The sequence below is a fragment of the Vulpes vulpes genome, unplaced genomic scaffold (genome assembly GCF_048418805.1).
Source record: "Vulpes vulpes isolate BD-2025 unplaced genomic scaffold, VulVul3 u000000751, whole genome shotgun sequence".
In the NCBI taxonomy this organism is placed as follows: Eukaryota; Metazoa; Chordata; class Mammalia; order Carnivora; family Canidae; genus Vulpes; species Vulpes vulpes.
The window spans coordinates 43632-96565 of NW_027325824.1; the positions used below are offsets into that span (position 1 = coordinate 43632).

The 52934-nt window shown below is 39.8% G+C and overlaps 1 protein-coding gene and 2 pseudogenes across 4 annotated transcripts; all 3 read left to right on the forward strand.

Moving 5' to 3' along the window:
* The first annotated feature begins 1029 nt into the window (after positions 1-1029).
* LOC112912315 (dynactin subunit 6 pseudogene) lies at positions 1030-26175 on the forward strand (annotated as a pseudogene).
* Positions 15548-33366, forward strand: NUDT11 (nudix hydrolase 11). Of its 4 annotated transcripts, XM_072746408.1 has the most exons (4): positions 15548-15755; positions 18984-19106; positions 26137-26248; positions 26950-29807. In XM_072746408.1, the coding sequence occupies exon 4, from the start codon at positions 26991-26993 to the stop codon at positions 27483-27485; it is 495 nt and encodes a 164-aa protein (XP_072602509.1). In that variant the 5' UTR covers positions 15548-15755; positions 18984-19106; positions 26137-26248; positions 26950-26990; the 3' UTR covers positions 27486-29807. The 4 variants fall into 4 exon arrangements, with proteins under 4 accessions (XP_072602509.1, XP_072602510.1, XP_025844824.1 ...); XM_072746409.1 differs by lacking the exons at positions 15548-15755; positions 18984-19106; positions 26137-26248 and adding an exon at positions 26501-26670; XM_025989040.2 differs by lacking the exons at positions 15548-15755; positions 18984-19106; positions 26137-26248 and adding an exon at positions 31535-33366 and having other exon boundaries at positions 26745-27484.
* LOC112912320 (glucose-6-phosphate isomerase pseudogene) lies at positions 32651-33366 on the forward strand (annotated as a pseudogene).
* Positions 33367-52934: the final 19568 nt, after the last annotated feature.

The following is a 52934-nucleotide window of genomic DNA, read 5'->3' on the forward strand; positions in this document are numbered from 1 at the left end:
GGAAAGGAGAAAAATGAGTGGGAAATATCAGGGAGGGAGACAGACCATGAGAGACTCCTAACTCTGGGAAACGAACTAGGGGTGGTGGAAGGGGAGGTGGGCGGGGGGGTGGGGGTGACTGGGTGATGGGCACTGAGGGGGGCACCTGATGGGATGAGCACTAGGTGTTATTCTATATGTTGGCAAGTTGAACACCAATAGAAAATAAATTTATAAAAAATATAGAGATATATTTTATTTAGGTTTACACTGACAAAACCAAGAATGTGAATTCAAAGATGAAAGTAATGGTTATGTACAAATGAATACCTCAACCTTAGCAAGGAATGGACAACTCTCCTCCATTTTGGAATTTTGGGATACTCCTTCTCTGTCAATTTCTCTCACTCACTTCCCCTGTGCCCCTCCTTAGTATTCCCACTACAGTGTGTACCCATTTATATCTCAGCGTCTATGTGTGTTTTTAGTTGTCTGCTTCCAACATACGGTTGTGAAATATATGACTATGACAAACAATGTTTCATTGATCTTTGAATATCCAGGGTAAAGAACACTTGTGTAAATACCGTGGGCAGAACTATTTGCTGTCATAATAAATATTTTATAGGCAACACAGATAGGATAAATGCACACTTGTAATAAGGACTTGATATAGTGGATACTATTTTTGAGGTATAATTTCTATAACTTTTGAGATCAGCTTTCAAGCAAACTTTTTGTGTACTGTGAGGCTTTCTAGGATAATTTCATTAACAAAAATATTTTTAGCAGCCCACCTGCTATCTAGCAAAGTACCCATAAAGCCTGACTTTAGCATAGTGTTTTTAATAGCACCTCAGTTATGCATGTCTTATAACTTTAAGCTTTACAAGATATACTCAAAACCCACATATTTCTTAATATTTCCTATATATTGTATCATCTTTTACTCAACTCCATTTAAAGGAAATTTTATATCAGTAATGAAAATACAAAACATGCATTATATGCTATGGTAAACATTAAAAAAAATAATTCCATGAGAGACAGGGGCCAAACCATGGCAGAGAAGGCTCAAAAGAGTAAAGATTCCTCCTGGAGCAGTTGTGTATGTAGAAAGTGAAACCTGGGGTGATATAACTACAGGACCTAGGACAGTGATTCACTCTAAAGCACAAATTATTGCAGAAGTCAGGCTAATAGTGGGTGAAGTAACCTATTCGAAGAACAGGTGCTTATCATAAATGCTTACCTTGATAATATCACCCCTAATGCTGATGATCCAGACCTGAAACCTATGATCATTGGCACCAATAATGATTTTGAAGTTGGCTGTTATTCCCAAGCCATGAAAAATGGGAAATCATAATGTTATTGTATCAAAAGCATATGTGGAATGAAATGTAATACTGACAAGTGGTTGCATCACTGTGGCTTGTTGCAATCTGAATACATTTGAGGTCATCCCTGAGAATACAGTGATTGATGGTGCAGACTGAGCAACCACAGCCTGAGATAATACAGCTGGATTTCATGATGAAAATCTTGCCAAACTAAGACCACCTAAAGAAGACTATGAAAGGGAGCTCAACTCAAGTAACATGGAAGACAACAGTGAGATACCACCTATGGACTTGGTAATAAAATAACCCTAGAAAGTTAAACCAGTTAAATAAACACGTGGTGAGATAGTATCAGTTTATCAAGACTTCCAGTGGCTTTGGAAGAACATACTTGGGACTCACCACCTGGGCTCTAATTGCAAGCTTTTTTTTTTTTTTTTTTTCTAATTGCAAGCTTAACCGAAGTACCTTTTGATTTTCTAATATAGCCTCTACACTATAATTCAGGGAAAGGAGGAATACTAAATGAGAGCACTAGAATTCCATTCTGCACATAGTAAATTTAGAGACATTTCTTATTTATACATTACTCTTGTATGAATTTACTTTGTATAGCTCAGCCCCCAAGTCAGTCAATTTAGTCTATGAGTCCTTAATATTCTGATAAAATAGTTTCTGACCCTTTAGAACAAAGAACAAATCAAAGCCCAGATGATGTATTGTGCAATCTTCACTCTGTGGGACTTCTCCATAGCAAGGCTATCAGCCTTCTCTTACTAACAATTTCTATCATACTGAAACTGAACCTAAACTTCATAACAGACATTCTAGGCAGTTAAGCTAAGTAGTAGGACAAACCCTGACATGCTGGTGACATAAAAAGTAGCAACTGGAAGGAAGAAGAAAGAAACCATTTTATCATAGCATCTTACTGCAATGTGGTGATAGCTCTTGGGGCAAGATGATAGATTTTCATTGGTTGAATAGTATCAAGTTTAGAAAGGGTACTTTACACTACTCTCTTATTAATCAATGAACACACACTATAGTAATTATGCTGTGTAGAAATTCCCCAAAATGTGGCAGCTTAATACTGTAAACATTTATTATATTACACAGTTTCTGAAGCTCAAATCTGGGAAAGGCTTAGCTGGTAGTCCTGGCTCAGTGTATCTCATGAGGGTTTTTTTATTTTATTTTTTTGGTATTTTTTTATTGGAGTTCGATTTGCCAACATAGTGTAACAACCAGTGCTCATACCGTCAACTGACGCCCTCAGTGCCTGTCACCCAGTCACTCCATCCCTTCACCCACCTCCATTTCCACCACCCCTTGTTCGTTTCTCAGAGTTAGGAGTCTCTCATGTTCTGTCACCCTCTCTGATATTTCACACTCATTTTCTCTCCTTTCTCCTTTAATCCCCTTCACTATTTTTTTATGTTCCCCAAATGAATGAGACCATATAATGTTTGTCCATCTCTGACTGACTTACTTCACTCAGCATAATACCCTCCAGTTCTATCCACATTGAAACAAATGGTGGGTATTCGTCGTTTCTAATGGCTGAGTAATATTCCATTGTATACATAGACCACATCTTCTTTATCCATTCATCTGTGATGGACACCGAGGCTACTTCCACAGCTTGGTTATTGTGGACATTGCTGCTATAAACAGTGGGGTGCAGGTGTCTCGGTCATTCACTGCATCAGTATCTTTGGGGTAAATCCCCAGCAGTGCAATGCTGGGTTGTAAGGTAACTCTATTTGTAAATCTTTGAGGAACCTCCACACAGTTTACCAGAATGGCTGTATCAGTTCACTTTCCCACCACCAGTGCAAGAGGGTTCCCCTTTCTCCACATACTCTCCAACATTTGTGGTTTCCTGCCTTGTTAATTTTCCCTATTCTCACTGGTGTGAGGTGGTATCTCATTGTGGTTTTGATTTGTATTTCCCTGATGGCAAGGGATGCGGAGCATTTTCTCATGTGCTTCTTGGCTATGCCTAAGTCTTCCTCTGTGAAATTTCTGTTCCTGTCTTTTGCCCATTTCATGATTGGATTGTTTGTTTCTTTGCTGTTGAATTTAATAAGTTCTTTATAGATCTTATGTAGTTCTATACTAGCCCTTTATCTGATACGTCATTTGTAAATATCTTCTCCATTGTGTAGGGATGTCTTTTAGTTTTTTTTTTGAATGTTTCTTTTGCTGTGCAGAAGCTTTTATCTTGATGAAATCCCAAATAATTCATTTTTGCTTTTTTTCTCTTGCCTTCATGGATGTATCTTGCAAGAAGTTGCTGTGGCCAAGTTCAAAAAGGGTGTTACCTCTGTTCTCCTCTAGGATTTTGATGGAATCTTGTCTCACATGTAGATCTTTCATCTATTTTGAGTTTATCTTTGTGTATGGTGAAGGAGAGTGGTCTAGTTTCATTCTTCTGCGTGTGGCTGTCCAATTTTCTCAGCACCATGTATTGAAGAGACTGTCCTTTTGCCAGTGGATAGTCTTTCCTGCTTTGTCAAATATTAGTTGACCAGGGAGCTGAGGGTCCACTTCTGGATTCTCTATCCTGTTCCATTGATCTGTGTGTCTATTTCTGTGCCAGTACCACACTGTCTTGATGATCACAGCTTTGTAGTACAACCTGAAATCCGGCATTGTGATGCCCCCAACTCTGGTTTCCTTTTGCAATATTCCCCTGGGTATTCGGGGTCTTTTTTTTTTCAGGGTCTTTTCTGATTCCATATAAATCTTAAGATGATTTGTTCCAACTCTCTGAAGAAAGTCTGTGGTATTTTGGTAGGGATTGCACTGAATGTGTAAATTGCCCTGGGTAGCATTGTCATTTTCACAGTATTAATTCTTCCCATCCACGAGCATGGAATATTTTTCCATCTCTTTGTGTCTTCCTCAATTTCTTTCAGAAGTGGTCTGTAGTTTTTAGGGTATAGATCCTTTACCTCTTTGGTTAGGTTTATTCCTAGGTATCTTATGCTTTTGGGTGCAATTGTCAATGGGATTGACTCCTGAATTTCTCTTTCTTCCATCTCATTGTTAGTGTATAGAAATGCCTCTGATTTCTGGGCATTGATTTCGTATCCTGCCACCCTGCCGAATTGCTGTATGAGTTCTAGCAATCTTAGGGTGGAGTTTTGGGCTTTCTATGTACAGTATCATGTCATCTGTGAAGACAGAGAGTTTGACTTCTTCTTTGCCCATTTGAACACTTTTTATTTCTTTTTGTTTTCTGATTGCTGAGGCTAGGACTTCTAGTCCTATGTTGAATAGCAGTGGTGAGAGGGGACATCCCTGACTTGTTCCTGATCTTAGGGGAAAGGCTCCCAGTGTTTCCCCATTGAGAATGGTATTTGCTGTGGTATTTTCCTAGATGGCTTTTAAGATGCTGAGGAATATTCCCCCTATCCCTACACTCAGAACAGTTTTGATCAGGAGTGGATGCTGTATTTTGTCAAATGCTTTCTCTGCATCTATTGAGAGGATCATATGGTTCTTGTTTTTTCTTGCTGATATGATGAATCACATGATTGTTTTATGAGTGTTTAACCAGCCTTGCATCCAGGGGATAGATCCCACTAGGCCATGGTGAATAATCTTCTTAATGTACTGTTGGATCCTATTGGCTAATATCTTGTTGAGAATTTTTGCATCCATGTTCATCAGATATTGGTGTATAATTCTCCTTTTTGGTGGGGTCTTTGTCTGGTTTTGGAATTAAGGTGATGCTGGCCTCATAGAACGAGTTTGGAAGTACTCCATCTCTTTCTGTCTTTCTGAACAGCTTTAGTAGAATAGGTATTGTTTCTTCTTTAAACATTTGATAGATTCCCCTGGGAAGCCATCTGGCCCTGGACTTTTTTCTTGGGAGGTTTTTGATGACTGCTTCAATTTCCTCCCTGGTTATTGGCCTGTTCAGGTTTTCTATTTCTTCCTGTTCCAGTTTTGTTAATTTGTGATTTTCCAGAAATGTGTCCATCTCTTCTAGATTGCCTAATGTACTAGCATACACCTGCTCATAATACGTTTTTAAAATCGCTTGCATTTCCTTAGTATTGGTTGTGATGTCTGCTTTTTCATTCGTGATTTTATTAATTAGAGTCTTTTCTCTTTTGTTTTTAATAAGGGTGGCTAGGGATTTATCTATCTTATTAATTCTTTCAAAGAACCAACTCCTGGTTTTGTTGATCTTTTCCACAGTTCTTCTGGTCTCTATTTCATTGACTTCCACTTGAATCTTTATTAACGCTCTTCTTCTGCTTTGTGTAGGTTTTATTTGCTCTTCTTTCTCCAGTTCCTTCAGGTGTAAGGTTAGCTTGTGTATTTGAGGTTTTTCCAATTTTTTGAAGGATGCTTGTATTGCGATGTATTTCCCTCTTAGGACTGCTTTTGCTGTATCCCAAAGATTTTGAACAGTTGTATCTTCATTTTCATTAGTTTTCATGAATCTTTTTAATTTTTCTCTAGATCCTGGTTGACCCATTCAACTTTGAATAGGATGCTCTTTAACCTCCACGTGTTTGAGTTTCTTCCAGAATTCTTCTTGTGATCGAGTTCTAGTTTCAAAGCATTGTGGTCTGAAAATATGCAGGGGACAATTCCATTCTTTTGGTATTGGTTGAGACCTGATTTGTGACCCAGCATGTGGTCTATTCTGGAGAAAGTTGCATGTGCACTTGAGAAGAATGTATTCAATTGCGTTTGGATGTAAGGTTCTGTAAATATCTGTGAAATCCATCTGGTCCTAGTTATCATTTAAAGTTCTTGTTTCCTTGGAGATTTTGTGCTTAGAAGATCTATCAAATGCTGAAAGCACCATGTTCAAGTCTCCCAGTATAAGTGTATTATTATCTGAGTATCTCTTTACTTTGGTTATTAATTGATATACTTGGCAGCTCCCATACTAGAGGCATACATATTCATGATTGTTAGGTCCTCTTGTTGAATAGACTCTTTAAGTATGATATAGTTTCTCAACTTATTTACCTGATATGAGGATGGTTACCCCAGCTTTCTCTTGAGAACATTTGAATGGTAAATGGTTCTCCAACCTTTCACTTCCAGGCTGGAGGTATCCTTAGTCCCAATGAGTCTCCTATAGACAGCAAATAAATAGGTCTTGCTTTTTTATCCAGTCTGAAAACCTGCGTCTTTTGATGAGATCATTTAGCCCATTCACATTCAGAGTTACTATTGAAAGATATGAATTTAGTGATGATGAAGTTGTAGTGGAGGGAGAATGTAGTCTACCTGAGGGGTTCTAGAGGGTGATCCTCTTGGCTCTGAGTATATTAAGTTCTGTATGTTAGAAGAAACTCAGTTCCAAATTTATATAAACCAGAAATACTTGTAGAAAGCCCCAACATTGATCACCAAAACATAAATGAGATATAAGGGGGGGGGGCAGAATGGGAATAAGGAATCTCACAGAATGAACCAGCACGGTATACCACTTGGTTCTGAGTGCATACCTGTCGTGTTTTAGAATGTATTAACTTCCACCATTGTAGAACAAAATGAGGCAGAGAAAACAAAACAAAACAACACAAAACAAACAAACAAAAATATCTTGTATATCTCCCAAAACTAAGTTGAGTATGTTGAAGGGAATCTAGAAGTGGAAAATATATCTAGGACTTGTAATTGTAGAAGTATATAAGTCAAAAAGGAAGAATCTTAAAAGTGAAGAGGTGGTAAAATATTGTAGTTAAGGTTGGAAAAGAGAAAAAAGGAAATTTATAGTCTTATATAAAAATGAGTTGTACTGGAAAAAGAAAAAAGTAGGAGGGGTACCCTCTGGTTTTATATACTGTAAATTCCTGTACTTCCCCTGGAACTTTCCAGTGCTGCTTGGTCAATAACTTGCTTTTCCCCTGTCCTTCCAGCTGGTCTTCTGGGGGAGGGGCCTGCTGTGCTGATTCTCAGGTGTGTGCACCTGAGGGAGCTGCCATGCCTCTTGCCAGGCTCAGTGGTAGCAGTTTACCCCGTGAGGCCTCTGTTCCCTGGTGGCTCCGCCCCTCCCAGGCATAGGGGGATACAAGGAGGAATGACAACACTGGCATCAGCCAGCTCTCCAGCTCTGGAGTCAGCTCCAGCAGTAACTACCACAGTCCCAGTCAACCCTGGCCTTGATGCTCCCCGACGGCGTGGGGGCGCTGATGTGATCAGCTTGGGGGCACCTGGCAGCAAGGGAGCCCTCGCTGTCCTGTGCCCTCCCTACCTCCGCCTGTCTCTAGAGGAGCGCAGGATCCTGGGCTGTGTCTGCTTGGCGCCCTGGGATCTGCGGCCTGTGCTGCTGGAATCATGTTCCCGGGCATGTCTCCCGAAGGCAGCAGGGCACAGACCCCTCCCTCCATCTGGAGCCGCCCGCCTAACCCACAGGCTTCTCACAGATGCCCCGCCGGGTGTGCACTCCAGCCCTTTACGGATATCCGCCCAGTTTGTGGCACTCTTTCCCGGGGTGCACTGCCCCTATTAGTGACTCCGGAAAACTGGAGGCTCCACTGTCCCTTCTGCGATTCTGCTCGATTTCCCTGCTAAGCGCCTTTCTGACTGGAAAGAATCTGGTGCAAAGTTTTTAAAGTTCCTGCTTCTCCGAGGCTGGGCTTTCCTGTCTGGGGGGCTTTCGCCCTCAGGCTTTAGCCTGGCTCCTTGTGGTGCACCTCCCCCACTTGATTCTTTTTTATTTTTTTTCTGCCTTCCTACCTTGTTAGAAGCAAAACCCCTTCTCTCTTTGGCGTTCCAGCTGTTCTCTCTTTAAATCTCAGGTCAAATTCGTAGTTTCTCAGGATGGTTTGAAAGTTATCTGGGTAAGTTGGTGGGCAGATGAGTTGAGGACCCCTACTCCTCCGCCATCTTGCCCCGCCCCTCATGAGGTTTTTCTCAAGAAGTCAGTCAGACCTACATCCATCTGAAGACTTGACTGGGACTCAATGGGCCACATACAAGATGACCGTCTCACAGGGCTGTTGGCAGGAGGCCTTGGTTCCATGTCTCCACTGGGCTATTGGGTATGACATGGCAGCTAGCTTCCCTCAGCTTCCTTCAGGACCAAGAGAGGAAAGACCTGCTCTCTAAAGTTGTACACCATCACTCCTACTTCATTTTATTTCTTAGAAGCAAGTCACTAAGTCCATCTCATACTTAAAGTGGAGGGGTTTAAGGCCCACCTTTTAAAGGGAGGAGCATCCAAGAATTCATGTTCATATTCTAAAACCACCAGCACATACACACATACCCATTTATACCTTGGTTTCTCACAGGTACCCTGTCAACATCTCCCCAGGGTCTCCATATTGGGGAAGATGGGTTCAGGAAGGACTTTTCTTTATTAATGGGAATGGCACATGATATCATCAGAGGTCTTACAACCTATAAACACTATCTTTTTAGAAATTTAGATTACATGTCCCTAAATATATATTTCATTAAGCACAGGTTTCATTTCTCTAGGATGAGTAACAATTATTGTTTTAAAGATTTATTTATCTAAAAAAAAGATTTATTTATCTATTCATGAGAGACACAGAGACAGGCAGAGACATAGGCAGAGGGAGAAGCAGGCTCCCTGTGGGGAGCCTGATGTGGGACTCAATCCCAGAACTCTGGGATCACGTCCTGAGCCAAAGGCAAATGCTCAACCACTGAGCCACCAAGGTGCCCTGCCTGAGTAAAAGTCATTATAAAAAAATTCTGAAGGATAAAAAATTTAATTCAAAAACTACAAAGGTTTAAATATTAAGAATGAAATATAAATAATAAACTTAATTGATTTCCCTTTTACTAAACACTGTGGAAATGCTTTGTTATTTAATTTCATAACTGTCATTTAGTTTTATTTTTTCAAAGATTATTTAATTTAGAAAGAGAGAGCGGGGAGAAGGGGTTGTTCAGAGGGCGAGGGAGAAAGAATCTTAAGCAGACTCTGTGCTAAGCAGGAAGCCAGGGTGGGGCTTGATCTAACCACCCTGAGATCACTGCCTAAGCCAAAATCAAGAGTCAGACACTTAACTGTGCCACCTAGGAGCTCCCATAACTCTCATTTTAAACTTTATGTACCACTCAATTCACCTCGGTTGCCACCTCTTGCCTAAGTGCAACTTTTAGAAAAAAGAAAAGAGAATATTTAGACAAGACAATAAGCTCTTTGGAATTAGACAGATTTGGGATTTAATTTTAATACCTGCCATCTACTGCTACCCAACATTGTAAACTATAAAAATCCCCACTACTCTTCATTATAGAGGAATAAATAAACACATAAAGCAACTAGGGCAGTGCCTAATAAAGAGCAAACTCAAAAACACCAGCTATAATTAATGCCATTGTTGTTCAATAAAAGAAAAGAGCATTGTTTTTAGATTTGAGCTTTAGACATTTGCCACACATTTTCTCAGAGGTCTACATTCCTCTTTTCTTGTCAAAAACATTTAGTCCAAGAGAAATTAAGTGACTCATTTTCTTGTGGATACTACTTTCTAATTTCCCACTTGAACCCCCAGCCTATATTTCCACTCTACCTCCAGTTATTACAAACTATTCCAAGTTCCCTGAACCCAGCAAGCTCTCTCTCACCTCCACATTCACTCTTCCTTCTCTACACACACATGTTGGATGATTCTCTATTTGTAATCAAGGTTTAATTTCTCCATCATTCCTAATATTATGAGTCCCCTTGTTCATTATCTATCTCTCCACACTAGAATGAAATATTGACAGGAGCAGGGAATCTGTTGTGTTCTCAGCTATATCTCCAAAATCTGAAAGACCTATAGTAAGTGATCCATAAATATTTGTTGAATTAATTACCTGACCCTTGAACCAGTCTAGGATACACAGTCTGGTACATACAGGGCTTCCACCTGAATTCTGGAAACATGGAAACTGGGCAGACTTTTCTTTATGAGAAGGCCCATCATCCAAGGAGGCAATACAACTAAGGCTTCAGGCTTCTAGAGTCAGACCAGGATGGAACTCTACCTCTATCGCTTATAAGTGTATGACTTTGGGGATGCTTCTCTATTTTTGTCAGCCTTAATTTCCTCCTCTTGTTATGCTAATGAGATATTTGAAACTGCTCAACATTTTCATTCATTCATTCATTCAGTCAGTCAGTCAGTCAGTCACTCACTGAGAACATACTTATTGGATGTCTCCTATACTGAAAGGCACTGTTTTGGGTATCAAGGGTAAGTCATAAACAAGTTACATCTATCAGTTCACGGTCTAATGAATGAGCAGAAAAATAATTGTCTGTTTATAGCACAGTGGTATTAGGGCCACAAAAAGGAAAGTTTTAGTAGTAGGGTTTGTTAGGAGAGGTTGATGTTCTTCATTTCATGTTGTTTGTCCCTAATATTGAAGTCCGTCAGTTAACAAGTCTTGAAGTCCGCTTCTGGAATCATTCTTCATGTTTGTATTCTTACAGGCTCTGCAATGCTTGAACTGGCCTTGACTTGACAAGACAAATATTGTAATCCTGAGGTTTTTCCCAGAGGTGGTAGATCTTACCTATAACCAGTGGTATTTAATAGTAAAAAAATAAAAAGATAAAAATAGTATACTTGTTTTCAAGTATACTTATAGATTCTTATTTTATTCACTGGGTCATAATCTATTATTATTATTACATACTGTGATGCTCAAATTGTCTCATTTTAAAACATCACCTGTGTGCCAAGCACTATACTAAATGCTTTCTTTACTATGTTTAAACTTTGCCACATACCTATGACAAAATATCCTATTTTTATGCCAATTCCACATATTGGGTAATGAGTTAAAGAAAATCTAGGAGATTGTCAAGTCATAGTGCCAATAGAAAATGATGCTTAAAAGCAAGATTCCATTCCAAACACCATTCTACACATTAAGAAACCAGGGCTTGGGAAAATGGCTGAGTCCAGGGCTGGAACAGCCAAGTACAAAAAGAGCCTGGAACATCTTGTTGCACCAAAAAAGGTTTCAAAGAAAAATGGGCACATATCAAAGGACATGGGAACAGAAATCAAGGGGCTTCCAGTGACCAAATCTGGGCAAATTCAAGCATCAAAATCAATCATGATGGTAGTGGCTTATTACACAGTGAATAAAATATACATTCATGAACCCATACTGAAACAAATTAAGACATGAATAGTTAATAAATGTGGGTGAGAGGAAAGCTCTTCATTGCAGAAGAATCCTTAGTAGTGAATGGGGAAAAATGATAAAGTTGGAAACATATAATTTTTCAAACATCATATGTTAATGGATTCAGTAGAGAATCATTAATGGATGATAGAAGAGGATATTTCCATAGTCTCCAAGTATCTCCACACAAAATATTTAAGTGCACAAAAGGAAAACATTAATTTTACTTTGGAATAATCTGATGAATACAACCTTAACCAAGAGAACAAATATAGTATCACCAATGATGAAATAAATGGATATCATGTGCTAACTGATATAATGCAATGAGAAGGATATAGTATCACCTTCTGGTCTTCCTTGCAGAAATGCATAAGCTGAATCTAATGATGAAAACGGAAAATCAGGTAAACCCCAAATGAGGGACACTCTAGTAAATGGTTCATACTTCTCAAAACTGTAATGGTTATGCAAGACAGTAAGTTTGAGAACTTGTTCCGGATTGAAGAAAAAAAGTGAAATAATAACTAGATACATTACATTACATTACATTACATTACATTACATTACATTACACTGGAGAGAAGAATGGACAAACTATAAAATTTATAAAATTTTCTATAATGACATTTTTTCAAAATTTTATTTATATTCTAGTTAACATATAGTGTAGTATTAGTTTCAGGAGTAGAATTTAATGATTCATCACTTACATATGACACCATGTGCTTATCATAACAAGTGCCCTCCTTAATATTCATCACTCATTTAGCACATCCCACACTAACGTCTCTCCATCAACCCTCAAGTTGTTCTCTATCACTAAGAGTCTCATGGTTTGCTTCCTTCTATCTTTTTTTTCCTTCTCATATGTTCATCTGTATTGTTTCTTAAATTCCCTGATGTTTATAGCAGTATTATCAACAACAGTCAGACTATGGAAGGAGCCCAAAATGTCCACCGACTGATGAACCTATCTATCTATCTATCTATCTATCTATCTATCTATCTATCTATCTATCAAAAAGAATGAAATCTTGCCATTTGTAATGACATGGATGGAGCTACAGTGTATTGTGGTAAGAGAAATAGATCAGTCAGACAAAGACAAAGACCATACAATTTCACTCATATAAATCACTTTGTTAAGATAATTGGCCACATTTGAATAAGGTCTGTAAATGAGATATATAATAATATGGTATCAATGTTAATTTATTGATTTTGATGATTGCAGTGTGCTTACACAAAAGAATACCCTTGTTCTCATGAAGGTCCTCTAAGGTATTTAGGGGGTAGAAGGACATATTTACAGCTTAATTTCAAATAGTTTGGAAACAATTTGTATGTATATGTATCGGTATACAGTGTGTTTAAGGAGAAGAAAAGGTAAGAGAGAAGACAGAGAGAGTCAGAGAGAGGGAAGGAGAGAGAATAAGAGAGCCAAAAATACACAAAATATTAACAACTGAAGTATTGGGGTCAAGTAAAACAGGAATTTTCTGTCCCTGGGTATACCCTTGATGGTGTAGACGGCATATAAAGACACAATATTAGACACCATAACCAAAGGAATGAGTATAGGCAGAGAAGATAAAGGGACTAAGGGATTGAGTTCCAAGGCAGGTCAATGTCAAGAGGTCACAAGGAGAGGAAGAGAGCCAGCTAAAGGAGATTGAGGAGGTCAGAGAACAACCAGAAAAGTATTGTCCTGGAACCCAGGTGTATATATGTCAACTTGGCTTTGTTTCCCTAGCAAACCCTGAATAATATACCAGGAAAGAAAGTACTTCCAGAAGGAGTGAGTGGTCAACTCTGTCCAAAATCACTGATAAGTCAACTGAGGAGAGGACTGTGAGACAACCACTTGATTTAGAAATACTGATGAAAACGTTACCTTGACCAGAACAGTTTCACTTTAGTAGAAGGCGTGTAAGCTTGATTGGTATATGATTAAGACAGAAAAGGAGAGGAATTGGAGACAGCCAGTGTAGAAAACTCTCTCCCTGTGAGGTTTGATATCAGGGGAGGATACATGGTCTCACAGGTGGTAGAAGCAGTGAGGTTAAAAAAGGCTTTTTGCTTGTTTTGTTTTGGATTTTGTTTTGTTGTGTTTCAAATACGAAAACAACACCAGTTTGTATGCTGACAGGAATAATCTAACAGAGGGAGGGAAAGTGATGATGATCTTACAAATGCCCTGAGATCATGGATTTCTTTTTTGGTTTAGCCAGTCTAGGTGAGAATTCTCTGATAGTTGTGACAAAAAGAATTTTCACTAACCAAGTAAGCAATGTCTTGACATATCTACAACTTTGCTCTTTTATGCCTATTGAGCAGGTATGATTTTATTTATTTATTTTTAAAGATTTTATTTATTTGAGAGACAGAGAGAGAGAGAGAGAGGCAGAGGGAGAATCAGGCTTCCCCAGGGAGTTCGATCTGGGACTCAATCCCTGAACTCCAGGATCACACCCTGAGTAGAAAGCAGAGCTCAACCGCTGAGCCATCCAGGCATTGCTGAGCAGATATAATTTTAAAAAGTGCTCTCATTCTGGCTCGGATAATAAATTTTATGTAGTTTGGATGATAAATTATATAGGCACATGAATTAGTTAGGAACATCAGTTCTGAAGCCATAGATTCCAAACCTGGGCCGGTCACTTACAAGCTGTCATAGTGGAAAGATTACCTAATTTCTGTATTCAAGTTCTTCATATAAAAATGGGGCTGTTAATGACACATATGTCATGGTATTGTGCTGACCAAATGAGGTAAAGCACCTACAGAGCTTACAAAAGAGCTTGCCAAATATGGTAAATATTTCATAAATATTAGTTATTGTTAAATTTGCATGCAGCGTAATGCAAATTTCCCCTTTACAGTAAAGAATGTCAACTGCTTGCAGATCTGTTTTCCCTATCAACATATAAACTAAAACGTAATTAGTTAACATGTGACTAAAAGTGAGATCATTCACAGATGCATTTTATCATTGGGAAACATGGAAATAGAGTATTTAAGATACAAAGGAAATTTAAAAATAAATGTTAATCAATGGACTGTCAAGATGCTTGGTGTTATGTATAAATTTATGTGTCAACTTGACTGGGCCAAAGGGTGGCCAGATATTAGGTCAAACATTATTCTGAGTGTGTGTGTCTGTGAATGTGTTTACCGGCAAGGCTAATATTTGCATAGGTAGACTGAGGAAAACAGACTGCCCTCTCCAGTGTAGATGTCCTGTATCCAATCAGTTGAAGGCTACATGGAACAAAAAGGCTGACTTTCCCTCAAGCAGGAGGGAATCTATCCTGCCTGGCTGCTTGAGGTAGAACATTGTCTTTTCCTGCCTTTAGACGTGGAGTGAAAGATCAAAACTTCTTGAGAACTGACCCCAGCAGCTGGTGGATTGCAACTTAAAGCATTGCCTCTCCTGGTTCTCAGGCCTTTTGACTTGCGCTGGAACTACACTAGAGTTCTCCTGCCCCTTACCTTGCTGGCATAGATGTTGGTCTTCCTAGCTCCCATACTCATGTGAGCCAGTTCATCACAATAACACACACACACACACACTCTCTCTCTGTTTCTCTCTCTCTCTCTCTCTCTACACACACACACACACACACACACACACACACACAAACAAGCACACACGATGCTACTGATTCTGTTCATCTGGAAAACTCTGACTAATACACTTGGGAAGGCACAAGCCACTTGTTAAAAGTACAACTGCATGACAACATGATCTAAGTCCGTAAAGAGTGGGCATTGTGTTCATAGGACTCAGACAACCAGGGTCATAAAAAAAGGTTTACATAAATAATCAAATGATGGTTATTCGAGTTTGTGGTAGGTAGATTTCTAAAACTGGTCTCCTAACATTTCCCACCACAATCTCAGATACCATGAATAAGATGAATTATCTTGTGCATATTTGTGTTGTTACATGGCTAAAAGGATTTTACAGGTGTACTGAAAGTTACTAAACAATGACCTTAAATAGAGAGATTATACAAAAAAGCCTAATCTAATCACAGGAGCTCTTTAAAAGAAGACACCTTTCTCTGGCTAGCAGCAGAAGGGGAAACAAGAGAGATTTGAAGCAGAAGAAGAACTTGACACACCATTGCTTGTTTGAAGATGGAGAGAACCACAGGACGAGAACTACAGCCAGCCCCTCTAGAATCTGAGAGCAGCCCCAACAACATCCTGCTCCACAGGAGCTGAATTCCTCTAACCACCTGAAGAGCTTGGAAATAGCTTCCTTTCCAGAGCCTCCAGGTAAGATCCCAGCCCAGTAGACACCTTGATTTCAGCCCTGTGAGACCCCAAGCAGAGAACTCACTAGATCCATGCCACACAACTGACCCATAGAAAATGTGAAATAATAAATTAGTGGTTAAGATGCTAAATTTGTCACAATTTGTTGTGCAGCCACAGAAAAACTGGTATCAGGTATTTAAGTTATTGCTGCATTGAACCTGTTGTGGTTAAGGTAATTCTCTGTATTATTCAACTTAATGGAGAGAATGGGACATAATTTCTGTCCCAGCCATAACCACATGTAGCTCTAAGGTGCAAATTAAAATAAGCACAGCCAAAGTCACAGTGCAGAGAATTCTAACTCTTGTGTAGTGAAGATTAGTTGTAATATAGAGGCAAGAATGGATAGCTTGAAGTATGACAGTAACAATAAGGATATGTCCCAGTAAGATGCGTGCCATACTTAGTGTGAAGGAGTTCCATGCTGGAGCTGCCCACTCAGTCTCTGCCCTTTAGATAAGGCAGAACGTTCAGTTCCAAGGATATCTTATGGGGCAACAACAGACATGCACAGCCAGTGGAATTGTAGATAAGGGCTCTGAATTAAACTTAAATAAATTATTATGAAAAAGGGTCCTGGGGGCACTTGGGGGGCACAGTTGTTAAGCAGCTGACTCTTGGTTTCAGCTCAGGTCATGAACTCAGGGTCCAGGGATTGAGCCCTGTGATGAGCACCATGATCAATGAGGAGTCTGCTTTAGAACTCTCTCTCTCTCCCTCTGCTCCTCCCCCATCCTCCTCCTCCTCCTCCTCCTCTTCCTCCTCTTCCTCCTCTTCCTCCTCCTCCTCCTCCTCCTTCTTCTTCTTCTTCTTCTTCTTCTTCTTCTTCTTCTTCTTCTTCTTCTTCTTCTCTCTCTCTCTCTCTCTCCCTAATTGATCAGTCTTTAAGAAGTAAAAGGGTCTGATGTCATAGACATTCTTTGAGGCTTGAGAGTCAGACAGACTGGCTCCAATACTCTGTGAGCCTAGTTGAGTTCCAGAATTCTAATTTAATGTGTGTGTGTGTGTGTGTGTGTGAGAGAGAGAGAGTGTAAAACACTTCCCTGATAAAGAATTTTGACAAATATTTACGGACCACTGGGGTTAAGATCCGCCTGTATGATTTTCTGTACTAAGATAGCTGGATCAGCTTGAATGATCCCTCTAATCCCAGAGCCTACCAAAGTGTGTGGTACATATGGATTATCTGACTTTCATCCCATTCCCTACATTCAATAGCTTCCAGTACCAGTGTATTGCTGACCTCCTGACTTCATAATCAGTGCTGGCCTTCCTAATAATTTTTCAGTTTCTGAAATGTCCTCACAGTGGGAGAAGTTTTGAAATTCTCCTAGGCTTTTCAAATGCAAAGTGATCGATACACAGTATTCACACCTGTAAAGAAGTTTAACTGGAGAAATAAATTAATAAATATAAGGTTGGTAATGTGATTATTATTTGGTGAAAATTACAAACTTTCAAGAACATGGGATCACGTTGGTGAGTCCCTAAAGAGTGGAATTTTGAGGTACAGACATACGTGTTCATAGTCACGAGGACTCAGTTCTCCTGATCTGACTCCTGCTCCTATTGCGCTATTCTTTCTCAGTCCAATTCTTTGTCTTTTCTTCCTCTTTTCCTCTCCTGCACTGCAAGTGTACCCTATGGAGTCCTCTAATTCACAAATTACATTCCGTTTTTTTGTTTGAAAAACAAAAGTACAGGGAAACCTGTGAGGTACTTAAGTGCTGGGACCATGTTTTGTTTGTTTTTTGCATATCCTGTATGAAGCAGACTACGTGAAACGTGGTTTGTTGTTGAATTCATCTATTTCATACAGAAACACTGACAACAAAAATGCCCACTTCCAATCTGCAGGTAGTACGGCCGATATTTTTCATAGCAGTGTTGTATGTGTGGCTTTTCAGTCTCAGGTGCCATGCAAGCCCTTCTAGAAGATAGAAGCCCCTCTAGAAGAGGTGTTGGAGGAATGGAAATCTGGTCTGTCTGTCCATGCGCCTCTATATAGCACATAGCATGCTTTTCAGCAGCACACAATATGCCTTACAGTAACAACGCCAGGGGCCTTAGTCATGTATATGCCTTTTCATATCTGCCATTCCTGACTATAACGTCATAAACTCAGTATCTCATGTAAAGGAAAAGTATTATTTGCAAGAGCAAGACTCAAAGTAAATAGACTGATAACATAGCAATGGTAGAGAATATTTTAACTGACGTTGGTGACTTTCAAAAACACAGGGATTTATTTGCATTTTGTTTAAACGTCAGAATATGCTGACCAATGCAGGCAATGGTTGTGAGAGGAGTCCTAAATCTCAGGTCTGCCACTTTCTAGCCATGCATCAGGGCCAATATATTTATCCTTCTGGGCCTTAATGTCCTCATTTGTGAACTTGGAATAATGGTACTTATGTTATAGGAATATTATGAAGGTGACCAGCAAGATATGCAAAACACCTGAAACACCGTAGGCCCTCAAAGAGCTTTTATTATCTCTTCTGATAGAGCAGTTAAAAAACAAACAAAAAAAACAAGAAGGATTCCTTTATGAGGATTTTGGGAATGACATACACCAGGAAGTTCATCCAGAGCAACAAATCTAGGATACTTCCTTTGACATGTAGGCTGGTAGAAAAAGCTATTTGACCAAAGTTAAAGTGAAGTTTAGAAACTAAGAGTCTAACTGGTGTCCTCTACTAGGAGATACAATATTGTATTTTGGGAATACTTCTAACAAAACCGCTAATTTTCAAACTTGCCTTGAAATAGGTAACCCAAAAGAAGACGGAAAACAAGAGAAGGAAAAGCTGTTTTCCTACCAATCTCAAATTCCAGGGAATGATGGATGCCTGGCTCAGAACCTTTGGTCATAGCTACTGCTTTGGTCATAGCTACATACATACATGGTGCTCACTAATGGTGCATCTTTCCAGAACAGGCTAATTTTGATCAAGGGTACTTGAAGCTTTTACTGTGAAAGAAGGATTGCAGTTATTTTCCTTTTCCCAAATTGATACCAAACATCAGCTGTATGTGTCTTTATCTAAGGAGCCCATGAAATTTGTGGAACAGCTTGGTGACCCTGAGAAACCTGTTTCGCCTCTGAAGGAACTGGTCTCATGGTGCCTGGGCCTGTGGGTGCGCAGCGTCATTGACAAGTAAACTATCTTCCTTTCTGGGCAGGTTGGATGCCTTTGTGGAAGGGAAGGGCATCCTGCCAAACACAGGATTCTCACACAAGGAAACCAGCTCTGCAACAAAGGGCCTTCCTTAGGATCCACAATCATCAAAAGTCACGAAGGAGTGGTAAGTAACAATTATTCTAGTCTTCTACAAGGGCTCAAAACCATCATCTTTCTTCTGTCACAGCCAGAATTAGTGTTGAATATATCAACATTTGGGCCCAAGGAACAGGGAAAAGATCTCTGGGATGAAGGGCTTCTGAAATTTTGGGAGATAGTATGAGACGGTGCAGAGCTGCACCAGCAAATAATGGAAGGGGAACCAGACAGGACTGCTGGGGGCAGGCCTATACTGCAGACTTTCTGGGGTGTTATCATCAATGAGCCCTGAGTTTCCACCTCGTGTACCTACCTACAAGCTTTCAGGTCCTGGGAAATTTCCACTAGGTCCTTGATCTCAATATCCTCCCTTGTGAAGTGAGAATGACAGTATACCCCTGAAGTACTTTTATTAGGACTAAATGAAAGATTGATGAAGAGCCTAGTGTAGCGCCCATCATTATGTGCACTATTACTTCACATTAGCCTCAACATTTATTTCAACTATGTCAGCATATTGCTTTCATTTTGTCTGCTTAATTATATGTTTTATTCTCAAGGATACAGTTTTATTTTAAAAGAAATTAGGTAAATTATAGTATACGTCCTGCACAGATAAAATCATCAGGTGATGAATGGCTATCTGAAACACCCCCTCTAAATCCTGCTGTGCAGAAAGAATGGTACCAGCCCTTTGAGGGATCCACAAAAAAATGGGTCAGACTTCTAGCCCTCAAATATCTCCCAGCTGCCTAACATAGTTTGCACGGCAGCTGATACATACATGGTGCTGACACCAATGGCACCTACTAGAATAACTGCGGTTTGGAAACAGAATGTTTTCCCTATTAGTGTCACTTTCAAAAGATTAATTAACGGATTGATTCCACAGATATTCAGCGATGCCTTTCCACTTGAATGAAAAACTGTCCTGGATGGTGGATTGACAAAGACCAATAAAATGTGGCCCTTGCCTCTCAAGGGTGTCACAATGTAGCAAGAGAGACAGATATGCCCATTATATCAATAGATATGATGCAGATGACTAGAGTGTGTGCTCAGCAATGTTCTGGGCTGCTTGAGATATACCAGTGGGCAAGAGACAAGGATCCCTAAGATCAAGGAGCTTCTATTCAAGCAGGAGCTACAGTGGGGGTAGGGAGAGAAATAAGCAATAAGCATAAGAAAGAAGTAAATAACATAGTCTGTTAGGTGATAACTCAGGCCAAGGAAAAGGGGATCAGGAATATGGGGTGGGGTGGAAAAGGTGAGTGCACTTAAGCAATATAAAATAGGGGTTGGGGGGTGCTTGTAGATTTTCATTAGCATTTAGCATTTGACTCTGACACATGAACAGAGGAGCACTAGAAAGGCTTAGGTGCTGAATGAGAAGTATGTACAGGGACAATGTCGGTGCAAAGGAGAAACATAGCAGTCAGGGAACTAGAGGGAGTGACCAAAGAAGCAGAAGAAATCAAGAAGTGCTGCCTCTCGGAGAGAATGGAAGCACTCACCTGGACTTGATATCCATTGATCTTTGTGTTCACACCCTTGGTTGCACACTGAGCCATTACTCACAAAACCACAAAAGTAAAAGGCCTGTATTCACCCTGTGATTCACTCATTAATCAAAGGGAAAACTTGGAGAGGTATTTCTTGCTCCAATCACTTTGTATTGGGGAAGATTTTACTGAATTATCTACCATAGACGCACTATGAAGCCAATTCTGTGATCCAGGGAAAAACAGAGTATCCAAGATAGACAAAGAAGCAACAAATTGGGGAGCATATGGAGAGTGATCTGAAGAACACAACCCACCCAACCTCCCCACGTGAAAAGATATATATATTGGAGATGCCTATGTTCACTCATCTTTCATTTTATATCGCTAATAATCAATTAACAGGCACACTAATCACTGGCCTTTGATCCATGTAGCTTCCGTCAACTTTTACACTCAAACAATATATTTTTAATTCTTCCTGGACACCAAAGTCAGGCACTGGCCTGATTCAGAGAGTATAGATATGTGTCAGGTTGGCCCCCAGCCTTTAATTTCTTACAAACATGCAGGCCAATTACAGAGCTCCTTGGGTAGAGCAGTGACAGAATTAAAGTCAAGGAAGCCTCAGAAATTAAAAAAAGGGGGGGGGGAGGTAATTTAATCTTAGTGTAAGTGGAGGGTGGGTACGCATGGTCAGGAAAGCCCTTTCAGGCAAGGTGAGGTTAATGAGGTAGGTACTTTTATAATCCCAGTTTACAGATGAGAAATAATACAGTCAGAGATATTCCCTTGCTTCAGGCTGCAAAACTAATTGAGAGAGCCAGATTTAAATTCTAGGTCATTTGTTTGTAAAACATCATGTTGTCTCTCATTGACTATTGTTTGTAAAACATGTTTTCTCTCATTGACTACTACTAAAATCACTTCACCTGACTGTTCGCCTTTACTATCTCCTGAAATCCTCTCAGATATGTTGTGGTCACTCTCCTGAAAGTTGGTTCTGGCTGTGAATGCTAAAAGGCTCTGGGAAGGTCTCTAACATTCTCCCAGGGGAAGACATCTGTATCACAGGAATGGCATGGGCTGTGCATGTCAGCAACTCTCAACATCCATGACATGTGTCATAGAGAAGGGAAGAGGATTGCCTTTGGAGTCACACAGACCAAGGTGTGAATCTCAGCTCCCTCACTTACTGTCTTACTTAAGCGCATGTCAGCCGGTTTCTTAATCGGTTGAAGGGAGATTCAGATACTCATTGTTCAGGTTTGTTGGTTGATACATATTAAGTATGTAAAACCAATCAGACCACCAATAGATCAAAATCAATGCCTAGAGTGATGATGAAACAATATCTTCTCTTCTGCATCACTTAATTCCATTTTCTGTGTGCAGAAGTTATTGAACTTCAAGCGGTCAAGTAACATGTCGAGGTGACACACTTGATTGGTGGGAGTGAGGTAGGCACTTAGGTGTTCTTTTCACTAGATTGTGCAGGAGAAGAACATCCAGATGAAAATACCTTTCTTTGAACCCAGTGACTCTTAGCAAAAGAACACCTCATGTAAGAAGTCAATTCTCCACATCATCCAAAAAATGACACAACAAACCATAGCTCCTGATAAAAATAATCTGGCTGTAGAGACACGAAGACTTGAATTCAAATACAAACTCCACTCTAAGTCTTCTCTTCTATGAATTGCAAATAGTAATCTCCTCTCTAAGATTTAATGGGCTGTTAAACAGGATACAGGGGTCAACCCAGGGCTTGGCAAACAGATCGTATCCAACAAATGTCACACATCTTAACCTCATCCCTTTCCTTAAGACTCCAGGGAAAGTTCACTGTCAACTTTTGCAAGCAGAGGCTATATTTCTACTATGAAAAGTATTTTATCTATATCTATCTCCTATTTTTGGTTGGATTTTGATGGGTGGCAGTTACCAATTGTGCCAGCCAGATTTTGATGCACCACAAACCATCCAAAATTTAGTGACTTTAAACAACCAAATTCTGTTTGTAATTCTGCAGGTCAACAATTTCAGCTGAGCAAAGCTGAGTGGTCCTTTTGCTGTTCTCAGAACGCCTGCTTATGCATCTGTGGCGAGAGCCCCTGGCTCTGCTGGGGGCTAGATGGTCTATCATGGTCTCACCCACATCTGGCAATTGGTTCACCATCAGCTGTGGTGGAGAGAATACATGGGTCCTGGGCCTCTCATCATCCACCTCACCCACACTTCTTCACATTGTTGTTCTCTGTGCCAAGAGCAGCAAGAGGGGGCAAACCCTGGTGTGCAAGTGCTTTTCAATTCTCTGCTGGCTTCACACTTGCTATGGTTCCATTGGACAAAGCAAATTCCATCGCCAAGGCCAAGGGCAATGTGGGAAGAGATACAGGCCTGCATGCACAAATTACAGTCGTTACTGTAACAGTCTACTGTTACCATACTTTGTGAAACAACCACGTTCATCATTAGAGAAATCGTTAACTATGGGTGACCCAGACAGTGGAATGCTAGTCTCCCAAAAATGATTTTTAATCTTCTGCAGAAAAATTAATAGCTATCTTGCCCTATTATTGATCTAATACATGAATAATATATTCATTGTATGAAATTTTGCCAAAAAAACAGTTTGAAATTTTCCTGGCAGTGTACCAAACCGTCAATTGGGGATCCCCTTATCCAGAAGTGTGCTGTGACTTTGCCAGTAATAATTCTTCCTGAACCTCTTTCCATATTCTAATTTGCTATTCCTCTCCCTTCCAAAAAATATGGCCCCAGCAGAGACCTACTACATAGGCATCCTCTGATGTGGAAGTGATAGACTAAAAAGCGGCCCCTCTGGTACAATGAGGAGATAGGATGTGGTAACTATAAAGTAGACTAGTGATGTGGCTAGGGCCTGGTTGGGCCACCCCTCCCCACAGACATCAATCCCACCTCCGGGCTTTGCTGGAATTCCTCTGGATTCATTCATACTATCTTTCAAAGCTGAGTCTAAGCTCTATCATTTTCTACTACAATATCCTAACTATATTGTTCACGATTCCTTGGTATTTTATTTATTGTGTGATGGTTGATACTGCTACTCTGAATACTATCACTTCCCTATTATATTTTCTATATGATTACTACTGGAACACATGAAAGCATCCGTACTTTAAATATTAATATTTCATTCTGCCATTGGAAAGAATTCATTTTTACATCATTTCTTAGGCTTTTTCCAAGAAGATATTCATATCATTTGGAAATAATGAAAATTTTGTCTTCTTTACTGTAACAATGCTTTTTTCTCTTTACATTCTCCTTACACTGGAAAGACCATATAAAGCAAAATTTAATCATACTGGTGATAATTTGCCCAGATCCTGATTGTAGTGGAATTACTTCTAGTTGTTTAACATCGTTTGTGTATTTGTCTATTACACACACTGAAGAATACAGCCTGCTAATATCTATGTTCCTACTTTGTTTTTAATTACAGGATGTCACATTCCTTCAACTGTTCTTTGACCATCCATATAACATTAAAATATGGTCAATAGTAGTAGTATCTCTACTGGTTGAAGTCATTCTCTTTATGTCTCCATTTTTATCATTTTCTTCATATGCAACCCACACGTTTAGTCATATTATGCTCTAGATATTGCAGGTGTCTGTTGCCACTGGGAACAGGATCGTTTTTATGAGCTATTCTGGGCATAAATGGAGTAGAACAGAACCTGAGAAGCTGATCTAACTTGTTATTTAAAAATTGAGCTGTTGGAACTAGAGAGTATAATGGTAAGTGAAATAAGTCACTCGGGAAAGACAATTTTCATATGATCTCACTCATATGTAGAATTTGAGAAACAAAACAGGATCATAGGGGAAGGGAGGGAAAATTAAACAAGATGAAATCAGAGAGGGAGACAAATCATAATAGACTCTTAATTATACGAAACAAACAGGGTTGCTGGAGGGGAGGAGGTGGAGGAATGGGGTAACTGGGTGATGGACATTAAGGAGGGCATGTGATATATTGAGCACTAGGTATTATATAAGACTGATGAATCACTGACCTCTACCTCTGATACTAATAATACACTATATGTTAATTAATTTAATTTAAATTTAAAAAGGGAAAATCTTTAAAACAAAAATTGGGCTGTTGGGGAACAGAAGTGCCTCAGTCAGTTAAGCGTCCAACTCTTGATTCAGCTCAGGTCATGATCTCAGGGTCGTATCAGGCTCCACACTGGGTGTGTAACCTGCTTAAGATTCTCTCTCTCTCTCTCTCTCTCTCTCTCCCCGTCCCTCTGCCCTTCCCCTCCCCATTCACGCACTCCCCTTCTCTCCCTCTCTCCCTCCCTCCCTCTCTCTCTCTTTCTCTAAACAAACAAACAAACAAACAAACAAAAATTCCTTTGCACTTACATTTCAGATTCAATTTCCCTTTGATGAGGGATTATTTCCCTGGAAAAGTGAGTTTCCATGATCCTGGTTGCTTGATGCCAGCAGAGGGATTGTGGGTAAGAGAGAGACAAAGATGCCTAAGCGGCAGTATGGCAAAAGTTGGGGGGACATCAGAGGTCTTCTCCATAAGGCTACTGTTAGAGCAGGGAAACAATAAGAAAAAAAATGAAAAGGTGAGGGAAGGCTTTTGGTTGTTAAAGTTTTCCTGGGATGGACCACTTCTTGGCCAAGAGGACAGCATGACCAAACAGAGAGGTGGTGAGGGAGCACCAAGTGGCTTTGCTGGAGTCCCACACTAGGAGCCTTGTAAACATCAAACTGAAAACTATTAAGGGCTTTCCATAGGTATGTTTTCCAAAACCCAAAGCAGCACCCATCAGTGAGAAAGAGAGAGAAGGGTAGAGTGTGTGGAGGGTGAAGATTGTTGGGACTTAATAAAAGGAGACTTGGGGTGGTTCTGCAGCTGTTGGGTGAATAGGACTCCAAGTGCCAAGGGCTGATACAAGTAGGCGAGAAGTTTACTGTTAGGAAACTGAGGAACAGAGGTTAGATAAGAGGTCAATAGGAGTTCAAGAAAAGTGTTAAGTTATGGGCTGTGCCAACATGCCCAGCAAGGCCAAGACCCTGACACCCTGAATAAAGGAGACCTCATTTCAAATGGAGTCGGGAGGCCAGCAGGGAGAGCTCTCACGCCCTACCACTGCAGGCCATTGCAGACCCCAACAAAGACAAACTGCTTGGCATTCCCAACAGGAAGAAGCTTACTTTCCCTACTCCAGCAAGAGAAAAAAAGAATTTCTCCTCGCCCAGCAACAAGCTCAGCCAATAGGAAAATACCACAACTGGGCTAATGAGAAACCGTCAGCACCTCGAACTGTTGCTGTCCTTTGTGTGGACTTTGCCTTTACAGCAGTCCCTCCCAACCACCTCCTTTTCCCCAGAAAGTTCCAAAAATCCAAAGATTCCTCTGGTCTCATCTCCAGACTGGCCTATGGGGTGCCATAGTTTGCATGTCCCGAATTGCAATTCCTCTGCTACACCCAAATAAACCCATTTTGCTGATAAACTATAACCGGCTGTTTTACCTTTTAGGTGGACAAACCTGTTGAAGAACTGAAAGGACTGATATGACTCAGCAAAGATTAGGTACTGCTTTGTCAAGAATACTGAGGACCATTTTGACGACAACGGGCCCTCATAAACCGTAAGTCAGTAGCATTCATTATGGGGCGATGATGATGCCCTTGACCTTATCGTCTGTAAAATAAGTGTAGGTGTTTCATGCAACTTGCTGAGGAGGATGAGGAGAAAGGTCTGGCCGCGCCACAGCCAAGTTCCACGCAAAGGCACACGTGGAAACGATCTCGGCCACAGTCACAGCGCGGGAATTGAACTCCCTGAGGAAAGAGATTCCCAGCCTGGGAGGTGCGGGGCGCCTGCGCAGTGGGCCCGAGGCGCCTCACGCGCTGCGGGAGCAGCGAGACCCCCGCCTCCGCCCCTCGCCCTCCAACGTGAACGCGCACGTGAATGTGGACGTGGACGCGGACGCGCACGCGAATGCGCCTCACCTCCCTCAACCCCTGCCGGGCGGCTGAGGAGGGAAAAAGACGCCCACAGGAGCCGCGGGTGGGCTGTGTGCGGAGTGGCAGACCCGCCGCGACGGCGGCGGCAGGCGCGGGGGCGGCGGCGCGCGCGGGGGGCGGCGGCGCCTCGTCCGCTCAGGCGGCTGCGCTCGGGACCCTCCGGCCCGCACGAGGGACGAGCTAACTGACGTACCTCGCCCGCCCCCGCCCCCGCCCCCGCCCCCGCCCCAGCCCCATCTCTCCTCGGGTTCCTGGGACTCAGGGCTAGAGCGCTTTCTCTCTTTGCACCTCTACTCAGCTCTTTCTGTCCCCGGCACCTCAGGCAGCAGCGGCGGCGAGCGGCGGGAGCGGACGGCCCAGAGGATGAAGTGCAAGCCGAACCAGACGCGCACCTACGACCCGGAGGGGTTCAAGAAGCGAGCGGCGTGCCTGTGCTTCCGGAGCGAGCGCGAGGACGAGGTGCTGTTAGTGAGTAGCAGTCGGTACCCGGACCGCTGGATCGTGCCGGGCGGGGGCATGGAGCCCGAGGAGGAGCCGGGCGGTGCAGCAGTCCGAGAGGTGTACGAAGAGGCGGGAGTGAAGGGGAAGTTAGGCCGGCTCCTGGGCATTTTCGAGCAGAACCAAGACCGCAAGCACAGAACGTACGTGTACGTACTGACTGTCACTGAGATTCTGGAGGATTGGGAAGATTCGGTTAGCATTGGGAGGAAGCGAGAGTGGTTCAAAATCGAAGATGCGATCAAGGTTCTCCAGTGCCACAAGCCCGTGCATGCCGAATATCTGGAAAAACTAAAGCTGGGCGGTTCCCCAACCAATGGAAACTCCGTGGCCGCGTCCCTGCCACAGAGCGATCCCTAGTATGTACGGCTCCTGCACAGACTTCTGCTTTCCGCCTATCTTAGAATACATAGTGCCCGGAGCACCTCTCATTCCTTTGCGGTCTCACGGGGAGAGGAGGGGGGCTTCTTTTGTTTCCTTGGCAGACCTCTGAATCACGCTTGCAAACTGTCTCGGTTGCCAGACAGTTTTCAGACAATTTGCACGTTTTTCAGATGCTTTCAAAATTGCTGCTTGGTAGCACTGTAACAGATTTCCTAAATCCTAAACCACATGTTTTTTTTTTTTTTTTAAAGGTGCCTTAACTGCTTGCCCAGCCCTTTGTGTGTGTGTGTTGATGCTGTAGTTTATTACATTGCACACACGTGTGTGTGTGCGCGCGTGCGTGTTCTTGGTACCAATCTTGTGGTTTGTTTTGGAGTGAAGGCCTTTAAAATCTGAACATCTTGGTTGTGTGGCATCTGTATTTTTTGCTTTCTCATTCGCAGCATTAGACCTTGCTAGCAAGCCCTTTCGTGATGGAAATTGGTTTAAAGGTCAGATAGATATAGATCTATATATTTTTTTAAAGTATTTAAGAAATTTTACATCTTGTGGTCTTTCCACAGTGGGCAACAATTTTCGGTTCAGTAATGTGATCTAATTTGCCCTTTTCAGAAGTTTCTTTACCCATACGTACATGATTTCATTTTCTTTTTTTTTTTTTTTTATGATTTCATTTTCAAAAGAATTCTGACCAGTGGTCATTTGTTGCTGCATATTTGAAATGGCCGTTTCCCATATAGCCCAAATGTAGTTTCAGATTATATTACTTTATACACTGAGTATCTTCTTGGGAAAGTATTGTTAGCCAAACATATCCTGATATGTACATACTGTCATGAAAACTGTATTCATCGAGTGTAATTTAGCGTGTTCAGCTTCCAACTCCATTGCCCATTTCTTAATACTGTAGAGCAACCATGGTTTTCTCAATATAAACTAGTCTTTGAAAGAAAGTTATTTCACATATTTGAATTTTGTGACATTCCAGTTAACCTTCCTGACTACCAGTAACCATAGGAGTGGAATTTATATGGTGATTACATCCCAATCCAGTGAGGAACCCGTGTTGCTACTCAGCTTTTACAGACTTCTTAAACTGTCCGAACCCCTGAACAATCTCTCTTAAAGATTTAGGATAATTTTCTTTGTGTGTCACAGGTCAAACTTTTTGGGGGCATCTAATTAAAAGCTCTTGCATTTGCTTCAGTAGTTGTTTGAAATCAGGAATCTTGTTTAAAATACATAGGTCTGTCTTCTTAAACTACGTTTATTCTCTTAGCCATGTCAGCAGTTAGGTAGAAGTAAAACCTTTGTGAAGAGGGTATTAGGGATGGAAAGTTAATGCCACATATAACACTTAAACATTTTAAAAACATTCCAGTAATTAATGAATATAAAGTAGAAAATAATGGTCATTTAAAATTTTGTTAGTCAAAATAACCTGTTTTAAACACAATTACTGCTGAAAATTTAAGTTACTTTTTCTTAAAAGTTATTATGCTGTTTTTCAACACACAGAGCAATGCACAAATCTTAACTGTACAGCTTAATCAATTTTTAGATAGTAAATACATGTATGTAATCAGAATTCAGATTAGGAAATTAACATTACCTGTAACTCAAAGGCAATTGCATTTCTCCTCCTAATTAGTATTTGCTTTCTTATCTTTTAAGACTATAGAATAGTTCTATTTTTGAAATTTGTCGGTTGAGATTTAGATTATAAACTTTTTTGTGCTGCCCCCTTGTGTTGTTTGTTTTACTTTTCGAAATACTCAGTTTTTTCTCCATTTGGTTTGTAATGTAATTCTACAAATTACAATACGTTTATAAATTGGTGTTAAAAAGTGAGTTCTGTTGTACTTTCTTTTTTTTGGAACTGTTGTACTTTCTAAAGAAATTTGATGCCACTATTTTGGAAACAAGTCTTGTTACAAATTTAAGCACAGATGAAGTACAGGTTTCAATTCACAAAATATTTTCCGTAGTAAAGCTATCAAAGTAAACTAAAAAATGAGTAAGTTTTTAAAACCAGTGACAGTTTCATCATCTGAATTATATAGTTTGATAAAATATGGCTATTTAATTTTTTTCTATTTTTTTTCTCTTAAAAAGTGTTATGTAGGGATGCCTGGGTGGCTCATCAGTTGAGCGTCTGCCTTCGGCTTAGGGTGTGGTCCGGGGTCCCAGGATGGAGTCCCAGATTGGGCTACCTGCATGGAGCCTGCTTTTCCCTCTGCCAATGTATCTGCCTCTCTCTCTGTGTCTCTCATCAATAAATAAAATCTTTTAAAAAAAGTGGTATGTATTTAATATCTATTTGAGCACGTTTAATTTCAAACAACCTCACATTGACCCTAATATATCTTTCCCCAGTAACCTAGTTATTCAAGAAGATTCTTAAGTTCTACCTTAACAGAGCAGACATGTTGGATTTTTATTTTATATATTTTTGTCAATGAAAACCCCTTCCACCTGAAATGCTGCCACAAATGTCTTGGAGGCTTACTTAACTTGTACTTGTTATTCATGGAGGTAATACTGCATTATTTTATTTGGTTCTTAAGTATGTAACAAAGGCAAAAATCCAGTGTTCATATTATTAGCCTATAAATATGTTGTGAGCTTTTTTCCTTCCTTTTTGACAAACATTTAGAATAAGTCATATTTTTCAGGATTGACTGTTAGGTTCATTTAAGTGGTTTTTGTGAAATACTTTCTGGAGCCTAGCCTTGTCAGAATAGTTAAAAGTTCCAAGGAGATTCTTTTTTTCTCTTTAAGACCAAGAGTTTCAGGCCAAAACAGGTAACCAGAGTTAGTATATAGAAAATTTCCAACACCTCAGCACTCCAAAAATTGAGGCACAGTTTGGATTTCTTTTCCTTCTAAGATTGTTAAAAATTCACTTGAACATTGTTTGGTTTTTCAGCTCTCCCCTTGATAAAAAAGGGAAAGGAGTACTCCACAGATAATTAAGGTTGCAGACATGCATCAGAAATTTATTTTCTGCATGTTTTATAAATGGCTTACATTTTCAGCAGGTCAAATAGTTTATTCTTGTTAATGTTTTCACATTGGGGGTTAATATAGACACATAGGTGAACTGGAAATACTTGATGCTCTGTCTATAAAGTGTACTTTTTTTCAAGAAATGATGTGTGTATATATACACACACATGCATACACACACAGTATATTTGGCTAAGCAAGAGCTTTTACTTACAGGCATCCCATGTGGGAGAGCCACCAGGCACCACCAGAGTTTTTAAATATTTTCTTGGCAGCTGTCTCCTGATAAACTGTTATACTGTATTTTAGCAGATTTTAAATGTTCCTGGGCAAAGAACACTATGAGAGAACTGGAAAAGTCACTATGATAACAAGTAAAACATGATATTTTTAGGAGACAGTTTGGTGTGATACAAACTACAGTTGGGGTTTTTAAGTTAGACAGGCTTAGGGTTGGAAACCTGGCTCCAGTTCTTGCTCACCCTAACTTCAGCCAAGTTATCTAACTATCTGATGCTCAGGGTTTTTTAAAATATAAAATTTGAGATAATAAAAATAGATACTTTATAAACTCCAATGGGAAGTCTTTCCTGACCACTGGATTAAGATACTTTCTTCTGTGTGTAATGGTTCATGGTTCTCACAGTTTACTTATTTGCATGGTTGTGTGGCTAGACCACAGACCTTTTGATGGGTGGGGACTAGCCTGAATTATTTCCATAAGCCTATAGTCCAGAACATGGAATTTAAAATTTTTTGTTTTACATGACCACCTATCTTTTCTGCAAAACTTGTAGTAGCATTGCTTTCCTGACTTTTCTGTTTCATAATATAACTTGGAACTCCCTCAGCTACTGATTCAGACTTAAATTGCACCTGCATTTGATTATTCTGTGAAGACTTTCCCAAGGCAAAGTGAGTGATGCAGATAATAGGCCCTTTATAAATTTGTCAATTGGAGGAACTGTTAAATTAGTATATATACCTGCTAATTATATGTTGGTTTGTTTTTCCAGATGAACAGCAAAGATTTCAGTATTGCTTGAAAGAATCATTGATGTGAACCATTGATCAATGGACTTTTCAAGTAGAGGTGAGCGTTTCCAAGGAGACAGCTCATCTGATTTTCCTCCTACATCTTGGGACACTCCTTATCCATCTATTCCACTGACAACTCTTGCCCTGGTTGTTATACTATTGTACACGAACACTCTTACTTCAACACCTATAGCCCTTTGTTGTGCTTTTTTTTTTAATGTGTCTGCCTTCTCCATTAGACTGATATCCTTGAGAGCAAAGACCATGATTTCTTAATCTTTGCATATTCTGTATATGAAACACTACTTGAAATATGAGTGACATCATCGATTCTTTGATTCAATTCATATTTTGTTATCACCATATGGCAGAACTTTCCTGTTTCAATCTGGTGCTAGTAGAATATATGCTGTCTAGGCATCATGTATGTGGCTTTCCTGTATCATGTGTTTCAGAAACTTTTCAAGCCAGTTGTAAGATGTTCAAGGGCAAGAATTATTACTCATATTTCTATGTCATATCACACAGTGGCTAGCACCATTTTGAGATTACCCCATCACATAGGGCAATATTTTGTAGAATCACTCCTTTGTGTAACAACTTCAGTATTTTTGTACTGTTGTTACTTTGCTGAAATTTTTATTCGAAAAATAGCACTTGCTATAAAACTGCTATAAAATACAGTGAACACAATATTGTGAATTTTTATAAAAATAAATTTTAAGATAATATACAAATGACTTATTTAATGTTTTTGCAACGCCCTAAGCACTTCTTTCATGTAATCTTAACATGCCTTTAAAGAAGATTGTTTTTCTCATTTTATAGGTTCAGTATACAGTATACTGTATTATTTGATGCCAGAGCCAACAAAAACTGCAGTATAGGCAGTTTCCAAAGTTAATTATACCACTTACTTTGCCTAGGTTTCTTTTGCATCTCTTACTGATTCTGTTGGCCAATTTTCAACCCCTTTCCAACACACTTAGCTGGGTTCTCGTTCTACCTGGTCTCTGCATGTGAGAATATGGAGGACTGAGAGACAGCTGAATTGTTACCACTTAGAAAAGGCATTGAAGAAAAAAATTCCTGTCAGAGGTGGGGACAGAATATGAAGAATTTATATAGGGAGGACTTGGGTCAGCTGTCTCCAGAGAGCAACTTTAAGAAAAGGACAAAGATGTTTAGGGATAGTCTTATGGAGTTTTGCCATGGGATGTGTAATGTCAGCACTCTTACCCAGCTTCCTGCAAAGGTCTCAAAGTGGCTTTAATATGGTAGTTTTCTTTCCTTTGCATTTATAAAAGCAATTACATCAGAAAAAACATGAGTTCCATTTTAGGTGAGTGTTACACCCGCATGGTACCAGTGAAATATTTCACAAGATCCTCCTGGCCAACTTTTTGGCCCAAACTGAGGCCCTGATGAAGGGGAAGTCGACAGAGGAGGCCCGGAAGGAGCTGCAGGCCGCAGGAAAGAGTCCAGAGGACTTAGAGAAGCTGTTGCCACACAAGGTCTTTGAAGGGAATCGCCCAACAAATTCTATTGTGTTCACCAAGCTCACGCCATTCATTCTGGGAGCCTTGATTGCGATGTACGAGCACAAGATTTTCGTTCAGGGTGTCATCTGGGACATCAGCAGCTTTGACCAGTGGGGGGTGGAGCTGGGAAAGCAGCTGGCCAAGAAAATTGAGCCTGAACTTGATGGCAGTAGCCCAGTCACCTCTCGCGACTCTTCCACGAACGGGCTAATCAACTTCATCAAGCAGGAGCGTGAGGCCAGAAGCCAATAAACTCATGCCCGGCTGCAGTCCCTTTGTAACTGGTCCTTGTCTCTCCTCACCAGAGATGCGCTGCACAGTCTTTCCCAGAGCACCCTCTGGTTGCGGGCTTGGAGCACAAGCCCTTTGGGGGAAGCCGGTCTGGAATTGCCACCCCTGCCCATCCATGTCCGTGTGCCCTCTGTTTTACAATTGACTGAAGTGTTCCAGTGCAGCTGATTTTTCTGACCGTGTTCGTGTACCAGATAGAAAACTAAAGATGCCACAAAGGAAAAAAAAAAAAAAAGAAAAAAAGTTAACTAATTGTTAACTCAGTCCTTACAGAATTGAAATCACACATCTCTCAATTTATTGTTTTTTTTTTTTTTTTGTAGATGTGATATGGTCCTCTGGTTATGTTTTTTTTTAATCTTTATCTTTTAAAGAAACGTACCATAAATTTTACAGATGAAATGATATGCTACTGGTATTTGCTTCAAAATAATCTGAGGGTGGGGTAGGTGAGCATATAGATGAAATAAGATTGGTGGTAAGTTTATAATTTTTGAAGCCATGTAACAGATATTTGGGAGTTCATTATACTGTTCTCTATACTTTTGTATATATTTGAAATTTTCTATAATAAAAATTGAAAAACAATTCTTCATTGTCTATTTGTAGGCCCTTGCTATCCTTAAAACTTAAGTAGGGAAGGCTGGTTAGAAGTCGGATCTATAGCCCAGATAGACACACTCACCCCTCCTCTTCAAAAACCTAGGCTTTGTTCCTGAACTAAACATATTGGTAGACTTGCTCTTCCTTTAATATGAATTATTTCCTTGGAAGTCTCCCAGTTCAACTTGCAAAAAGACTTTTAGCCTCATCAACACGCCAAACATGACCCGAAAACTTTGAACCCCAATGGTGGACATGAACTTAGGTTCCAGGTGGGACAGTACTCCCATTCTACAATTTAGCCTTTTTTTAAAAAAAAAAAACGATTTTATTTATTTATTCATGAGAGGCACACAGAGAGGCAGAGACATAGGCAGAGGGAGAAGCAGGCTCCCCCCAGGGAGCCTGTTTTGGGACTCGATCTCAGGACCACGGGACCATGCCCTAAGCCAAAGGCAGATGCTCAATCACTGAGCCACCCAGGTACCCCTCTACAATTTAGCTTTAAAAAAACTAAATTTTTTCTGATTAGGAAATTAATTTATCTTAATTTCAGGAAATTTTGAGAATTCCCTCCAGAGCAAATTAATAAAAAAATCACACATGATCCCCCTACCCAGAATAGCCATATTTGAAAAATATATATATATAAATATATTCCAGCCTTTTTCTCTTCAAATATATGTTACCCAAGCAGATGGCACAAGTGAGCCCCCTTCCCACCAGAATATTTTCAAAAATCCATGACCCCTTTTATTGTTAAGCATGTACCACATAGGTAGTACCTTGTTCCTCAGAATTTTTTAGGCTAATGCTTAAGGCCATTACACCATTTTTTGCTACTTCTGTCCTGCGCATGTGCAGCTCAAAACTTGAGTCTGAAATCCAAACCATGCCTTTTACTCCTGATGCATGACAACCCTGTTTTGTTTTTGTTTTTTTGTTTCCTAATTTCCACATACACTTTCTGCTCACCAAACTGGTAGGAATGGGAGGCATCGATTCAGAGGTGGTGCCACTTTAATAAGTCACACAGTTGCAATATATTGGCTAAAAGTAGGCTTGCTACTCTTTTGTTTTCCAGGAAGTTCCTTCTATCTTCTCTGGATCCTCAGCAAGCTACCATATCACTATCTCTCTGTAGCCTCTGATCCTCATTAGGTTGCTGCCCCTCTGGGCACAGTGGTTTTTAACTGTTAAACAAGGACACCACTATTCTGGACTCTGGGAATGGAATCCTGTTCTCCCTCTTCTTTCTACTCCAAGATGTATCCTCATATTTCCCTAATTTCCTGCAACACACAAGAGACCAGATTAAATTTTAATAAGATTTTACTGAAGATTACCAGGTTATGTGAGGAAATGTAATACAAAAGCACAATTTATAACTATTGCACAGGTCATACATTTTCTAGGTTCCAATGCTAGACTAGTTCCCTAGCACTGGCTGACTCCAAATGGCCTAGGGACATCTTCCATCCCCCACCCCCCCATCACTACCAAGAGCTGAGAGTACAATTTCAAATCTTGTACAAAATGATTACCATACCCATGGAGAAGGGAGAGCTTTTCCTGCAACTCAATCTCTAACCAGTACTTAAGGTATGTTAAATATATAGTCCCAGAATCAAAGAAGTGAACCTGAAATTAATGGAATGGATCAAGGAGCTGTGATGGGTTGGGGATGAAAGTTCAGTTTTATAGTATTCCAAAGTTCATGTTCTATACTAAGAATAAACAAGACTGGGGAGGCCTGGGTGGCTCAGCGGTTGAGCGTCTGCCTTCAGCTTAGGGCGTGATCCTGGAGTCCTGGGATCGAGTCCCACATTGGGCTACCTGCATGGAGCCTGCTTCTCCCTCTGCCAATGTTTCTGCCTCTCTCTTTGTGTCTCTCATGAATAAATAAATAAATAAAATCTTAAAAAAGATAAGACTGACAATATAGTGAATTTGGTGCTCTACCTTCTTCTGGATGGTAAACATGGGGAACCAAAAAGCCCGCCCACAGTACAAGAAGACTTAACACCTTTCCCTGTACAAGCCTACACAGCAGTATGAAGAAGCAGATCAGGACCTCTGGAAGTTTAGATTTATTTGGGGCCAATGCTGAGGGTATAGAGGATTTAGAACAGGATTGGTAACAATTCTCTTTTCCTTTTGTCTACCCACTCAAACTTAGATCTTGTTTTTTTGACTGTTAAAAAGACAAATAGACTGCAGAGTCATTCTTAGTATAAGTATCTTCCACTTTTCAAAAGTTCAGATTAGGCCCTTCTTTTTAATGAAAAGCCTACATTAGTACAGTAGCCCCCCCATTACCCATGGTTTTGCTTTCTGAAGTTTTATTTACCCACAGTCAACCATGTTCCAGGAACAGATAATCCTCTGACCTATCATCAGAAAGTCAATAGTAACTTAATACTACATCACAATGCCTGTATAAGTCACCTCACTTTATCTCATCATGTAGGCATTATTTTATCATCTCACATCATCACAAGAAGGGTAAGTACAGTACAAGAAGATTATTTTGACCACATTCACATAACTTATTATATGTTATAATTCTTATATTTTATTATCAGTTATTGTTCATCTCTTACTGTGCCTAATTTACAAATTAAACTTTATCATATGTATGTATGTATAGGAAAAAAACAGTATATGTAGGGTTTGGTATTATGCTTGGTTTCAGGTATCCACTTGGGGGTCTTGGAACATATTCCCTGTGAATAAGGAGGGACTACTGTACCTGTTTTTGCTAAATGAAAGAAATCTGAAGAAAATTCTTGCTTTTGCCAAAAAAAAAAGGGAGAAAAAAGCAACAATGGTGTTCAGTGTTTGTTTTGCAGCAACCCCTTATAGGGCAGTGTACACCCCAGCAGTGAGAGTGGCCCCACCAAGTTCCTTCCCTGGGAACTATACTCAACATTTCTGCATGAAGCCACAAATAGCTTTGAAATGTATCTGTGAGCATCTGTACTTTATTTCCATTACATTTATTAGCAAGATGTGTCTTAAGGTATCAGAAAACCCAAGAGGTTATTTTTGGGTCTGGGAACACTCAAAAAATTTTCCATATAAATGAATGGTAATCTCTTCTCCACTTTCTGCCAGTTTATGAGAGATTTCATAGGAATGCTCTACCGTTGGATAGTGGGGGAAACCTGTATATGGTACCAGCAGTGACATCTATCTCCCTAGTGGACATTTTATGAATTAGCCCAATCCTCGGTGTATTCTATTTAGAGCAAAGAAACCTTTCCCAGGAACACTCTGCTACCCAAGGATACCCCACTGTCCAAATCTATTTTGAATTACCATATTCTAATACTGAATTAAATATTAATATGTTGTATATAAGAAGAAAGATTCTCTCATGCTTTCCATAGCATGTTCCAATCAGTAAAATTTTTCTAATACTGAATTAAATATTAATATGTTGTATATAAGAAGAAAGATTCTCTCATGCTTTCCATAGCATGTTCCAATCAGTAAAATTTTTAGTTCTTTAAGTTGTGTTTTTTTTTCATCTAACCTGGTAGATAAATAGGAAAGTATTTGCATTTATATGATATCTCCATCCCTACAACTGAGCTTTAGCTGTGATAAACAACTATTCAGAACTATTAGAACTCTAGGCCAAGAATTCTGTTACTTCTAGAGGTACGTGAATTGGGCAAATCAGACATGGCCCCTGTCTTCATGGAGCTCTCACTGTATTGGAGAGACAGAAATCCCAACAAAATGTACCAAGTGTTTTTATGATAGTGGGGATTCTGTGGGCTCTGCCAGCACATAGTGGGGGAACTAACTTAGTTTGGTAAGAATATTCTCAGAGGAAACACCATATAATTTGACACCTGAAGGATGAACAGGTCTTAGGAGAAATAGTTGGGGGTGGGGGTGTTCCAGGAAGAGAGAAGAGCAGATGTGAGGTTCTGGAAGCTATATAAAAATATGGTGCTTTTAGAAATAGGAACTTTTTCATTATGTCTAGAACATAATCTGAAGGTTCAGAGAAGAAGAAAGGATCTTCTAGACATGAAGCCAGTGGGGTAAGGAAAAGCCAGATTATATCGGGTCTGATGCAACTTTTTCAGGGATTTGGGGAAAGGAGACATGACATCAATTTGCCTGAAGAGTAGAAAATTGCTTGAAAGGGAGAGGAGATTGTGGTGATAGTGTGGGTGAGAAATGATGGTGACCTGAACAAGCATGTTGACCACGTTGATAGAAATGACTACATTTTAGGGTTTAAAGGGGCATAAGGTGATTAATTGGATTTTGGAAATGAAAGAGAGGTAGATATCATTGATCTGTCTCACTGGAGGAACAGAGTTAATGATACCATTCCCTGGGGATGAAAAGAACATGGGATTAATTTTATAACTGCTAGTTTCTGGTAACCAAAGGATATTAACTTGGAGATGTCCACAAGGCTGGAAATACACACACACACACACACATGCAGCTTAGAAAAGAAGAATGAGTTGGAGATAGAGGTTTTGGAGTCATCAGTAAATGAGCAGTGGGTGAAAAGGTAGGTATATACAATGTCATCTAGGAGAGACTGTAGAGAGGGGACAGTGAAGATTATGAACATTCAAGGATAGGTGCAGGACTTCCAGAGGGTTCTGTGAGGATCTTGGTGGACCCATTCCCCTGTGAAATACCATTTTATTGGCGACAATTACATACATACACACACACACACACACACACACACACACACATTTAAAGTCCCAAGAAGTTGGCATAAGGGCACACAGCAAGTGAATAAAGATCTGTTCAAGAAAATCTATTAAATCTCTATAAAAATCATGAGAATCTGTGGCATTTGAGCTATGCCATCTCCCCCAGCTCCATGTGACAAGCTCTACTCCAGATATGGATGTGCCCAAGAAGATGGGGGCTCCCAATCCCCCCAGCTGCTAGTCTAGGGCTATGCCTTCACTCCAGGACAAGGCCACCAGTGTTTCTGTTTCCCCGCAGCAGAAGTGCTGTTGCAGAAGTGATATTCCAAGCAAGCTTGGGCTAGAGGACAAACTCCCAATTACAGAATGAGGTCTTACCCTTAGGCATGACATGCCAAGAATAGTGGGATCCCACCTTCTCTGCCTCAGCACCTTTGTATGGCAAAGTTTCTACATGGAGACAGGCAAGCTGAAATAACCAGGGACTACCTTCTCCCCCTCAGTGTCCAGTGGGATGTTACTGCAGGAGAAGTGGCCTCCTATAACCACCCTCTGTTCCAGTACAGTTGTCTGGAGTTTCTGCCTAGTTGAAGAGGCAAGTCATGAGAACTAAGCACAGAAGCTTTGCTTGTAGGGACTGAATTTATTTGGGAAAGAGCTTAGAAAAATTCATGCCTAAGAGCATTTTTGAAACAATGGGAATCTTAATGGTGAGTAATTAAGAAGGGCCTGGTAGTTCCAGCTTACTAGTTTAAACAAGGGAACAGTACTATAAAACAACTAAACTAACATACATCTAAAGACCACTCCACCAACAACAGCAAAATATTCATTCTGTCAAGTAGAGGGAACCTTTTCCAAAACAGACCATAATGCTAGGCTATAAACATGCTTCAACAGACTTTGAAAATTGAAATTATGTTCTCTAACAAAAATGGAATTAAATCAGAAATCAACAATAGAGAGAAATGTGGGAAACTCATGAATATGTGGAAATTAGGCAATACATCCTTAAATAACCAATGGATCAAAGAAAAAAGTCACAATGGAAATTAGAAAAAAACTTTGAGATGGATATAATCAAAACACCAAAACTTGAGATTCAGCTAAAGCAGAGCCTAAAGGACAATTCATAATTATAAGTTTCTATAAAAAGAAGACCAAAGTAAACACAAAGCAAGCAAAAAAGAAGGTGATATATGGGGTGCCTGGCTGGCTCAGTTGCTAGAGCATGTGACTCCATCTCAGGCTTGTAAGTTCGAGCCCAACACTGAGTGTAGAAACTACTTTTAAAAAAGAAGGTAATATAAAAGAATAGAATGAAAAATGAAAAATTATAAAAACAATAGAAAAAGTTGGCTCTTTAAAACGATCAATAATCTGAGGCACCTGGGTTGCTCAGTCAAGTTGAGTGATTCACGGTTTTTGGCTCAGGTCGTGATCTCGACCATGAGATCAAGCTCCACATTGGGTTCCACACTCAGTGCAGAGTCTGCTTGAGATTCTCTGCCTCTCCCTGTCCCTCTGCCCCTCCCCGTGCTTGCTCTCTATATCTCTCTCTCAAACAAATAAAATCTTTAAAAGTAAAATGATCAATCTTCTTTGTTTCTTAAATTCCACATGTGAGTGAAATCATATCATATATGTCTTTCTCTGACTTATTTCACATATACTCTCTAGCTCCTACCATGCCATTGCAAATGGCAAGATTTTATTTTTTATGGCCAAGTAATATTCCATAATGTATATATACCACATCTTCTCTATCCATTCATCGGTTAAGACACTTGGGTTGTTTCATAATTTGGCTGTTGTACATAATGCTCCTATAAATATCAGGGTGCATGTATCCTTTTGAATTAGTGTTTTTGTATTCTTTAGGTAAATACCTAGTAGTGCAATTGCTGGATCATAGGGTAATTCTTTTTGTTTGTTTGTTTAGGGTAATTCTATTTTTTAAGATTATTTATTTATTTATTTATTTATTCATGAGAGACACAGATATAGAGAGGCAGAGACACAGGCAGAGAGAGAAGCAGGCTCCATGCAGGAAGCCCTATGTGGGACTCGATCCCACGACTCCAGGATCACATCCGGAGCCAAAGGCAGATGCTCAATTGCTGAGCCACTCAGGTGTCCCTCTAGTTTTGTTTTTGAGGAGCCTCCATGCTGTTTTCCAGAGTGACTTCCTGGTTCACATTCCCACCAACCATGCAAGAGAGTTCCCCTTTCTCCACATCCTTGCCAAAACCTGTTTTTTCTTATGTTATTGATTTTAGTCATTCTGACAGCTTCCAGCTTTGCTTTTCTTTTTAAAGGTTTATTTGGCTATTTGAGATCTTGTGGTTCCATATAAATTTTAGGATGGTTTGTTCTAGCTCTGTGAAAAGTGCTGTTGGCATATTGATAGGGATTGCGTTACATGTATAGATGTCTTTGGATAGTATAGACATTTTGAAAATATTTGTTCTTCCAATCCATGAGCATGGAATGTCTTTCCAATTCATTGTGCCATCTTCAATTTCTTTCATAAGTGTTTTATACTTCTCAGGGTACAGGTCTTCCACCTCTTTGGTTAGGTTTATTCCTAGGTATCTTATGTGGTTTTTTCGTGCAATTGAAAATGCGAATGATTCCTTCATTTCTCTTTCTGCTGCTTCATTATTGGTGTATAGAAATTCAACAGATTTCTGTACATTGGCTTTGTATCTTTCAACTTTGCTGAATTCATGTTATGAGTTCTAGCAATATTTTGGTGTAGTCTTTGGGGTTTTCTATATATATAATTGTGTCATAGGCAAAGAGTGAAAGTTTTACTTCTTCCTTTCTGATTTGGATGCCTTTTATTTCTTTTTGTTGTCTGATAGGACTTCCAGTACCATGTTAAATAACAGTGATGAGAGTGGACACTCCTGTCTTATTCCTGACCATAAAGAAAAGCTTTCAGTTTGTCCTCATTGAGGATGATATTACCTGTGGGTTTTTCATATATGGCCTTTATTATGTTGAGGTATGTTCCCTATGAACCTACTTTGTTTAGGGTTTTTATCATAAATGGATGTTGTACTTTGTCAAATGCTTTTTCTGCATCTATTGAAATGATCATACAGGGGAAAAAGAAAAAAGAGAGACAAATTAATGAACAGATTCTTAACTATACAGAACAAACTCATGATTACCAGAGGGGAGGTGGGTGTGGGAATGGGTTAAATAGGTGATGAAGATTAAGGAGTACACTAGTGATGAGCACTGAGTGTTATAGAGAAGTGTTGAGTCACTATACTGTGCACCTGAAACTGATATTATACTGTGTGTTAACTAACTGGAATTTAAATAAAAACTTTTTTAAAAGATTTTTTTAATTTATTTATTGATGAGAGACACAGACACACACACACACACACAGAGAAAGAGAGAGAGAGAGGCAAAGACACAGGCAGAGGGAGAAGCAGACTCCATGCAGGGTCCTGATGTGGGACTCGATCTCGGATCCCCAGGATCACACCCTGGGCTGAAGGCAGTGTCAAACTGAGCATCAAGCTGAGCCACCTGGGCTGCCCCTAAATAAAAACTTTAAAAAAAATTTTTTTAGTTCTTTATTCATGAGAGACACAGAAAGAGAGGCAGAGACATAGGCAGTGGGAGAAGCATGATCCCTGCAGGGACCAGATGCAGGACTCAATCCTGTGATCCCAGGATCAAACCCCAAGCCAAAGGCAGATGCTCAACCACTGAGCCACCCAGGCATCCCTAAATAAAAACTTTTAAGCGGGGTCGGTGAAGGATCTCAAGATGGCTGGGTGAAAATGTGCTCTAAAAACCATTGACTGGGTAGCTTTTAGAGAGCTCACACCCCAAAACCAAAAGGGCATTGTGAACTCTCTGAAATCCTGGAATGACAAGCTTACCTCCAGGTTGACTACTCTTCCTGAGAAACCATCTGCTATCAACTGGGCTTACTACAAGGCCATGTGGCAAAGCCGGGCTTGGTAGATGACTTTGAGAAGTGGTTTAATGCCCTGAAGGTTTCTGTGCTGGAGGATAAATACACTGTCCCAGCGGATGCTGAGGAAAAAGAAGATGTGAAAAGCTCTGCTGAGTTTTTGTTTCTCTCAAAGGCCAGGATTGAAGAATATGAAAAAGAGCTGGAGAAGATGAAGAAAATAATTCCATTTGATCAGATGACAATTGAGGACCTGAATGAAGTCTTTCCAGAAACCAAATTAGACAAGAAGTATCCCTATTGGCTTCAAAGCCAATTGAAAATTTATAAACTTGAGTTGGGTAGAAAGTTCTAACCCTCCTATGATAAATGCTAGACATTAAAAATAATGATATGGTGAAAAAAACACTTAAAAATTAAATGAAATACAATCTATACTGTATCCAGAAATTAATGAACATTTACAAGTCAATAATAATTAAATAATTAAGTAAATTTTAAAAATGGGGAAACAATTTGAAAAGGCAATTCTCCAAGAAATATAGAAGTAGACAATAAGCACATGAAAAGTTGTCCTACAAGACATACCTAACATATATGGGGAGCAGACCTGCCAGGACAGAAAGTGCTGGCAGGATATACTCAGGATCCTAAATGTGAAGAACATGCAGCCAAGAATACTTTATCCAGCAAGGCTCTCATTCAGAATAGAAGGAAAGATAAAGAGGTTCCAAGATAGGCAGAAACTGAAAGAATGTGTGACCACCAAACCAGCTTTGCAAGAAATATTAAGGGGGACCCTGTAAAAGAAAGAGGAAGCCCAAAGAAATAATCCATAAAACAAGGACTGAATAGGTATTACAATGACACTAAATTCGTATCTTTCCATAGTAACTCTGAATGTGAATGGGCTAAATGATCCCATCAAAAGATGCAGGGTTTCAGACTGGATAAAAAAGCAAGACCCATCTCTTTGCTGTCTACAAGAGACTCATTTTAGACCGAAGGACACCTCCAGCCTGAAAATGAAAGGCTCCAGAACCATTTACCATTCAAATGGTCCTCAAAAGAAAGCTGGGGTAGCATTCCTTATATGAGATAAATTAAAGTTTATCCCAAAGAATGCAGTAAGAGATGAAGAGGGACACTATATCATACTTTAAAAATCTATCCAACAAGAGGACCTAACAATCATGAATATTTATGCCCCGAATGTGGGAGTTGCCAAGTATATCAATCAATTAATACCCAAAGTTAAGACATACTTAGATAATAATACACTTATACTAGGAGACCTTATACAGCACTTTCTACAAATGACACAGATTCTAAGCACAACATCTCCAAAGAAACGAGAGCTTTAAATGATACACTGGACCAGATGGATTTCACAGATATTTACAGAAGTTTACATCCAAATGCAACTGAATACACATTCTTCTCAAGTGCACATGGAACTTTCTCCAGAATAGACCACATACTGGATCACAAATCAGGTCTTAACTGATACCAAAAGATTGGGATCGTCCCCTGCATATTTTCAGACCATAATACTTTGAAACAAGAACTCAATCCCAAGAAGAAATTTGGAAGAAATTAAAACACGTGGAGGTTAAGGACCATCCTGCTAAAAGATGAAAGGGTCAACTAGGAAATTAGAAAAGAATTAAAAAGATTCATGGAAACTAATGAGAATGAAGATACAACCATTCAAAATCTTTGGGATACAGCAAAAGCAGTCCTGAGAGGGAAATACATCACAATACAAGCATCCCTCAAAAAACTGGAAAAAACTCAAATACAAAAGCTAACCTTGCACCTAAAGAAACTGGAGAAAGAACAGCAAATAAAAACTACACCAAGCAGAAGAACAGAGTCAATAAAGATTCGAGCAGAAGTCAATGAAATAGAGACCAGAATAACTGTGTAACAGATCAACAAAACCAGGAGTTGGTTCTTTGAAAGAATTAATAAGAAGATAAACCATTAGCCAGCCTTATTAAAAAGAAGAGACAGAAGACTCAAATTAATAAAATCATGAATGAGAAAGGAGAGATCACTACCAACACCAAGGAAATACAAACGATTCTAAAAACATTATGAACAGCTGTACGCCAATAAATTAGGAAATCTAGAAGAAATGGATGCATTCCTGGAAAGCCACAAACTACCAAAACTGGAGCAGGAAGAAATAGAAAACCTGAACAGGCCAATAACCAGGGAGGAAATTGAAGCAGTCATCAAAAACCTCCCGAGACACAAGAGTCCAGGGCCAGATGGCTTCCCAGGGGAATTCTATCAAACGCTTAAAGAAGAAATCATACCTATTCTACTAAAGCTGTTTGGAAAGATAGAAAGAGATGGAGTACTTCCAAATTTGTTCTATGAGGCCAGCATCACCTTAATTCCAAAACCAGACAAAGACCCCCCCCCAAAAAGGAGAATTACAGACCAATATCCCTGATGAACATGGATGCAAAAATTCTCAACCAGATACTAGCCAATAGGATCCAACAACACATTAAGAAAATTATTCACCATGACCAAGTAGGATTTATCTCAGGGACACAAGGCTGGTTCAACACTCGTAAAACCATCAATGTGATGCATCATATCAGCAAGAGAAAAACCAAGAACCATATGATCCTCTCATTAGATGCAGAGAAAGCATTTGACAAAATACAGCATCCATTCCTGATCAAAACACTTCAGAGTGTTGGGATAGAGGGAACTTTCCTCGACATCTTAAAAGCCATTTACGAAAAGCCCACAGCAAATATCATTCTCAATGGGGAAGCACTGGGAGCCTTTCCCCTAAGATCAGGAACAAGACAGGGATGTCCACTCTCACCACTGCTGTTCAACATAATACTGGAAGTCCTAGCCTCAGCAATCAGACAACAAAAAGACATTAAAGGCATTCAAATTGGCAAAGAAGAAGTCAAACTCTCCCTCTTCGCCGATGACATGATACTTTACATAGAAAACCCAAAGCCTCCACCCCAACATTGCTAGAACTCATACAGCAATTTGGTAGCGTGGCAGGATACAAAGTCAATGCCCAGAAATCAATGGCATTTCTATACACTAACAATGAGACTGAAGAAAGAGAAATTAAGGAGTCAATCCCATTTACAATTGCATCCAAAAGCATAAGATACCTAGGAATAAACCTAACCAAAGAGGTAAAGGATCTATACCCTAAAAACTATAGAACACTTCTGAAAGAAATTGAGGAAGACATAAAGAGATGGAAAAATATTCCATGCTCATGGATTGGCAGAATTAATATTGTGAAAATGTCAATGTTACCCAGGGCAATTTACACATTTAATGCAATCCCTATCAAAATACCATGGACTTTCTTCAGAGAGTTAGAACAAATTATTTTAAGGTTTGTATGGAATCAGAAAAGACCCCGAATAGCCAGGGGAATTTTAAAAAAGAAAACCATAGCTGGGGGCATCACAAGGCCAGATTTCAGGTTGTACTACAAAGCTGTGGTCATCAAGACAGTGTGGTACTGGCACAAAAACAGACGCATAGATCAATGGAACAGAATAGAGAACCCAGAAGTGGACCCTGAAATGTATGGTCATCTAATATTCGATAAAGGAGGAAAGACTATCCATTGCAAGAAAGACAGTCTCTTCAATAAATGGTGTTGGGAAAATTGGACATCCACATGCAGAAGAATGAAACTGGACCACTCTCTTTCACCATACACAAAGATAAACTCAAAATGGATGAGCGATCTAAATGTGAGACAAGAGTCCATCAAAATCATAGAAGAGAACACAGGCAACACCCTTTTTGAGCTCGGCCACAGTAACTTCTTGCAAGATACATCCACAAAGGCAAAAGAAACAAAAGCAAAAATGAACTATTGGGACTTCATCAAGATAAGAAGCTTTTGCACAGCAAAGGATACAGTCAACAAAACTAAAAGACAACCTACAGAATGGGAGAAGATATTTGCAAACGACATATCAGATAAAGGGCTAGTTTCCAAAATCTATAAAGAACTTCTTAAACTCAACACCAAAGAAACAAACAATCCAATCATGAAATGGGCAAAAGACATGAAGAGAAATCTCACAGAGGAAGACACGGACATGGCCAACATGCACATGAGAAAATGCTCTGCATCACTTGCCATCAGGGAAATACAAATCAAAACCACAATGAGATACCACCTCACACCAGTGAGAATGGGGAAAATTAACAAGGCAGGAAACAACAAATGTTGGAGAGGATGTGGATAAGGGGGAACCCGCTTGCACTGATGGAGGGAATGTGAACTGGTATGGCCACTCTGGAAAATTGTGCAGAGGCTCCTCAAAGAGTTAAAAATAGAACTGCTCTATGACCCAGCAACAATTGCACTGCTTGGGATTTACCCCAAAGATACAGATGCAGTGAAACGCTGGGACACCTGCACCCCAGTGTTCATAGCAGGAATGTCCACAATAGCCAAACTGTGGAAAGAGCCTCAGTGTCCATTGAAAGATGAATGGATAAAGAAGATGTGATCTATATATACAATGGAATATTTCTCAGCCTTTACAAATGAGAAATACCCACCATTTGCTTCAACGTGGATGGAACTGGAGGGTATTATGCTGAGTGAAGTAAGTCAGTCAGAGAAGGACAAATATTTTATGGTCTCTTTCATTTGGGGAATATAAAAAAATAGTGAAATGGAATAAAGGGGAAAGGAGAGAAAAATGAGTGGCAAATATCAGGGAGGGTGGCAGCACATGAGAGACCCCTAACTCTGGGAGATGAACAGAGGGTGGTGGAATTGGAGGTGGTTGGTGCATTGAGGTGACTGGGTGACGGGCACTGAGTGGGGCACTTGATGGGATGAGCATGGGTGTTATGCTAAGTTGGCACATTGAACTCCAGTAAAGAAATTCAAAATAAAAAATAATAAAAAAATAAAATAAAAAAGAGAAAAAGAAAAGTTATCTTACATTATTAATTATTTGGGAAATGCAAATACAAATCACAATGAGAAACCACATCTCACCCACTTAGAATGACTGTAATAAAAAAGATTGAAAATAACAAGTGCTGGTGAGGATATGGAGAAATTGGAACCCTCATGTTTAAAATTTCACCACCATTTTGGAAAATAGTTTGGCAGTTCTTTAAAATGTTGAACATAGTTACCACATACATGATCCACCAATTCTGCTAGATATAGTCCCACGATAAATGAAAACATACTTCAGAAAAATATTTGCTCATGAATATTTATAGCAGTATTATTTATAATAGCCCAAAATGGAAACAATGGATGAATGTATAAGTAAAATGTAGTATATCTACACAATGAGATATTCAGCAATAAAGGGGAATGGACTATTATGCCCTTGTATGGATGAACAAGAAGCCAGACATAATACATTATATATTGTATGATTTCTTTATATATAATGCCTTATATGGGCAAATCCATGTAATCAAAATGTAGTTTAATGGTTGCCTATGGCTGAAAGAAAGAAGAATGGAGACTGATCTCAAATATGAATAGGATTTCTTTTTGTCATGATGAATATATTCTAAAATTAGATTATTGGGATCCCTGGGTGGCGCAGCGGTTTGGCGCCTGCCTTTGGCCCAGGGCGCGATCCTGGAGACCCGGGATCGAATCCCACGTCAGGCTCCCGGTGCATGGAGCCTGCTTCTCCCTCCGCCTGTGTCTCTGCCTCTCTATCTCTCTCTGTGACTATCATAAATAAATAAAAAAAAATTAAAATAAAATAAAATAAAATAAAATTAGATTATTGTGGTGGTTACATAACTCTGTAAATGGACTAACAACCATTGAATTATACACTTTAAATGGGTGAAGATTATGGTATGCAATTTATATATTAATAAAACTGTTACAAATTATTGGAATAGGCAGACAGTGGAGTGCATACAAAGAGATCACCAAAAAAAAAAAGGAGTGGTCATCAAAATAACAGGGAAACCTGGCGAAAGTAAAGTCAAGGATATCAAGGATATACAACATTTTAAGGAGGAAGTTGTAAGGAGTATGGATTGTTATGACAGTGACAAAGTAGAAAAGTGTTAACAAGAACTATTTTTAAAGAGTGACGGTGGGAATTCAGATGACAGTGAGTTGAAGAATGAGTGGCAGATAAGGAATTAGATTCAGTGAATCTAAATAATTCACTCAAGTAGTTTGACTATGAAGGAGAAGAGAGAAATGGAATGGTAGCTCTAAGGTGATGTCAAACAGAAGGAGAGTTTTATTGTTTTCAAAGTGACAGACACTTGGACACCCTTATTTGTTTAGAGGAGCTAGTAGAGAGGGAAATTGTGAAGACATAGAAAGATCTGGTAACCAATGGAACAAGAGCCTAAGAGAGTTGCAGGATTTCTGATGTGAAGCACAGAGAAGGACTTTATCTTAGACTAGGGGAAGGCTACCTCTTCTCCTGCACCTGGAGGGAAGGAGGGATGGCTGGGTTAGGGCATAAGGAAGGTTATATACTTGTGTTATGAAATTAAGGTATGTTATACTTGAGAAATTTGATTTCCTTGTAAGAATCAGAGTTACCTGCTGAGTGTGAGGAGAAAATGCATAAGGTAAGAGGTTAGGAGAAAAGGGAGCAGAATTGGTATAGCTCTATGGAGAAGAGGAAAGAGAACTGACAGAAAACAGAACAAGATTTCTAGGCAGCAGTGAGAGCCCTAGGTGAGGTAGAAAACACCTGTGTGGTGACAAGTGGCTACAGACCCATAGAAACTCTATTTATTGTTACTCTGTTTTTTAGAGTTAAATGAAAAACCAAACAAATATTCACTGCTTACACTCTAAAAACAATACCTCTATTTGAATATATTTTATCTGTTATTTAGATTTTGCACTTTACCTACTTCTAGGAAGCTCAAAATCCACATATTTAAAGTCTATCTCATGACTAGTCCTAATAGCACTTTGCCAGAGGATAGGACATTTAGGTGCCTGGTGCCAAAGGGCAGTAAGATGAAGAGAAATGTCAGACATGGGGAATAAAAGTGTGATTTGTCTTTTTCAGAAGAAAAAGAGAAGAACAATCTTGGAGATCTCAGGTCTTATCATTGTCTTCTATGTCACTCACTCTTCCATCTCATTAACTCTAGCAATTAGGACATCCAGTTTGGATTGCATCTCATTTAATTTATTTTTTATTTTGGCCTAATTAGATCTCAATTCTGCAGTAATGAAGTCTCTGGAGTTCTTTACGCTTTTTCCAGAGCCACCAGTAGCTTTATAATTGTGCTTCTGAATTGACTTTCTGACATCATATTGAAATCCAAATTCTGTAACTCTGTGGCAGAGAGTACTATTTCCAGTTCTTTCTTTTGTGGTGAATTTTTCCTTCTAGCCATTTTGTCCAGTTCAGAGTGGCTGTATGAATGGGCTGAGTCAAAAATATCAACCACAACCTAAGTAAAATACACCGTAGATGATTTTAAAGAGGTCAGAGACCAGAAAATAAAAGAAAAAGAACAGTACAAAATAAAAGGACCACTAAAGTGAAAAACAAATTTTAAAACAAAGTAGTAAAAATAAAAAGCCAAAACCCCCAAATGATGAAGAAAAAAGAAAGAAAAAACAAGTAAAGAGGAAAAAGAGAAAAAAGAGGGGATGGTGGTGGTGAAGAAGTGGTAGTGGAGAGAGAATATAGTGTACCTGAGTGATCCTAGAGGGCGATCCTCTTTATTCTGAGTGTATTTTGTCCTGTATGTTAGAAGATGCTCAATCCCAAATTTATATAAACCAGCAATACTTATTGAAAGCCCAACATTGACCACCAAAAGATAAACAAGATAAAAGAGGGGCAGAATGCGAAGGAAGAGAGAATATAATTTCACAAAATTAACCATCATGCTATTCCACTTGGTTCTGGATATATGTTGGTCGTGTTTTAGAAGGTATCAACTTCCACCATTGTAAAACCAAATGAGGCAGAAAAAACAAAAAGACACAAATCAAAAACCCATATCTCCTATATCTACCAAAATTAAATTGAATACGTTGAAGGGAATCCAGAAGTGAAAAATATATATGAGACATGCAGTTGTTTAAATATGATAGTCACAAAGGAAAAAAACTTAAAAATGAAAGAGCTGATAAAATATTTTAGTTAAGGTGGGAAAAGAGAATAAAGTTGGAAATTTTTAATCTAATTTTTATAAAAATGAGTCATAATGGAAAAAAGAAAAAAAAGAAAAAAGAAAATTGAAAAAGGGACTCTAGTTCTGTAATACTATTTTCCCGCAGTCCTGGAGCTTTCCAGGGCTGCTTGGTCAATAAACTTGCTCTTTCCTTGTTCTTCCAGGAGTTCTTCTGGGGGAGTGGGTCTGCTCTGCTGATTCTCAGGTGTCTGTGCCTAGGTGGCGATGCCCCACCCCTTGCCTGATGCTGGGCTCAGTATGAGCTGTTTACCTGTGAGGCCTTTGTTCCCTAGAGGCCCCCCGCCTCTCTCAGGCACAAGGTGAAACAAAGCGAATAAACAAGAATGGCGTTGGCCAGATTTCCAGCTCTGGAGTCGAGCTCCCCGCAAATACCTAACCGCAGTATCCCAGTCCACACTAGCCTAGATATTCCTGGGGGTAGGCATGAGTGCACTGATCTGCACAGCTTGTGGTACGTCCAGCGGCAGGAGAATTCTTGCCTTCCTGTACCCTCCCCACTTCTGCTTGTCCCAGATGGAATGCAGGATCCTTGGCCCTGGATCCCAGGCCCTGTACTGCTGGACCCGTGTTCCTGGGGACAGCCTCTCCCAAAGGCAATGGGGCTCAGCCACCTCCATCTGGAACCGGCCCACCTAACTAACTGGTTTCTTCCAAATGCCCCAGAGGGCTGCAGTGCTCCAGCTCTTTACCGATACTGGACCGAGGTTTGTGGTGAGCATTCCCGGGGTGCCCCTCCTCTTATAGTGATTCTGGGAATCTTGAGGCTTCACTGCCCCGCCTCCAATTCTGCCTGATTTCTCTGCTAAGCACTGTTTTCTCAGGGAAAACTCTGGCGCAGATTTTTAAAGTTTCCACTTCTCCAGGGCTGGGCTTTCCTGTCCTGGATGCTTTCACTGCTCTGCTTTAGCCCGGCTACTTGAAGTTCTCCGACCCTATTTTATTCTTTTAAAAATTTTTTGGAGGGTATTATGCTGAGTGAAATAAGTCAATCGGAGAAGGACAAACATTATATGGTCTCATTCATTTGGGGAATATAAAAAATAGTGAAAGGGAATAAAGGGGAAAGGAGAAAAAATGAGTGGGAAATATCAGAAAGGGAGACAGACCATGAGAGACTCCTAACTCTGGGAAACAAACTAGGGGTGGTGGAAGGGGAGGTGGGTGGGGGGTGGGGGTGACTGGGTGATGGGCCCTGAGGGGGGCACTTGATGGGATGAGCACTGGGTGTTATTCTATATGTTGGCAAATTGAACACCAATAAAAAATAAATTTATTAAAAAAAATTTTCCCCTTCCTACCTTGTTAGAAGCGAAAACTTTTCTCTCTGTAGCATTCCAGCTCTCTCTTTAAATCTCAGGCTGAATTTGTAGGTGTTCAGCATGTTTTGAAAGTTATCTAGGTAAGTTTGTAGGGTGAGGTGAGTTGAGGACCCCTACTCTTCTGCCATCTTGCCCTTCCCTACAATTCAGTAGTAGAAATATTTCAAAGAAGACATACAAATGGCCAGCAGGTATATGAAAAAGTGCTCAACATCACTAATCAGGGAAATGCAAATCAAAACCACGATGAGATATTATCTTACACCTGTCAGAATGTCCATTATAAAAAAGACAAGAGATAACAGTAGTGGCAAGGATGTTGGAAAAAAGGGAATATTGCAGTTGTAAGGAATGAAAATTTGTACAGCCACTATGGAAATTATTACTGAGGTTCCACAAAAAAATTAAAAATAGAACTACTATATTATCCATCAATCCCACGTCTGGGTATATATCTGAAGGAAATAAAATCACTATCTCGAAAAGATTACAGCACTCCCATGTTCATTGTAGTATTATTCACATTAGCCAAGACATGGTAACAACTTAACTGTCCACTGATGGATGAATGGATAAAGAATATATGTATGCACAGAGACACAGACACAGACACACACACAGGAACATTATTCATTCATAAAAATATTTGCTACAACATGGATGCAACTTGAGGGCATTGTGCTAAGTGAAATATTGAATTATATTACTTATATATGTTATCTAAAAACATAGAACTAATAGAGATGTAGAGAAGAATGGTGGTTGCCAGGGGCTAGGAGCTT

Excerpts from the sequence above, each read along its gene's own strand:
- NUDT11 (XM_072746408.1), top strand. The coding sequence starts at position 26,991 with ATGAAGTGCAAGCCGAACCAGACGCGCACCTACGACCCGGAGGGGTTC.